This window comes from Oxyura jamaicensis, chromosome 3, assembly GCF_011077185.1.
Source record: "Oxyura jamaicensis isolate SHBP4307 breed ruddy duck chromosome 3, BPBGC_Ojam_1.0, whole genome shotgun sequence".
NCBI lineage: Eukaryota > Metazoa > Chordata > Aves > Anseriformes > Anatidae > Oxyura > Oxyura jamaicensis.
In genome coordinates, this window is record NC_048895.1 from 16,951,835 (window position 1) to 17,023,923 (window position 72,089).

Sequence of the window (72,089 nt, forward strand, 5' to 3'; positions counted from 1 at the left end):
CTTTGATTTTTGTTTTGCAAAATCAGTCTCAGGCAAAACAAATGGCTCCTTCAGCATGATCACTGCTTTGTTTCCAAGGGGCAACAGTCCTGGCCCCCCAGCCCATCACGATGACCCCTTTTCCACTCCCCCAGCTCCACTCCCAGCCCCTTCCAGGCACGAGGCAGCATGTGCCATGTGGCTGGTGCCCCTCGGGCAGGAGGGGAACTACAGGGATTCCCTTTCCTCTATCCACTCAGACTTTTTCCCCAGACTCCTGGTTGTGAGGCTTCTACCCCTAAGTCAAATTAATGGGGTAATAGGATCAAAAGTTATTAGGGAGGGACAGCTCAATCACAAACCTCATTTTCATAACAAAACAAAACAACAGGAGTATCCTCTATTTTGATCTACAGAACGTGAAGTTTTACAGTCTATTTTATTAGCTACTGAGGGAGGCAGTAACTAAGCTGTAAAAACTGCAATGAATGACACTAAACTCCTTAAAAGACTGTTTGTTAAAGGAAGCATACATTTAAGCATGCATATCTGAATAACCCAGATTTCTTGCATCTTCAAAGTTGAGGTGGGAATTTCATGACTACAGGCTGCCTTATGCCAACTTGACATACTGAAAAGAGATGAAATTCAGTAGGTCAAGTGCAATATAGGCAGGAATAACTAACCGCAGGAATACAGGGTGCTGATCAACTGTTGGACAGCAGATCTTCCAAGAAGTGTCAGAGGGCTGCAGCTGACGTTAAGCAGGATGTGGTAATGTTCCTGGAAAAAGGAAAACTTCTTCCTGGGGTTAATAAACAGAGCTATAACGCCCTTGATACCTGCAGCAATCTGTGTTGCATTGCTGGTTAGTAATTAGCTGGACACTGGGTCCAGTTTTTAGCCCTCTATCTTAAGATACTGATCAACTGGACAGAAGCCAAAGACAAGACAGCTTTGGGATAATTTAACCTGAAAAGCAGAAGGCCCCAGGGAGATACAGTAACATTTTCAAGTCCCTAGCATGTTACTGCGAAGAAGGAATCATTTGTTGCTATGTCTTTGGCGCATGACAACAACCAGCGGGCTTAAACTGCTGCAAGAAAACTCCAGACTGGTATTTACAGGCGTAAGAATAGCAAAGCACAAGAGCAGAAGGCCCAAGAAAGCTGCAGAGCAGCTGCTCCTTGACATCTTTCATGAAGATGAGACAGACATACCAGGTGTGACATGGGTTTAGTCGATCCTGCTCTGAGGTACAGAGAAATACTGGTAACTGCCCGAGTTCCTGCCCACCCCTGTTTACCAGTTTTGTAATGGCATCAGTGAGAGAGGGAACACTATAAATACATTTTAAGTGCTGACTCCTTCCCTTCTCCACTCTTCTTTTTTTCCCCACCATGACTTGCCATCTCAAGATGAGATGGCTGCAACTTTGATTTGAATGTCAGCCAAAGTTTAGGATTTTAGTTGAACTGAGCTGACTCTTCTCCCTTCCAGAAGATGAAGTCAACACAGCCGGCAGTATAAAACAAATGCTACACCCAAATTAGGCCTACAATGCACAGAATCTCGTGCTGCAAATGCGATGCAACTTTACACCGAAGTCATCCTGTTGGATTTGCAGAAAGCTATTTGTATTGTGGCAGGACTGCAGACATGATTTCTGCTTCTTCTAACAGCATACAAATGGGTTCCCCAAGCTCATTTGAATTCTGTACATAATCAGGATTTAGCCCACAGCTCCACTGATTTGTGAGTTTTATGTTCCGTGGTGGAATTTACCTCTAGGGGTTTGTCACCTAATTCATTGAACAAGCAGAGATTTTAAGATAAATTTGGAAAAAACACAGGAGAAAATAAAACTCTGCTACCCTGGTGCACAAACAGTAAACACTAGCAGGGGAAAATGGAAAAATAAGAAGAAGAAAAAAAAAAAATAAAAAAAGAATCAAACTGGATAATAAAGTTCTCAGCTTAAAAAAAAAAAAAAAAAAGGAAAAGAAAAAAGGGAAGCACTGGACAGAGATTTTACATGAGCACCCTAATACAAACAAGACTGATGTTAAAGGATTATTTAAACAAGACGGGAGAAGTTAGCACCAGTTAATGACAAGTTTGTTAGCTAACAGGCTGTTAACACTCAAACAAACTGGTCATTAAATGTGGTTACTACTTATTTTAATGGAAATTTATTAGAACCTTTATTTAGAGATTTAATGGGAGGGAGAGCCCCAGCATGCACACCTGGTGTCCCACAAATCTAAACAACACAGGCTTCAAGCTCTTTTGCCTGGATGTGAAACAGAATTAAGAAGTAAAACTTTCCCAGCATCGATGAACGACTTTGCTCCAGCAATGTGATATTAGACGAGTTCCAATTCTCTGCTAGCTTCCTATCTAACAAGAACCACTCGAATCTTCGTTACTTTGTAGTGCCATTATGGTAAGTTGTTCTGATCTGTGTCCTTTAGAAGCCTATTGTAAATCTCATTATTATTAGACAGAACTTTGATAAAGCTCTTAACGTTGCCTCTCGTGTGTCTTCATCCCTTTGGACTTTAGCAGAAGAAAAAAGGAGAAAAATAAAAACAGAAATTATGATGTATTTATTAAAGGGGAAATTGATGCAATAAAAACTCCAGACCTCTTTGTTTCATTTCCACAATGAGTTAAAAAACACAACCTGTTCTGGAAAAATAGAAAGGGATCCCTAATGCAAAGCTGGCTACTGGTGCACACTGTCAATAAGGCAAGTCGTTATAAGGAGAGAGCACACCATCTACTGGAAAAAAAGAACTGGACCAGGCCTGGTAAAGCAATTATATTCCTAAGTCTTCAACTGACTGACCATCAATTACTTCATCCTCTCCCCCATCCCCTGTCATTTCACCGATCTCGATTAAACTGTCTTTGGTTTTATGGAGGGTACTACTGACCTGCCTGCATTCGTGTTCCCAACTTCCTCCGTGCTTGCACTCACAGAGAAAAGAGGACAGAGCAGAAGTAGTAAAACACTGCAAGCTGCCGACAGACCAAGAAAGGATACGAGAAAGGGTTTAGGAGTGGTAAAAATGATCAGAAAAATCTGGTTCAGATGAAGAGCCTCCCGTAAGTCACCAAATCACCCTCTGGAAGAGCATCCCTCCCTTCCGGCCACAGAGGGACCCACAGCAGGCTTGCCCTAAATGAGAAGGGTGTGTGAACATCCATTATATGGCTCTGCAGTGAGTCAAAACAAAGGACCTCCAAGCTCAGGTGAGGTCTCTAATCCAATTATATCCTAAATGTCCATCTCCTTCACACAACTTTTTCACGTATCTAACCCTCAGCTTCTATCGTCTCCCTCCTTATTAACAGGAAAGAGAAATGAAAGGGGTGGCATGGGGGAGGGAGAATTTTTAAGAAGCCTCCAAAGGCAAATACTTTCATTGTACCCCCACACTTTCTGAGTTAGTAGCCTGAGGCACTTTGGATCCAGTTTTCAGCAGAGTTGAGCATCCACAACTCTAATTAAAGACCCTAGCTGCTCTGGGCACTCAGGACTTTGAAAAAAGGTGAAGACATTGGAGAGGACAGGATCGGATTACTGGACATCTACAGGGCTCGAGCTCTGCGAGGCTCTTCAGGAATCCCTGGCTCAGGTCGAGCAGCAAGCCCATGGCAGAGCTGAGAACTGGCCCCAGGAGCTTGAAGCACTCAGCCTGCAAAACTTCTCCTTCTCAACTTGCCATTTCTGTGATTTGCTCTTTGTCTTTCAAATATTTCTCACTTTCAACCTCACGGGATCTGACAGCCTCCTGTCTGAACACTCACATGTGCCGGACCCATTGTTAATATTATTTCATGAGATATTAGGATTTCAGATGCATCTCCCTTGCCTCGTTTGCAAGAGCTTTTCAACAAAAGACTACGGACATGTCTAAACTCCTAATATTTGCTTTGATAATACCATTTAAAGGCAAGTGGGTTGGGAATGGGAGAGAATAACTGATATTTTCATTTAGCTGCTGATGTGACTGGGATTTAGAGAACAGTCTGATTGATGTCTCGGCTTCATTTAAAATAAAATAATTAGGCTACTAAAATCTGAAAAGTATATTTTCATTTTAACTGGTCTGTGTGCTCAGCCCAGGCTCCAAGAAAGAACATGGAACGTTACAGGAATGGAAATGAGGGGTCGGAGAAGGAGAAATGATATACTGTAAATTAGAGGCAGACGAGGAAAGGATATGAAATAGGGTCTGGCAGAATTAAAATAATCAGGAACTAAGAGGAAAAACCAAGAGTTCAAAAAAAAATGTAGAGCGTTCCATTTATCACCACTGGGGGAGGTAACAGAGGGTGGACAACAATATGAGAAGACAACTGAAGAAGCACAACTAAGAGACAGAAAGCAGTAGATATGAATAAAATGGGTGCAATATTCATATTTTTTGCTCCCATGTCTAATAGCGTTCAGGTCCCTGCTTAGTAGGAATGGTGAAAGACTGGCTGGGGGAACTGAAGACTCCCTGCTGCACAAAAGCAAGCTGTAGGATTCGACTTGCAAAAAAAATATGCACAACTTCAACACCTTAAACCTCCAAATAGGTGCACTTTTTAGACACCGATCCTCTGCATCACCCTATCATTGTACAAAAGAAATCAAAACACTGGATATAAATAAAGTCAAAGGAATTTTGGATTTGGGTTTGATCTCTTAATTCCCTAGAATTCCAGACTGAGATCTCAACTGTGCACGAGCTCAAAAAGGCAATCACATGCACCAGCTGGACGGTCCTCATTACACAAGCACAGAGACTCTGACAGCAAGAAGTGCAACACAACACACTTCGTTGAGACAAAAAAGCCTTGTGTTTATGCGAAGCCAAGCTGTGGTACTGTACATCTGCACACACATGGACGACACGGCCACAGCTAACACGCTAATCATGTGGCTCAAGCCAGGCGCAGAGAAAGAGTTATAATTCCCGCTCCAGTGGCCAAGAGCATCCTCGGGATTGCTAGGAAACATAACACAAAGTTTCCAGAAGCCAGGAACCTCAGCCAATGAGCTAAAAACAACCTGAAACAAATAAGTAATATCTCCTTCGGATCTTTACAATCACTCCCCCAGTGTGAAAGCCTCGTCTGACTGTGACAGGAAAGGGACTAAGCATTCCTTCTCCCCTGTAGTGATTACTCCATATAACTCAGTTTCATGGTTGCCTGCTCTTTCACACCTACCTTCCTCTGGAAGCCAGTCACCCATAAAACAGTATATGAACTGCACTATATTAGCTAGAGAAAAATGAGGCACTGGAAATCTGAGAGAAAGCTGAAAGAAATTTACACTAAGCAAATATTGCATACCCGAGGGACAGGGCTACTCGGTAGAAAATGTCTTTACAAACAGATTGTCTTCCCCCTCTTCAGAGCTTAGGGTGGTTTTGTTGTTGTTGTTTTTGTTTTTAAATAACTTTGCCATCCCCCATCCACCTTGTTCTCATCACAGAGTGGGTATTTTTTCCCACACACTGTCAAGCATAGCTGGATACACTGAAAAGGTCTGGAATTATTTTTCTGTTCTACTCATCGTAAGTGAAAGAAGTGGGATTTGGGGTGTTTGGTTTACGGTACTATTCCACAAGGCAGGTAAGGACCAGCCGGAGAAAAAACAGGAATGCTCAAGAATGATCCTAGAAATAGGCCCAGAAAACATGCCTCAAAAAGAAAGGCAAGATTTCTTGCCCTTGTATTCTTCTTTTTGTATTGTTTATACCTTTTCCAGATAGTCACAAAACCAGAGTTACCACAGCGTGACTGGAGAGGAACAGGAAATCCATGCACCTGACAGTTGTCTTCAGTTTGCTGCAAACACATCTACCCTGCCCAGCCTTACAACTGCACCAAGCACAGAGTGAGTCGGTAAGAGATTTGTTTTGGAGGTCTGCAAATTCCTCTGCAGAATAACCTTTTGTGATCGTGCCATTACGGTTCGTCAGCTGAAAGGAATCCTAAGTAGAAAAGGGATGAGAAGGTTTATGACAATGCTCCCCTCTTTACCTTTTGCTTCTACCTGATGCACAGACTTAAATCAATCGGGCTTTACAGCTACGTCTCATGCAAGTGAAACAAAAGTCCACTTCCTCTCTGGCCTAACACATTTTGACTTTTAACACTATTCACTCAAAACCAATTCACAACAGTTTAGAAAACTGTAAGGGAAGTACATCAGGGGAAATACAGAATAAAAGGAAGTACCGCCTTAACCCCTCTTCACATTAAAAAGACAGACTTTTGTTTCCTATTTGCTAACCATTAGTGGTGCATAAAAAATCCGCAATTAGGAGCCTGAGAGTCCGTACGGCTCAAATACTGTATATTGATGAACCACATTGGAATGGAAATCAGATCAAAAGTATTCCTGTAGTGGCACTTTAACCTAACTGTTGACAGATGGAGAATGGAAGCAACATAAATGCTCTCTTTTTGTGTCAGCACTATAAAAATGTCTGACTAGCCCATGAAAGATGGAGATGAAAGCTTAGGCAGCCATTAGAAACTGTGCCTTACCTCAAGCAATAACTCATTCCCATGGTATTATGAAAATGGTTTTATTGCAGAGGATTACTTCTTCCCCTTCTGCAAAAATTACTGCTTATCAGCAGTGCAGAAATAAAGCCAGAAACTCCCAATCTTTTAAATTCTCCTATGCAATCTCCTTCCCAATGGTCAGGAATTTAATAAAATGTAACATTTGATTAAACCAGTTTGCATGCCTTTCTGAAACTGACACCATTATCTGAAATACAGCACTTTCAAGTGTCCTGCCATTAGCTCACAGCAGCTTGATTGCCTGTTGCATTTATTTATCTGAGTATTAATGCTCTGCGAACTGTCTTGATTGGAATCCAAGCCTTTTGGCAGAACTGAATTGGAAATCAAAAGGAGGTTGTAAGGGCAGGAAGTAATTCAAAAGCAATGACGAAAAACGGGGGGTTGTTTTTTTTTTTTTTTTTTTTTTTGGGGGGGGGGGTGAGGGGGTGGAGGAGGAGGAGGAGGTGTGTCTTTTTATGCACAAAGCATTTTGGCTATTGCTTGTTCCTAGGTAGTCAAGCTCCAGTTAGCAAGCAAACCAAAACCAGGTGTATTTAAATTCCAACACTCACAAAATCCCCAGGTTGCAGGATCTTCACCATCAACACAACTAGAAGTTGCATCAGCGTATTCCGAAGGAATCGCAGGCCCCCCGAGGTACAGGAATTTAGCCTGATGACTACACATTTGGAGGCAGTGCAAGGCAGCAGTAAGGTGTCAGTATCAGGTCCTGCAATGCCCCCATGGAATCAGTGCCCATCAGAATGTGCAGCTGACATATCACGGTGGCTTTATCCAGATCTTGCTTGACACTCCAAAGCCGCTCTTTTGGCAGCTGCTTTCAGGAATCACTCTCATAAACCTACGATGATGGACTGGCCAAACCTCATGAGATGGCTGCAATGAAAGAATGCATCCTCGCTTGGTTAAAATACACTTTTAGCTTTGCTTTCTTCTATATTTCAGGAATTTCTGCAGCCAAAAAAAATCTGAGCAAGTTTGGCTTCAAGTGGTGCTGACAGCATGTTGGCTAGGCTAGTAAGGCTATTCCCAACACTTCCTGCAGACCGTGGTGTGCGCATGTGCATGAATGTGTACGTTTAGAGAGAAAAGCAGTGGCAAAAGAGGGAGATTCAACTCTTGTACATGGCAACATGTGCAAAAGAACATGCTGCTGAGCAGCCCCAAATCACAAAATTAACCAAAAACTTGTTCTACAAACTTTGAGAAGCCCTGGCAGACTGAGAGAGCACATTTGCTCAGACACTTACTCCAGGACTCAGGAAACCCTACCTGGTAATTTATGACTGCTGTCATCTTTCAACTAACATACTACCAGAAGGTCTTGTGGGCTCTCCCAAGCCTTTTGGTGAGCCTCCCTCTACGCAGCTAAAAGAAAGGCTGGGACAGGCCCCCCGAGCCTGTGGTGGGCCCCAGTATTTTCTCCTCATGAGCACTGACATGAACTTCCGCAAGAAGTTTACTCTGAAATTTCAGAGGAGACTTCTGAAAAAAACAGATTGACTTTTCCTTCAAAGTACCTCTGTTACCAAATGGCGCACACCTGCAAGGACCAAATAGAAACCTTGCAAAGCAGTTTAATGGTAAAGAAACTTACAGGAAGCTAATGTCTTTATCTAGAAGAGCAGCAGTGCTGCACTCCCTGTTTGGCAGGAATTGTTCATATCAAACGCTCAGGAAGAATACCCATCCATCCTTATTTATTTATTTCAATGACACAGCTCTGAAGAAGGCTTTCCAGAAGCTGTATTTTTGCCAGCCAGGTGACTCTGAGTGTTTGCACTGTAAAAGGGACGAGTTCATAATCCTGTAGCACCTGTACTGCAGTTTTTGCTGTCTTTTCACGTGAAAGCTCAGACAATGCCACTCTGAGGCACTCTCAGCAACTCAGTGAGGAAGGTGAGCACCAGCCCTGGACCACTCATTTTCTCCAAAACTGTCTGTCCAGCTGAACTTACCATTAGACTGCGTGGCTCCTGACTGATACAAAACTACACACTCAGAGACCATTTACAGAAAAACGTCATTTGCCACTCTTACACATGCTTAAAGCTTGCCAGCACCTCCTTGTTGAAATGCAGCCCGTCTCCCTTTTCAGCCACGTCTTGGCGATAACATACGAAGCCTGTCTTAGAGACAAAGGTTTTTAAGGAGAGGAGAAAATATATTTTCATTTTCTATCTATCCATCCCACAAGGGTACTTGTTAGTTTAAGTTCAGAAAAGCAACATTAGTAGAAGTTTTATGTGCTAAATTATTTGTTTAAATCAGGAGGGACGTATATCCAGCCTTTGCTGAGTCTGGCCCTTATTAGAGATCTTTGCAGAGGCATTAGCCACATACACAGTCTGTGCATTTTAAATTTAAAATGACAGAGTCGCTGATGTTGAAAACTTAGTTACCTTGCTCGCACAGTAATCTACTTACAAAAGTTTTTAAAATGTGCTTAATTTGCATAACACCATTATGAGTTACCCTGCCAGAGACTCATTTAATAACAATGCCATGCTATGGATTGACATGATAGCTTATTATGGCTTCAAATAATATGTAAATAATATTTAAATGGCTTCTCTCAAAGCCATTACTGTCAATCAAATAAATACCTATATTTTGGCTTCTCATTTTTATGTCCTTAACTAACATTAAGAAACAAAAAAGCAACTTATCCACAAAACCTGTAACAAACAGTGATTTTGCTAACAACCTGCTTTAAACTGCCACAAAAACGAGACAGCTCGGTGACAGTGCCAAAGCTCTAATTTGGGTTGCCCTGTTGCATCTCAATCCTTCAAAGATTAATATTAACTTTGTCGGTTGGGATGACCACTATTAACATCTCTATTGGCCTGAGATCCATTATTGCCGTTATATCAGCAACAGAGGAATTCCAGCGCTCCCAATAATCCTCATCATTCATGGTTTACGTACCGGATCCCTCTGGCCAGGTGCCTTACAAAAACGGGTGAGGGACCACAGTAGGGTTAGCTACAGTGGGGAACAGGCACCAAAGGGAGCTGAGCTTTCTGCCTGTTAGCAACTCATGGTGCAGCAAGTGCCCTGCACAATCCTGAGGCAGAAGGAAATGCTACCCCTACATACACCTTACTCACCTGACGCTCCCTCCTTAGGCAAACCTTTGCTTTCACATTGATCCTGCACACGTTCCAGATGGCAAGAATCATGTACACAAATCAAAAAGACGATTAAAAGAGGGCATGAAAGTCAGTACCAAAGCTAGGAATCCAGGTCTCCCACGGGCATAGTCAGTGCTGCGCCCACCAAAAGGGGAAGCCACTGTATGCATGAAACTTGCACCTACAATAACCCCAATACAATAATCCCACAATAACAATAAAGTAACAATACAATAACCCCAGTACAATAACCACAAATCTTGGTGGTGTATGTCAGCCCCAGTCCTACCTCATGTGAAATCATGTTCTCACAGCTGTGTCCCTTTCACTACCTTGTGCCAATGCACACAGGTGCTGAAAAAGTCCCAACAGCACACATTTCAGTACATTATGCCACAATTTTTTTAATTTTGGAAAAAAAAAAAAAAATCCTCTGTTGTGCAATTATGATGCTGTGAAGATTCAGTATCTTACCAGTGCCACATACCAGAGCCTTTGTTTCATCCAGTTTGCCCGAAAACAGCTCAGTGTAGGCAGATGTGTCCAATCTGGGTGAAATTATTTTTGATAACTGGATTCAAAATTAACATTGCAATAAAAACAGTCCTGTATTAGTCATGTTTACGCTACATACATTCACTAACCACATACCAAATACTCTACATAGATATGACTTTACCATATACTGAAGTAGAAAAAATGCACAAGAAGTGCAAAACCTATGTCTCTGTCAAATTTTGGCGGTAGGGAGCCTTTGGTCTTTCAGTTTCTCTATTCTGGAGAAAGAAGCTATCTTACTCTCTCGTGAAGTTCAGCCACAGCTCCAGTTTCTCAGGGAGAAACTTGTCTTCTACCCTCAAAAAAGATGGTTTTATTGACAAGCACCCTCCTGGCACATTCCCAGCCGTGAGAAAGTCCCAGCGATGGGCTCTTTAATGGCACCTGAGAGCTGCTCAATATTTTTTCTGCCACCGAACTTTTTTTCGAGTAACCTTGAGCAGAAACACTTGAAACTTTGCACTTCAGTACTCCACCCAGGCAATGTGCTCCTCTATGCAATGAGGTTTTGACAGTGACATGCCCCACTGCCATTCCATGAATGGCCCTATCAGTACCTTAGCTAGACAGTAACAATTAAGGCTAAAGCTGTAATTTTTCCAGTGCTCTCTGTTCCTGAAATGCCGGCTGCAGCAATACCAACTAGGCTGACCTTTCCTTACTGAAGGAGTAAAACCTGCAATTATTGTGCATGGACCAGCAAGACTAGAATGAAACAATTAGGAACCGCAGCACACCTCACATATGTCCTTATGTAGGAAAGCCAGCATTATTAACATAATCACAGCGCGCTCTGTTAGCATTAGCGTTAAAACTGGAGAGGAGAAGCAGAGGGAGCCTGTTGTTAACACAGACAATTCAGCCAGACAACAGTTGGCCTTAGTAATTAGCAAAACAGTGCCACTTTAAGAGCTCTCTTTGGGTACTCCCCAGGGAATTACAGACATCAAGGCAGCTAATATGTTTTCCAAAAAAGCTGGCAAGAGCTAAAACCTGCAAAGCCAAATACCTTTGTGCAAGGAACCACGATCCTGAGCAAGTACTGTGCTGAGAAAAGCCTGGATTCGCTCATTCATAAAAAAGTTGTCAGCCTGCAGGTTTTACTGCAGGTCTACCTAACGCTCATGTTGTTCTGTTCTTCATTTTGAGCTCTGGGAAGCAGGTGATTATCAGAAATGACCATCTCACTCCTCTTTTTCTTTTCTTTTTTTCTTTTGGATGTGCGTCTCCCACCCTTTTAAGGAAGAAAATTGAAAGTGCGAACTTTACAAGTCCAAGCACAGGAATAGAATCAAATAAACCTGCTTCATCTCTCTTAAGGGGAATTTTGGAGAGGAAAGGAAACTGAGATGTTGGAAAGACTTGAATCAGACCTAGAAATGTATTTGTTGGATAACAAAACTGCATCATTTAAGCAAGCCCAGCTCCTTGCCTCCTCACGCACCTGAAGGGTGTCTCACTGCCTCGTGGTTCTCACGCCTGGCAGTCTGAAGCCAGCCCCGGCCCCGCCACGGTGCAGCTGCTGCGTGCTGCTCATTACAAGTCAGCAGGCAAGCCAGGCCTACAGCAGGTCCCCAGCCTCTGCTTTTTAACTTGAAGGAGATGAAAGAACTCTTCTGGGAGAAGCTGTGTACTTCATACTGCATTACGCTTCCTCTGGTCCACGTTAGCATATTGAGAGCACTGTTGGTTACTTAGCATAACAATGCAATGAAGGCCGCTCGTTATGAGCCTGTCTTGGAAGACAGAAAGACCTGTTCTGCATGGGGTATTTTGGCTCCACGAAGTACATGATGGCTGCAGAGATGATATGTCTGAAGTATAGCATACAAGAATAATAACTTTAAATGTTAAAAGCGTATTAATATGTTTCATCAGGGGGAACCAGAGCAGCTGGAAAGCACTATGAGCCCTATCACATGCTAATCATTTGATAGGACACTACATCCAGACACAGGGATAATGCACAGGGATTACAACTGCTCTATTTCCACTGGCAGGCCTGACAGGCAGCACAGGGCACACTGACAGGAGGAATCTGGTCGTGTGAACTACTCCTGAGTAATTAATCAGGGTCAGGGCAGGATCTGGTTTCAGAGAAGTCAGGCTTGTTGCTGGCACTGCACTTCAAGCTTCAGCCCAGCCCACTTGTCCCATTTCTTCTGGTCATGCAAGTCAAAGAACTGCTGCCTGCTACAGAATACGGTGGATTTAAACCATTTATTCTGTACACAGGCTGCTGTGCTTGTGTTTCCTTCTGGTCTAGCTCACCCATAAACAAATTGTCAAACACTAAAAACTTCCTGAGATGTAGGATCAGTGTGAATCCAAGCATCACGCATGAGGCTTGCACAGTAGTTTGGGGAAAACCAGGTACAACCCAGAGTTTGCTCAGCCAGAAAATAGTTTCTCCGAAGAGGATGGAATATGATACACGCAGAGATCCCTGATTTCCAGGTTACGATGCCAAATGGTGCCCAAAAAGCCTCAGAAGGTTACACTACAAGAGACACAATTGCAAGGAAGGTGTCACAAAAGCCTGATAGTAAACTGCATCGTGAAAAAAAAAAAAAAAAAAAAAAAAAAGGCCTGAAGTTCCTGTCCTTGTTCTGCCTACTGACTCACAAACAGAGGGGAAGATCAGTGCATTAAAAGTGAGAAAATTCCCAAAAGAAAAGGAGCAGGATTTTTTTCAGCACAACTTGTAATTGCACCAAATCCTCACTGTCACAGGATGTAAAAGCGGCCAAGAAGATTCAAAGCAGGGTTAGACATTTATGTAGTTAATGAGAGTATCTACAGATCTAACAGAGAAGGCTAAGTGCTAACATATTTTTGAAGGGAGACACAAAACCTCAGGCTTCAGGGTTTAAGCTAATCTAATTATTTAATACCATATCTTCATCTACATTCTAGGTGCTAATGCAGTACATGCTGCACAATATTTAACTGCCTCAACATAAATGTTTTCCTGAGCTTCTGGAGGTCCATAGTTCAGGCTTGGCTTGTTCCAAAATCAAAGCAAAGGCAGAGCAATCTCACTTTATCCCAAGCCTTTCTCTATACTGAGCGTGGCACTAAAACCGTCCTTTACATTTTTATGCAGAGCAGAAAACGCAGGCTTTGAAATTACTTTATCCTTCTCTGTTTTCTTCTTTCCTGGAACAGAGGATGGCTGCTCATTAGACAATGTTTCTGTCTTGAACACTTCCATAATTACTCAACTTAAAAATGAAATAACTACCAAACAAGCATCCTGAAGGTTTTTCTTTGCATTCATTGCGTATGTTAGAACACACCAAAAACCAGGTGAACATCCACATAGCAGCGCTAACACTATGCATTTTTTAATTATTATTATTATTATTATCATATATATAGACACACACGTATATGTAAATAAACACTGCCTGTGAAGGCGTTCAGGCATCAAAATTTCTGTGGTCAAGTGCTGTAAATCTTGCATCACCAAAGAACAGCCTTCTGCCTCCTCTTTTCCCAATGCCACCAAAATACATCAATTTCCAATGTGTTTGTTCCCTCCTCATCCCTGTGAGCTCATCCCCTCATGACACCTTCTGACCTTCAGAAAGTCACTGTCCCACTAGCCTGAAACTAAAGCCCAGATCTCCACAAAACTGTTTCCTAATTGCTCATCAATGATCACATTTATCTCCCAGGCAAGCCAGACTGCAGTGGTTAATGGTATAAATGGTATCTAGAGCAACAAGGACTGTGGTTCTGTTTATTTCAGAGCTATCTAAATGGAAGTCAACGTTAGTATCAGTAACGTGAAGACGTTCGCACAAGTTTTTAGGCCTGCTAACACGATTTATTAGAACTTTGGGGCTCTGGAGTAACAATCTATTGAGACAAAGTGATAAAGAGAATAGCCATCACAGCCTAAATGAATTTTATACACAGTTAAAGCAACTGACATGATCAAGTGGGAGAAGGATAGCATAAGGCAAGAGCTGAAAAATAATTAAGGCTTTAACTTAATTCAATTACAGCAAAATGTATTCTTAAAAAAAAAAATAATAATAAATCCCATTTTCCAGTAATTCTGATTCAGTTAAATTTTTACAGTATATAAATAATTCTAATTATGCTCATATAAGGTTAGCTTTCCTGCATGCAGGCATTTAGAAAAATGTTAAATTAAATTATCTACATGCACTGGAAACGTAATACAAAGGATTAACTGAAAAGCCAGGAGCAGCAGGCCAACATGAGCAAATCTCTTATGTAATGTCTGACAAAGCCTAGCACGAGCACAGAAATAGAGCTCACATTTTCCTGGGAACCATTCTTTTTTGTAGATGAACCATTTAATTATCAATCTGAGTCCATAAATAGACTCTTCATGTTGGAAGAGGGAAAGGAGGACCTGATGCAGATGCGCCACTGGATGAAGAGAAGATCCTCAAAGAAATTTATCAATGTCACAGGTAATTAATTTTAACTCCCTGTCTACAGATGGGGATGGCTGTGTTTATCAGCCAGAATCCCCAGAACAGCAGGTGGTCAACAAAGACCCTAGTGAGTTCTCTGCTCATACACCTATTTGTGACTTATCTGCATTACAAACACATGGCTTTAAATTATTCTCATTGGGTCAAAGAAATTCATTGTTGTCAAGTCTCGTGTTTATTAGCGTAAGACTCGTGGTATCTGCTGGTCTTTTGTAAACCTCCTGTTTTGGCTGTCATGCGATTACACTTACATTTCGGGAAGGCTGATTAACTTCTAATCCTCATTTCAGAGAGTAGTGTGAAAAAGATTAATTCTAAAGATTCAAACGCGTAAGAAGGCAAGTGCAGAGAATCCAATAGTACTTTTCAACCTCCACGTTTCTTAAGCTTTTTATAGTCTTTTGGACATATAAATAACGGTGTTGAATCTTTATTTTAATCCTATCAAGTATACAATAGTACTTGCAGACCAACTGCAGCTTTGCATACAAGTTGTAGAAAAGATGCATGCATGCAAAAAAAAGATGCAAAGCATGCATGCACAAACACCAAATATCAAAACATACCCGGAGATCTCCCTAAAAACCTTAGCAAAGAAATATTAGACATTTTTAAGGTGTACAACCTCAAATTCCAAAATAAACAGGCTAGGACTACAGTTTTCTTGATGCGAATGGACTCCTGTTCTCTTAGCATATAAACCTTTGGGGTCTACTCCTGGAAACAGCTTTGAAAATATTGAGGCTCTCCTGCGGTCTTTTTGAAACAAAGCATAGATCTCTTTCAGTTCCTTATGCATTACTCTAAACATCAAAATAGTGTGATAGCTTGAAATGGAAAACTCTGGTCAGTACCTGTGTGTTCCCCAAATCATGTTTACAAATAACATGCAATTTCCTACTAGCCGTGCTCTCAGCTATAAACATAGGCCAAATTCCTTGAATGCAACTCAGATCCACAACTTCCTAGACAAAAATAGAAGAGTCTGTCACTGAGGCATCACGACATGCAAAGCACTTTGTAAAGCACATTCTGAAATGGCTTCAAGGACCTCTTCTGCCATATGCTAAAATCATTTTCTCCACCAGAACGACGGAAGAGAGCTGATACCATGCAGTGTCTGGGAGGACAGTGCTTGGCATTTTCCAGTAGGCTGCACAGAATTGCTTCCTGAGAACTCACAGAAATGCTCACATAGGTAACAGATGCGTTGAGCCTGATGTGGGCACCTACATTAAGTTAAGTAAGAGCCTGTGCATCGGCAAAGTCAAGCTCCCAGTAACCTGATTGCCATTAGGAAAGTCTCAAGAGTAACTTGAAATACCATTCATCAAGTGGGAACATAATGACAACTGGAGTGCTTACCTGGTCATTCAAGGCTCAATTTAATTAGCAGATACGGTCATTCACTTATAGCACTTCATGTCTGAAGCTGATTAAAGGAAGAAAAAGAAAACTCTGCACAAGAGCTTCATGACAGCAGAGACCTCTAAGACAGATGATGACAATATATATGTATTTGGAGATTATCAGCACCTGAAATTAGTTTAAGTCCTTTAACTAATATGCTGTAAGTGTAATCAACATAAGAAACAGGAAAAAGAAGCACAACTAAGCTTGTGTCAGCATGTGTCAGTGACAAGCATTCAAATTAAAAGACTTTAGGAACAAGATTTTGTGACTTTTACATGCAATGGACAGCATCTTTATGCTCAAACACTCTTATCTGTTACACCTTCAGTGTACCTGAGGTGGTCCTGGGAGTGACCTTATGTTGAAACAGCCCCTGAGATCTGATAACTAACGTCCATCTCCTATTTGTAGGCAGTTTGAAGTTACCCTCCAATTTTAAGCTCACCTGTCCATGCTGAAGATGAAACAGGGTCCCATAGCTCACCAGATGAAGGAGGCTAGCTCCAAAAACTTTGCAGAGCCAAACCTGGCATACCAGGGCTGGTCTGCACAGCAAGTAAGCCTGCTCTGGAAGAGCAGGATGCACCCCAGGCTCTCATCTGTCAGGTTTACCAGCTGGATAGCCCAAACCCAGCCCGCCCTACTTCGGGAATCAAGCACGTGGTTGGCTTATTATCATTCCGACCTCAAGGCTAGGCTCAAAGACACACTGTGTGCAGCAGTATAAAGGTAGTCACTGAGAACAGAATTCAGTATACAGTGTGGAAAATGACACTTAGGAAATTTCAGCACAAGCTATGTGGGAACGCCTTCATTTTTCAGGCAAGGCAAAGCTAAAATCATTGCCGTAACCTGCTGTACCTCACTGCATACGTCTCAGTCACAGATCCGCAGCAGGGAAGGCTGACTCAGCCATGGCATGGCTGCTTCACATTACGGAGACACATGGAGGCTGAAACTGCTCTTTTGTCCTCACCCAGAAAGGAAGAATAACATAGGGATGTCTGTACCTGATGACCCACAGGATGCATCGCACTTCGAAAGCTGAAACCCTCCAAGATGGTTTTAGGGTGCTGAGGGCAGCCCCAGCACCCAACTGGGCTCCCAGTTCACCACCCAAACTCTTGTGAATCCATGGGTTCCCAACCATTTCCTTATTAAAACAGGAAACACACGCGTGCCCAGATTTGAACATGAATGGACTTTAAAGGAACAAATGTGACTGAAAAAGCAATCACAGCAAAAAAGCATTTGCTTGCTCACCATTTCTGTTTTGTTAAATAAATAAGCAACGTGCACTTGGGAGTGACATCAGAGCCAAAACCCCTGCCTAGAAGAGCTGCCAGTGTTAGAGATTCTGCCCCGTTTTCTCCTCCACCCCCTCCTATTTCCAAGCCAAGTCTGCACCAGTGGGAACGACCACAAGTGCTGTTACAGTACAAGTGCAACCTTTCCTTTAACTAATAAGGCAGTACTAGAGCACTGTACGTCCCTCAGCTTCGAACATTAATTTGTATATTATTGTATAGAGAGGTCAACTTCAGGCAAGTATTAGATTATTTATAACTTCAAATAACTTATTTTGCAAGCTCATTTGCCAGATTTCCATGTGAGGCAGCATTTGATAGAAATATGGAAAATGGCCTGAACTTTAAATGACAAACAGATGAGAAGGTCCGACAAAAATCAAACACTTTTGAAGGCCATGTGTTTTCATAGGGAATATAAATGGGATTTTTAATTGATGTTGACTTCAGCTCATGGTAACATTTTGGGTGATCTCAATTAGTGGGGTTACAAAAAACAGTAAAGAAAGGAATTTGATTACAGCTAGCCCTGGAAAAAAGAGATTTGGCAGAAGTACTCCCTCCATTTCTTAATTCAGGGAGTAATCTCTTCTGCAACGTAACTGCCCACAAGCAGCATATTCTTGCAGCCACCAGGCACAACAATGGCCTCTTAAAGCCGAAGATGCTGAGAACAATGCCATTATCTTTTAATCACGGTTTCGCTTTTTGAGCTGTAGTGATTTCACAACAGGTCTGAGTACATGGCCAGGTCAGGACTCTGACGAGACAGGTTGAACTGGCAGTTCCCAGGAACACTTGCTACGTGATTTCACATCACCTGGATTTTCCAAGATGCAGCCCCCCAAACACACAAGTGGGTATGTCCTTCTCTCACTGGGGTGAGATGAGGATAAATTGAAGCATGCGAGGTTCTCATGTGAAATGTTAATGGAGACACTACGAGTACAAAGGAGAGAGATTCAAACTTTCTTCCCAGCTGGCATCTGCCCATATAGCAGTAAACAAGGTTCACTGCTTCTCATTCAGAGATTCACTCAGATCACCAAACTGTTTTTAACCTGGGGTTTTAAAGTATTTCCACTAACAAAAGTTAAATATGGTTTTTCCGGCTCAAGATGGATAGGCAAGATTGTTTTATTGCACTGTTAGAAAACCCTTTGTGCAGAAACAGTTTCTAAATGAAAACCATCTTACAAAAGTAACAGCTTGCACGCAAATGCACCACCAAAGAAAATTTTTTACCTATGTCAGGAAAGCCTTTTGCATCAGCTTTAACACATTTATCAGCTCCGCATTAAAAAGTACTTTTTCTTGGTTCACACTGGGCAAGCAAATCATATTTAATCAGTCATAGTGCAAGTCATTTTTTTTGAAACTCACTTTTCTAAGTAAGGTGTAGCACACCCATCAAAGAGTCTGACATTCCACAGGTGTGCAGAAAAAGTCAAGTCAGAGCCTTTGTCTGTGCTACTCATGAACCTGTGTTACTTACCACTTCCACTTGTGCCTTGGTGTGAAAGCACTGAAACCCACAGAAATTACAGAGAAAAGTAAATTTGAACACGAGCAGAGTCATTCTTCACTTTGGTGTTTACCTCTCCCCTTCCCAACCAGGGCATCACTTTGTGTTTCAGCTCAGGGATGAGGATTCGAAAACAATGGAAAATAGTGAGAGAGGGAGAACACGGCATCTCTGGTCCGACCAGCAGCAAGGCTTTCTTCACCTTTTCCCCCTAAGCATAACACCTTTCAGCTCATTCCACAGAATTTCAGCTTACCACAGCCTCCTAGACCTATACTCTGTCTTTCCAGGCAATGGTCCCAGCCCCAGCAGGACACATTTCTCCTTGATGCTGTATTTTTGGCAGGGTTCTTCTTACCAAGTCCCTGTTATGGCCATGACTTTAGCCGTGAGTTTCTTCTCCGGGTTCTTCTGCTCCTTGCATGGGCGGGAAGGCCTTTGCTCATTTGCAGCTGTAAAAGGGTAGCCACTTACATAGCTTGCAGGTAAATGTAGAATGAACAGAGGTGCACTGTCTCCTTTGCTACAGGCCCTGCCAGCCACAGTTTATTTCAGTCTGGGGCGAATTCAGGCGTGTTACCAGCTTGCAAGGCCACGGAGACTTGCAGAGCCTCCCTATAGGCTACAGGCCTGGGAATGAGGCAATAGGGCACATGGATCAAAGCAGCTCGTTCCCCTCTTCCCCACTCAAGTCATTCTCATATCACAGACATACCTGTGTTCCAGAGACTCTGAGGTATGTTCACTGTTAAACAAATTCAGCAGTTATTTATGACTCATAAATAATTGTACCTCTCCCTCTACTTCTTCCACAGAGATGGCAACCAAAAAGCCTTTCAGGGTCTTTTAAAAGGGGGGTGGAAGCAACATTCTTTCCCTCTTGCAAACGGGGTGGATATTTACCACCTACAGAAAGTGTCCAAAGAACTAATGAGAAATCCAGGAACAATTGAAGTGCCCCTGTTAAATGCAGTCCCACTTGGGAATATAAACTTTAGACTTGCTATTCATGCAGCTAATGCTTCGTCACAGCGGATCTTTTGCTTTCCTTTTTTTTGTTGTTGTTGTTTGAATTTGAAAGCTAGGAGATAGAATATCAGAACACCAAAGCATGGTGTTCTGAAGTTATTTTTCTCATTAGGTTGTATGCTCCAGGATATAGTTAGATCCCCTAGAGATTTATCGTCTTTTGTACGACAATCAGAGGCCTTGAAAGGTGTATAAGTATTAGTTTTGAAAACACATATGGCTTAGAACAAAGAGAAACAGACTGATCAAACAGCAGGGGCAATGTACAGGAGTTAATAATACAAAATAATTCTGAGCAGCGGCCAGTTTTCACAAAGCAAACATCTCAATGTGGATGCCATATTGTCAATTAGACCCAGTCATTTTCAGATGTAATGGGAAGTGGAATACAATATCTACATCTGATGTATGAACACAACTGTAAAGAATCAATACCATCTGGCTGCAAAGCATTTGGTCTTTTAGTCAGCAAAACCAGGCCGTTCACACAATAAAGAACAGCTCAGACAATATGGGAACCTCAGACTTTTCAGCATATCATTTGCAGGGCAATTTTTAAAAGAGGAGACAAAGTTTCAGCGGTGCTTTACCAATAAATCTGAACGGAGGGAATAACCTCGACAAGGGCCAGAGGTTGAGGTGGAATCTGTGTTCCTTCAGGAAAGGTTTATGCCTTCACATGTGTTACATTACAATCCAAATTCAGAGCCATGTATGCGGGTCCAGCGCCAGGTCTGGGTTTGGCCCTGCATTTTCTCATTATGCTTGTCACAAGACATCAGAAGTAATCACACCGCACAGCGGTATGAATGCTAATAAAATAAACCAATGATTGATGAAGAACTTTATCCCAAAACATCAGCTATCTTAACTTGTATTTCATGGAGACAGTGGCATTAATTGTTTCCATACTGATTTAACTCTGTTTTGCCAGGAATTAGCACTATTTTTATTTACTAAAATTACTTTTCATTGCCAATGCTTTTTATTTTTCCTTACTCTTTTTTTCCTCCCGAAGTCTTAGCTCCACTATTTACCTTCACTTTGAAAGGCTGGATAAAAAGCTCTGCGCTTTACGTTGCTTTCCCCAAGCTTTCCCACTGGCAAATTAGGCTGCACTCTTAGTGCTTTATGAGAGCTAACAAGCTCTTGAAAACCTGGAAGCAGGTTTGGGTTTCTAATTATGTGTAAATCTAGGGGATGAAGGAACTGTGTCATCAAGCAGGAGATTTTCCACCATGGGGAAGGAGTAGTTGGAACTTCATTTGTCCCGTTTGGCGCCTACCGCTGCCCTAAACTCTGGCTTGCAGCTCGCTCCCAAGAATTCACCTGGACCTTGGCTCTCACACAAGGCTGCCTCTAGAGACAAAGGGCAAAAATAACCACAATGGATACAAAGCCAACTGGTTGAATTTAGGAAGGAACGTGTAAGTGATGCAGAACACACTAACATAGAGCCAAATACCGTCTTAATGCGAATTGGCTTAGCTCTGGGGAAGCTTGTTCAGAAAGGACAATTACATAAGCTAAGGGTCCGACCAGTGCAGTTTTCTAGGCTTTTTTGTTGTTGTATGGAGAAAATAAATGTAGGGTTCATACATTATGTCACATTCTATTGACACAAGTCTTAGAAGGACTCTCTAATCCCTGGGAAAATACAAAACTTAAAAACCTGCACAGAGACCAAGAGGAGGCAGGAGGCAGGCCACCTGCCTTCAGGAAAACGCAAGGAGAAAAAACAGTTTGCCTGACTGCCTCCCCCAGCTCCCAGGTGGCCTGGCTGCATGTTAGCCACAGTGCTGTCCCCTCTCCTTCTTCCAGACCTCCATCACACAGGCACTGAGCACCGCCAGGCTGCACCACGCAGTGAAGGCAGCGGACTAACGCTCGTACCTTTACGCTGGGCTGTATCCCACCCCATTGACTTCAAGAGGCCTCCACAATCTGTCCCATGAAACAAGCCTGGCTGCAATTCCTATTTTTAGTTACGCCTGACAAATCTTGAACTGCTGATATCAGAATTTAAAGAAATACATGAAAAACACTATTTTCCTTTTAAAAAATTGTTCTCCTGGGTCTCCTAGAGATAATAATTACTACTCTGCTCAGCTAGTGCTGTCATTATATTGCTCAATAAAATGGATCATTTTTAACTCTCAGGAGCATTGGGAGTGCCACTACTTCCTTGTGAGAAAGTAGGAATGTGTCAGCTTTGTTTAGCAAATATAACATTTAATGTCTTTGTTCCTGGCATTCAGGATCAGCACTGAGCCAACAGCAAGGATGCAAAGTACACTGTGAGTAGTCAGACTTTTAGAAGATACTAAATGTATTAAAAAAAAAAAAAAAAAATCCCCCAGGTAAAAAGCAAGCCTGAAAGGAAAGATTTTCCCCGGAACACGCAAAAGTCATAGCCAAAAACCCTTTATGCACCCCAATTCTGTGTTACGCCATTGGTAATTGTGCCTGACGCCAGAACGAGTGCCCACATGGCTCTCGCTGCAGGTGCCAGAAGATCCTGCCAGACCTCTGACCATTTCTATTTGGTTGCCAAGTCCATGCCCTACAGACAAGCACTTCAACAGCCCCCTTCTTCCAATAGCATTCATCATTCATCCCCCAACTTTACAAACTATACTGTGTCACGTGCACACACAGACACACACACACAAAGCCTCCTCAATGGCTCAAACGTGTAAACCATCAGCAAACCGCCCCCAAGCCTGCTGACAGCTCCACAGAGGTGGCACCCATACTCCACGCCAAGAGAACCACAATCTTTACCCCATGCACAACAGCACCAGAATTACTCTGCTGATTTTCATGTATTTTTTCGTAAAATAATCCTTTAAGGTCTCTCGTCCTCCCAAAAAAGCATGTCGGCCCTTAACTCACCTGTCCAGCTGTCAACAGAAGCCAGAGCAGTTCCTTTTTTTCAGCGCCTGAGGCCCACTTCTCACCATCCCATTATATTACCTGTCGTTCCCCCGGACTCACTACCTGTTGCCTAGAAGTACGTACGGAGTTTGACTGTGAGTTCTGATGAGTCTTGGCCTTTTTGATGGTGGGGACCAACCTGGCTACGTGCTAAAAAGCTATGTGTGAACACAATCTTATCTCTTGAGTTGAAATACCAAGTTAGGTGCTGTTTTAAATGACATAATTTGTAATACACGTCCAGGCAAAAAGAATTCAAAGGAAAACAATGCTTTCTGAACATGGAAAAAAAAATAAAAGAATGAAATCCAAGAACAAACCTCTAGGATTCCCCCGTGAATTCCTGCGTATTTCTGTACAGAGAAACAAAGTTTCCTTCCTTCTGGAAGAAGGAGAGCCTTGGGCCTGTAACTCTTCAGATTCCCCAGATCTGCATTGATCTTCAGCAAGCACACACACAAACTCGCGGCCTCCATGCAGTTCCTTCTCATGTTCTTGGAGTCCATAGCAGCACAGCTCAGGATAACTCTACCACTCAGCAGAGAAACAGGGTAAATGTTTGGTCTTCTCAGAGGAGATTCAGCACAGGTTTTTAAGGAACTTTGCACCATGCCACTAAAGTCTCCTCTCTGCTGGGGTTCCAGAGAGAGTCCTCCTTGGATGAAATGGAGTAAAACAAAACCCTGAGGATGAGGAAACCCCTCAGTTCCTCCCAGACTCTTCTTCCTCTGCTCAAACCTAGAGTATATAACTAAATCTCTTAACAAAACAAAAAACAAACCTAGAAAAAAAAAAAAAAAAAGGAAACACAGGAGACTGGCATATACCAGCTGCTTTATAGATCTTTTCCAACATGCCCCATATTTATTCAAAACTGGTGTGCAACACCTGAATGCAATTCTTCAGCCTGACTATGATATAAGCAGAGCATTTTCATGCCATCAGTAACCTGATCCCACCCAGCTGGGCTGGCTCCCTGACAGCAAAGGCATTTCATCTTACTGCACAACCATGCTACATCTGCAAAGACAAAGAAGCTGCCATAAAGGGGTTCCCAACCACAGCAGAAGAGGGGCTGAAGGCGGGGGGGGATATGAGGGAAAAAATAAGACCATATCTGCTGCACTCATGCTTAATATGAACACACACACACAAATCCATCAAGAAGATGAAGAGGCTCTCAGATAGGGAAACTAGCTTGCTAACATCACACGGCCTGAACTTCTACCTGACTAAATGGCTGCCTGGCAACAGAGCGCAGAGGGACTGAACTCAAGCTGCCAGCAGAAGCACGGAGCTGGCGAGCCCGCTCAGGCTCCGTGTCGTGAAGCCGCGTTCTCAAGATTAACAGGGCCAAAAATAGGCTTGGAATTATATTGCGCTTCACAGAAGGGTTTTACCAAACTCCTGAGCAAAAAGGGTCATACGAGCAGACACTAGGGGATTTTATCAAGTCCCAAGAATGGGAAAGAGTAGGAAAAGAGGGTTTTGATTTTTCAAAAATCCTTTTTGTTGTCAGGAAGAAAAAAAAATTACTCTGATGTATTTTTGCAGCTTTGAAAGCAGAAAGGATATCCCATTTTACCATGCTCAGGCACCTATGGCAAAACTTTAGGCTTCATTTTGGCAGTTTGGAAACTTCCATCTTATTTTCAAAGTTGACTTAAGCAAATAATAATTAGTGATCTCATCTTGGTCAACAGCAAACTTTCAAGAATGCTGTCGTGTTCACAGAGAGATTTATTTTCATTAAAAAAAAACGCTGTTTTTTTTTTTTTTAACATTGTCTCATCTTGCTTATTTTTTGCTGACAACTCCAGTAGTGCAGATCCTCGAGGGAACCCCTGAGAGCCTGCCTTTATCAGGGTACAAATGAGAGACCCGAGAGATTACAGAAGGAAACCACCCCAGCGCTCAGACACAAACAGGCATCCCCGTGCATCCAGGTCCCCCACTGACTTCAGGGGAAAGAAGACAGTAGATGAAAGATTGCATTAGCAATGATTTTCTGGAGCTTCATATGCCAGGCTCTCTGGAGCTCATTGAAGTTAATGAGAGCGCTGGGTGCACAAAAAAATGCGAGACATCCCCCTGCAGAAGGGAGGGAGGCTGTGGCCCACTCACTGCAGAGTTTCCTGTGTTCATTTGTTTATAGAGCAGAGTTGAGGTTAGTTCAGAAGAGAGTTCCTCATTTCCTCCTCCTCCTGCCCCTCTCCCTAACCAGATGTGACAATGTTACAATATTATTATCCTGTCAGCACCACAGGGGGAAATACAAATAAAACTCGGGGTGAAAGGAGAGCCAAAAGAAAAACAGATCCAAGGCAGCACCTTTCAGATTCACTAGCCCATCTCAGGGAACTGCAAACCTCTACAGCTGGACTGCAGTTTCATTTGAAATGCCTGTGGGCAAATGCTTAACAACTTTTAGAGGTCCTGATGAATGCTATGGGTGATCCTACTGAAAACCTAGGAGCTACCTACAGCCAAGCGATGGATGCGAACCACTGGGGCTGACAGGGTAAATCACATGCTACACTGAACGACCAGCCCCAGAGGGTTTCAGCATGCCAGTGCCCTTTGGCTCCTTACTGCCACTGGGAAAAGCAAACCCAGACTGGAGTTTGGCTATACAAACCACTGCCTTACTGGTTTCCCCTGCAAGTCTCCCACCACAGACAAACAAGCAAGCTGGGCTTTCATCCATCCATGGGAACCACGAAAGAGTGCACAAGAGGAAATCTATCTAGCAAAGGAAACAGAGGAAGGAGACTGTTAAAATGAAATATGATTAAACAGCCAAGATACGTGGAAGACTCCACTGAAAGGCTTTTGCGTCATCTTACTGTACTGAAAAAGTCAGATATACTGGACTGAAAAAATCAGAGATACAACAGTTCTAGGGCTGTGTCTTGTGAAATTCAGAAGCAGGTCACCCCTCCCTTCTCTGCAGCCTTTCAAAGAGTTATAGTCACAAAATTAACCGCCACCATCACTACTCGCTACATGCTGTAGCCAAAAGTACAGCGTGGTTGTTATTCTTTTCCTACAATGCTGTAAAGGTAGTCTACTGCTTTTTCCCCAGCTGGTAGACTGAAAGACACATGGTCACTGCAGATAGAAAGAAAGGAGAAAAACAACAACAACAAAAACCACCTATTAGCTGTCTGGAGATCATTTTTCTTCATTTTTCTCTCCTCCATAAAAGGACCACCATCCCTGGAGGTCTTTAAAAGACGTTTAGATGTAGAGCTTAGGGATATGGTTTAGTGGAGGACTTGTTAGTGTTAGGTCAGAGGTTGGACTCAGTGATCTTGGAGGTCTCTTCCAACCTAGACTATTCTGTGATTCTGTGTGATTCTGTGATTCTGTGACTGGTAAATAGAAACTCTTGCCCGAATAAAGATTTGTCAAAACCTCTAGCCCAAGAGGATAAAACTGCCTTCTAAAAAATAAAGACGTCAAAAACATCTATCCTGCTCTACCCTTTGCCCTTTCACCCCCCAGAGTCCCCAGGGCATGCTTCCACTCTACTAAGGAGGACAGGCTTCTTTCATCACTTCCATTGTCCCCATGTCCCTAGGAAGTATGGAAAGAGCTTTCAAAACGCTTATGCAACACACTGCTGAGAACTACAGGTTTGTCACCAGGTAGGCAAAAATCTTTGAAATCTTCCAGCCAAACACGCAGGCTTTGGAGGACAAGTGTGTCTTAATATGGGGTCCCCACAAGAACAGCATTACGTTCTCGCTTAGTAATGGTGTCTCCTGGCATACAGATGGATCTCTACTGGGGCTGATAAAGACGTAATTGAATTCTGAGTTCATGTTCATTCCAGCTCTCTGGGACTGAACTACAGAAATAGTTTCAAGCCTGAAGGTGGTTCACATACCACTGCGGTCCTTTCATGTGTCAGCTCTGCTAAGCCACTGATTATGGATCTTGACAGACCCATTAATCCTCACGCAGGAAATCATCCTGTTTCTTCTAAGTTGTAAAATAAAGCATTCCCTTTCTAACGGAAAGAGCCTCATCGCGCACCTCTGCAGCTAAATGTGTTGTAACCAGCAAAACATCTGCCTGGACTGACTTTGGTGGAGTGCAGTTGGAAACAAGAAAGAAAGACATCCAGAGCAGTCAGCTGGGCTACTGGTTAGCAGGAGGGAGACATGAGGGTCAACTGACCTCTTGAAAATTAGACACTTGCTTTGACAATGTTAAAAAGGACAACCCAGATAATCTTCGAAGCCATTCCTACTTGTAGTAAGAATCTCCATGACAATCAGCCTTAGAAGCCCCAGATTTCCAAGAGCTAAGCCAAAATAGCAGTATCTATGCACTGGTAACAAAATAACTGGAAAACATGGGTTGGGTTCCTGCAGAAGGCTCAGTTGTTTCTCATTGTGAACTCAATGCATTGCGAGTACTTTGAACACAAGCCCAGCAAAGCCAGCAGGAAGCTCTCCACTGCTCTCAGCAAAGAAGGGGACTGATTCCAGAGTAAGAGCTTGGAGCTCCTCTGCCCAAGCACACATTTCTGCCCGATGCAGCATCTCTCCTCTCTCTTTTGCCTTAAGACAGAGGCAGCGAAAATGCACCTCACCTTTCGGAAGGGACATGTGCAATGTGCTGTACTTTACAGCGGTGCCAAGCTGCAATCTGATCACTTTCATTCCTCCACTTCCCCCTTAGCTTTCCAGTGCTGTCCTACAATTTGTGAAGAAAGCGTATTGGTGAGGAGGCAGACGAGCACAGCTACCACCAAATGTTCAGTGTAGTTCTGTGAGCAGCTGTCATGAACCAATGATCTCATGCAAAGTAAAGTTCAAAGTAGCCACAGAGAAGACAGGACAATGTATCAAGTAGAAATCAGCAAAAATGAATCGGAATGGATATATTCCCACAGAAGACGGTGCGTTGACTTTGCAAGGTGTTTAACAACCATGTTGGAAAGAGATGCCCTCTGGAGCACGCCCTGTACAGAGTTCCCTCCTGTAATCAACATGATTATTTGTCTGGTGTTAATACAGTAACATGTGGCTTTGCTGAAAAGTCCCTGGCTGCCTTTCAAGCTCTTGAAAAGACACCAAAGACTTTTGTTTTGATTGCAAACTATTTTTCAGCACCTCTGTGTTAGAGTGCCCACGGAGTCATTTGACAGGGCTGTGTGACTCAGGCACTTAAAGGAAAGAACTAATGTTAGATGCTAACACCCACGTAGGGACTTACAGACTTTTTAAAAAATGACTTCTCTTTTCCCTACCAGATTTTCCTGACACTTCCAACTGACTAAGTTACTGTTTATTTTATAAAAAGGCTGTCTTAACCTCAGTTTGGAATGAATGCATCACCAAGGAATCTAATACTATGGCAGTGCAATACAATATCACTTCACAATGCCCAACTAAAAGAAGCCACAAAATTATTTACAATATTTATGCACGAAGTGGTCACATTTTCATGATTCATTTAAACCAGTACAATGTAACTTTTTTCAAAGATGCAAGTTGTTCTCTCCAGGGTCATCCCCTCACGATGAAGCCACTCCTTTTATTTTTAGAGTTTTATTGAGATAAGGTATTGAAAATTTGTCGTTACACACTGAGCATGTGCAACCAGCATCCCATGCTGATGACACAAAGCGTAACTGCAGACTGTTTGGCACCTAGGAAACTTACTCCTTCCATTTTAACAACCAGTGTTGGGTACCTCTATAAGCATGATCCTTTTCCCATCAAATTCATCAAAGTTTCTACAACACGTTATTATCAAGCATCTAGCAAACTGTTCAGATTAAATAACTCAAAGCTGAGATGATAACACGGAAAATATGGATCTTTTCATGTGGCAATAAATCAAAATCACTAAAAATCAGTGTTGGTAAGGGTGAAAACCTTACACAGCAAAGGACACAGCAGAGCTTTCAGTGCTAAATGTGCTGGGAAAGGCAGAAGGTTTCAAGAATCAGCTCTGTGAACTCTCAGTGCAGACTTTTATCTCTGCAGAGAGTGCAGATTACCTGGCCAGGACCGTAGCAGGGGAGCAGCATGTGCAAACAGACCCGTCAGCAGGAAACCAGGCCTGAGTTACCCAGCAGAGAGAACCCCCTGCACTGTCCTGCCACATAATGGCAACGTGGCTTTTTTAGTTTTGTTTCCTGAGCTGGACCCTTAGCCTAAGATTTTTAGGGGAGTCTGAAGATCACCACCAAGTCCCGCAGCAATTCAGCACTAAAACTCCCCCTTTATGCCTTTTGAAAACCTCAGCCATAGCTACATGGACAGTCCCTACACTGGAACAAGCAAATGGAGTTTAGGAGCACATTAAGCCTCAAGGAAAAGTGGTTACGTTTGGGATGGTCCACATGCTTTTATCAGAAAGAACGCTTGTTATAAGCTGAAAGAACCTTAAAAATCAGAAGTAAGCAATGTACCAAACTAAATAAACGCATGAGATGCACTATCTATTCTTCAGTGCCTTGAAAAAGTTGGAAAAAGGGACTACATACTGATGGTTCAAAAATCTGACCTTCTTCCTGTATTTAAAAGGGAGTAACCGTCAGCAACTCTTGATTTTGCTGGGGGCATTCACTGAGGGTATTCTGAGGTTTGCCTTACAGATGAGGAAACTAAGTCAGAGGGATTAAGTAGAGGGCCCAAAGCCACAGGCAGACTTCCCTGCCAGGACCAAGTTTTAATATATTCCCCTGCATCCACCTGACTTCCAGTCATATGATGAGGCCTCTGTTGTATATCACAACTACAACCATTTCACCTGCTACTGTAAAACAAGAAGGATTAAATCTGTCAGCACTTACAGCTGGGATATTCCTGAGAATTCCTAATGAGCAATACTGATGAGGCAAACCATTTTATCCAAGTATATTTTTGTTTTGAAGCATTCACATGCTTGCATCAGTAAAAGCTAGGAATCTACTGCAGGGAAGTAGTTTTCATGCAGCCCAACGTGATTTCTCTGTATTGAAAACACATAGCTTAAAATATGAGCATGCCATCTTTCAGCACCCAAATCCCTGCAGAATGGGACAGAGACCCAGCTTTACAGTAGCATCATGTTTCCACTTCCAGCTTAACAATAGCTCAGAAGTGCTGGTATCCTGCAACAAGAGCTCAAAACTTAGTACAAGCAGAGAATCACAGACAAGAGGGTAAACAGAGGTCACCTTATCTATCTGCTGGCTTCTCTCCAGGACATAGGCCTGAAATGTCCTTTCTTCAAGACTCCCCCACTTAAATCTTCTTCCAGGCTCCGGCCACAAGAAGAAAATTAAACACCAGCTTTCCATTCAAAACAACTGTAATGCAGTTTTGAAAGCCTGTATTGCAAACAGCGTGGCTCAACGGTAACAGAAAGAAAGTTTACAGGGATCCAAAAGCCCTAGGTAAAATGGACTTCAAATTGTAATGGCTTTCTGTTTACACAGGCTCTGAAATCTAACCACTGAAATACTCACTTTCAGTCATTAGCTGAATAGTCTTCCTTTATGAAAAGGAACAGGGAAAAACCCTTGCCAAAATACTGAAGCCCAATGTATTTCCATTTCAATATATTTCAACGGTAAATTTCAGTTCTAAAAAGAATGACAGACAGGTTTACACTGATCACCTCTACTCCCTCAGCACCAAAACTGAGGCCAGCTCAGAGCTGCTTAGGGCCTGGGGGCTGACACTGCAGGCCTCCCCTTACCATCAGCAAGCTTTTGGGGCTAAACGCAATTGCTGGGGGCTGCAACAAGGCACAATAGCGACCTGTGGGTTCAGCAAGAAGTTCTCTAGCACATTTTGCTTTATAAAATTACAGGAATGTAATGCTAAAGAAAAGAGTTAGTCCGTGCCCGTGCCTTGAAATATGATAAAAATACATTTAAACCATCCTTGACAACCTTTCGTCTTTTCAGCTCAGCTAGTTACCTAGCCTGATCCAACACTGTTCCAGTAAAACCAGAGGAGTAATGCAGTACGAGTAAGACGTATCTGCTTTTAAATCTCTAGAAAATATGCACAAGAAAACTGTCAAAAGACAACTTAATCAAGCCTCCCAAGTAGACGAACGAGGTTGATACTTGCTGTAACTGCAAGTATTGAATAATGAAAATTAATCAGTAAAAAGAATCAGTCAAAAGAAAGATTGCCCAGATAGGTTAAGTTCATTTCCACCAATGCACAGCTCATTTCAGCACATTTCCTACTTATGCAGAGCTCATTCCAACACATTTCCTATTCATTGCATTTCCTCAACCTGCCCTACTTGCCTAACCTAGACCAAACAGGCTATGCAGCTCTGTTTCCGTATTTTCTACTTTCTGCCTATAATTTCCAGGCAGGTGAAAACCACTTGGATTCTTTCAAAAGTCAGTTCTGGTTTCTTCTTAAATTCCCCAGAACAGCCCAACATGATTTCATGGAAATTTCTGCATTTGTTTTTCTCTGTTTTTGATTTTGCAGTTAAAATTCAACTCAACAGCAGAGACAAGCCTCTGACGTTTAAAATCCCAAAGCCGGGGCCTCCTCTTTTGTGCACAGCATTGCTCTGTATTAGTGAATATTTTTATGATCTATGCAAAGGGGCAATCACCACCTCCCTGCTGACCCAGAACACCACAGCCTCTGCAAAGCTCAGGGGAGGATTGCTAGGGAAGGAGAAAAAGTGAGAAAGCAATCTTTGTCTTTCACTGCTACTTAGTTTACAATCACCTTTATGCAAATCCAGGCAGATCCAGTTAATGTAAGTCCTCATACAATTCCAACAAGTCCCAAGTCTCCAACGGCTGCCTAATTCTCCCTAGCTCCCTGTTCCATGCTCATAATGCTAGTTTTCCTCTCTGGAGGAGTTTATTTGACCATCTGTTAGTACAAGAATGATCACACCAAGTCAGAGCAAGTAACTGCCTCCTACCCATCTCCAGCAGTGGTCAGCAGAGCATGCCCCCCGAAGAACATAAAAATGAGGCCCACACATAAATACTTCCCTACCGCACTCTCCCAGCCTCCAGAAATTTTCAGTTCAGGAGCTTCTTGTGCCAGAGGTGGTTTTAATTTTAAATGCTCTTATTGGATTTTTTTACCCATGAGTTGGTTTCAGGAAAAGTTGCAAGAATCTCCTTTGGTACCACCTCTACTGTGGTGGCTCGCAGAGGTCCCAGATCTTTCCTGCTTCCCCCAGTTTGCGGGAGTAGAGGTGATTAATGAAGCCAGCTGGGTAAGCTTCTCCCCCACACTACAACTGAATATGACAGATGAACCTAAGGAGCCTGGCTGATGCCACACAGCATGGCTGACGACAGCACATCGGTATCAGCCAAGCACCGTGCCCAGCTCTCCCCTAGCTCCTCTTACTGCCTCTCAGCCACATGAAGAAATGGCATTTGAGTAGACAAAGGCTAGGGAAACTTGCATGCAAAACCCTGTTCTGCAGCTGGGTTGCTGCGTGAACATCAGCAAGGCAATTTGAGATCCTTTTTTCAACAGAGGGGCTCCTACACAGACTGAGTCAGAGCAGTTTGGCTCCCGCTTAAATTTCTGTGGAAAAATATATTTCTCTTTGCTGAATTACAGCTGAAATCTCCTTTGAGCCCTCATCCCACAAAAGGAGATAATGCACCGAGCTGCCTCTCCAGAGGTGATGGGGAGGAAAGACACTAAAGCCTTCTGGCATTCAAGTACAGTGTGGAAGAGGTCCGTATATGTGAAGAGTGCATTGCCCTTACAGACAACAGCGCCAGTGTAACAGGCAAAGCTGGGTGGCGAGTGGCATCCTTCTTCTGTGAAAACAGCTGGATCTTCATCATGCTCCCTCTGTGCTCCTACTTCTAACACCGTGACCAAATGGGCTCTCCCACTGTACACTTGAGACAAGAAATGTGTAACTGCACAAGCACACACACCTGATCACACCACAGGTGGCTGCCTCATGCTCACTCTCACATAACACAAAGTCCAGATTTTTCACACTTCCACCTGTCTGTTTGTTTTTTTCCTTAGGTATGGACAAAGTTGCAAAGGATATGCCATTTGCCAAGCTGGGGTGGGCGTGGGGTGGGCTGATGGAATATGGGAGAAGGGACTTGCTTTAAGCTCATTTCTCCTCGTCCCTAGCGCTGATGGAATTGTATTCTGCACACATGCTGAAACATTAGCATCGGCTGATTTGGAAGGAATATTGGAAATGAAGTGATAGCAGAGTAAATGTCAATGCATTCAGTGTGACACAGTGAGCACCAAATCTTAAACAGCTTCATCACTGTGGCATTTACTGTATCCTGAAATAATATTAATCCCACTGTTGTCCTTCTTGATGGAATCATCCATGAATATGGTTTATGGGACTGGCCAAAGTGCTAATAGGTTAAAAGAACAACCTATCCAGTGTTCCACTAAATTAAGGTCGCTTCATGGGATTTAATGAAACAAGTACTGCGTGGGGTTTCAAAGGACGTTCCTGTAATTCATGTCTATTTAGGGCTCCTGCTAACCAGAAACCTAATTTCTTTGAGTAAAATAGGTTTTTGTGAAGCCTGGCCATGTGAAAAAAGCTTTAAAGGGCAATAATCAGAAGACCTCATCTGTAACACTTTGTTATTTCGGATCAGTGTTTTGAAAGTTTGGGGGATGGAGTTACTTCCAAAAAAAAAAAAAAAGTCAGTCTGCAAATCAATCAGAACAAATGTGTTACTGCTGCTTGTCTCTCAGAAATGTGTTTAGAGTGAGACCAGGACACTATTAAGTCACAAATGGTATAGGGGCTTAATAGGGCATAGATCCTGCCTCACAGACTCAGTGAAATGGCTCCCATTTGCCCAAGGAGGAACTGATGCTGCTTGCCCACAGTTGGGCCGCTGTCTCAGACAGAACCGTATTTCCTTCCCCTGTTGTGTGTGTATCATACACTGAAAAAAATAATTAAAAAAACAAAACAGTATTTAGTATGAGTTAGTACAGATATCCACAAATAATACTAAATTCAGATTAATTCTTCTAATTTAAGGCCCTGCTTCCACTATTTTTTTCTCGTGTCCTTGGCTCAAAGGAGCAGCTACAGGCCCTTCTACAAAATACTTGTGGAAGCCACCTTAACCATGGATGAGGTCTTATTAGCACCCAGCACTTAATGTCACTGTTCATCAAAAGACAAAATTTTAATCTTAGCAATGTATAGGTCTTTAAAGAGAAATATTATACATAGCAATTACTGTGGCTTGTGACAGTGCTTTCAGGGTACCAAACTGAGGCTTGTAGAGACTGAAGAGCAGCCCCAGCCCCTAAGGATCTTACAGTCTGAGCAGTATTAAGTCATATCTTGACATTTCAGCATGAAACAAAGACGTGGTCAGAATTTAACAAATCTGACTACCTGTGCACTAATGATAATCCATGGATAGGCTTCACTGGGAAGGGAAAGACAGAATAGCTGTGCCAGTGGAGACAGCAGAAGGAATGAGAGACAGGTAAACTGTTTACCAGAAGTAAAATCAAGACACCAGAGGTAATTCCCTGCTAATGCTCAAACTGGATCTGTAACAACCACCACAGGCCAAAAATTTGATCAAGGACGTAAATTCACAGCTGCCTCGAGAAAAATTAGTCTTTCCATACTTTGGAATACTATGGTCAGTTAAGTACTCCTCGGAAGCCCAAACCAAGCCAAATGTCAATAGCCACACTACACCTATGACTCGGATACAGATCTTGTATCCAGTTTCTAGATTCTGGAAACAGACTGCTGATATCTTTACTTGAGCCAAGCACTAATGCTGACAGGCTCTTGGCATTAATGTGTGCTGTCAGAAAAAGGAGGAGGCACACTGTTTACATTTCCTACCTCAGTGATTCCTCTCAGTGGCTTGAAAACTTTTACTGCTAGTGCAGGCTTCTTGCAAAGGCAAAGTCAGCAACTCTGACTATTGCATCAGACTTCTGCCAGCTGCAAAGGAGCTGTAGCTCTATAGCCAAGCATGCCCATGCCAGAACCTGGGGCCCCAAGCTGGGCTCCACTGATGCTGTGAGAGAAGCTATGGGGATGGCAGCTGTTTCCAGGAAGAAATGTTAATCCTCCCCACACCAATCCATTTGCAGCAGGTAACGGGTGGCTTCTCTTTGCCTTTCCAAAGATTTTATTTCCAGCTTCACCCCATCACAGCACTGATCCCCTCAGATAAAGCAAAACCTTCACACTGCCAAGAGGTCCTGTCGCAGCCTTGCCCACAGCATTTAGTAGAGGCATGCAGATAGATTTATGTTTATGGTTCACCAGTGTGCTTATGAGGCAAGGAAGATGAAACCCCAGGGGGTTTCATCACGTAACCCCACAGGGTTACAATCCAGTGGGCTGCCCTTCCCATAACAAATTCTTGAAATCTAACAGATACTGTAATTTCTAATTCCAGCAATTCAGTGCTCACCAAATGCAAAAGCACCTTGAATGTCATGGTAGCCAAAGTCAGTGACCATACGTGAAAGAAGTCTCTAGACTCACCGCAAACACAGCATGCTGTGCCTGCCACCCAAACTGTGCACACAGCTGCCTTGCAGGCAGGTTGTGTACTGACCTGTCAGGTGTGCCCACATGGACATGGAGACTTGAGGCAGCTGTCAGCTTCTTGCAGGAAAGTGACTTCTCTGTGTCTACTGAAGGGACAGCCTGCAAGCACATCCTTTATTTGGTTTTCTCAGCTTTGGAAGGAATAAGGTTCCTTCCTTCACTTGGGCGCAACTTTTAAGAGCAGACAGGCTTAAGAGGTTAAGGAAAATAAAGTCAGAGATGGGACAGATTGCAATGAAGGCTGTAACTTGAAAGAAGGTTGGAAAAAATGCAATTCCAAATTATACTTTGTCATAGATCGTGTTTGTATTAGCCTTAATATCCACTACACAGAATCCTTCACCTTCACAGACATGGTCCAGACCTTGGAGTTGTATCCTATGAGGCAGAGATTGACTGGAACTGAGACCAACATATATCTTGTCTGCATGACAGACTGAAACACACACCCACCACAAGAAGAATATAACTCTCTCTTGACTATGTCTGCATTGCAAAAGAGAGAGGGGGAAGATTGATTTATTTAAACAGTACTTAACTAACAATAAACACTATCAAACCAAAGCAAACTAATGCTCAGCCATTAAAGCATCCATTCAATGGACCATCTGTCATATTGTTAAGACCTTTAGAAGTTGTTTAACAAAATGTTAAATAAGATGACATTCAGCAGCACAAAATGCTTGACTGGCTAATGCAACAAAAAGGGGCTGGCCTGCTGGTGTTTGATATACTGCCCTGTGCTGCAGGCTGAAAGCTCTGGAGTGCAGCAGGGGCTCACAGGCTGTCGCTTTTTATCTCAGTGAATGGTGCCAGAAGAGCCCAGAACACCCACAAGCTACAGGCCAGTGTCAGCAGCATCCCGCAGCAGAGAGGAAGAAAATCCCTGTAGATAGGAACAAATGTACTATGTAAGGAGAGAAAAAGCAAGCAGAAGAAAGAAACTGGCCTACAATAGTGAGAAGGACGAAAGTCCCACATTTTTGGTGACCCATGTCTGTTCCAAATCCAGATGGTTTTATTCCAGCCCACCTCATACGTTTATATTCTACATTTAAAAGTAAAGTTTGATCTATGTGCTGTGAAAATAGTTCCGGCTGGGAATGACAGACTGTCTTGTAAATATCTGACAGCTTTAAAGATGGATGCAGTCAATTCAGCAAAGATCCATGCAAGTTTTGTTTCTTTCTTATGTGAGAACAGATTTTTCTCATTCCTTTTTGGGAACAGCTATTCTGATGCAATATGACTTTTTAGGAACTTACTCCATTGATGCCAAAGGCTTGTGCAGCTTCAAATCTACTATTAGAGTTAAGGCAATGCAACTGAGTAAGGCAGGAAATTAGTATGAGTAGTGGAAGAATAGATAAAATGCTGCCCTGTAAAAGCCCATTTCCTAAGAAAAAGTCTTCCTTTCAGATTTGCAGAAGGAAAAATAAAAAAAAAAAAAATTATGCTTAGACATCTAAGGGTTTTCACAAGACACTACTGTAGGACAGCTCCATTGCCACTGGTGATGCTCCCCAGGCCAAAATGCCACTAACAAAACCAAAAATCTGTGAAAAGCAAACAGCAACACATAAATGACTGTTAAAAATAAGGCCACAATGCTACTCTACAATTTAAATCCTTCCCCTAGCATTACAAGACCTTTTTAAAGACTCAAGGCCTCACAGCACTACAAAATGTAACCCTTTGTCCGCTGGGATCCTTCACTATACAAAGATTTTGTTTCCCATATACCCTACCAGCACATTTACCTAACCAATGCAGAAAAGAGAGAACCCAGAAAACCAGCTGGCAGGTTGAAATTTCCCAGCAGCTCAGCACTGACAGTAAGTATGGAGGTCCTTGGAAAATCAGGCCGAGCATCACAAGCAGAGTTACGCCGTACTACGAACTTCTAGGTTTTGTTTCAGCTTGGTGACAGCTAATAAAAGTGTGGTATTAGCTGGCAGTATGGAGCTGATATGCTAATGGCTAGATTACTGTTCACATAAAGACACCCTGCTAGTCACTTCAGAAGAGCAGGCAAACTCTAGAGGAGATTATAATCTAGAGAGCTTCCTCATGTTTTCACCGACCTTCAGTGGTAGCCAAATACATGTAAGGATGAATTACCATTAAAAGTAACCAAGATTTCCAGGTTAACTTACTGATTTGGCAAGTATTCCCTCTGAAAACATTCTTCTAATCAAGTGTTATTTGATACATCAAAACTGAGACCCAGTCAAGTCCTAGAAAGCAGGAATTCAGTATATGTTAGCAAGGCTAGATAAACACCAACTGACAAATGCATAGAGTTTACCTTGGCTCATTAACAGATACTAACATTGTAAGCCTTGTTCATGCTGTGATTGATACACCGACTTCTTATCTGCTACAACTAAAAATAAAGAACCAAAATCAGTGTTTTCTCTCCCTGAAGTACATTCTTAGAAGGAAAAAAAAATGTTATTCCAAGCTGCCTCTAGAACCCAAGTTGCCTCCCATAAAGGTGCTACTCTCACATGGTGGTAGTGGCATGTTAAGTATGAGCCAGATGTGGACACAGTTTCAGCTTAATAGCAAGAGATGGGGAAACCACACAGCCCATTTTCCTCTCAAATGTCCTCCCACAGCCTGTTTCTGCCTCTGCAAGATCTATTCCAGATGAATAAGGGACCTGGGAAAAGCAAGCAAGATCACAACAGCATTCTGGTGATGGTGTGAGTAAATAACAAAATATATATTCACTCCTTTCTTTCTCAAGTTGTGCTGGCTGTGAGTAGAAAAAATACTTACAGGAACATCCCAGAATGATCATTTTCCAAACTAAGAGCACTAAAGGTCAGTCTTCAGTAATACCAAATTCAAAACTACTGTAACTGTGTCACCTCTTGGGAAAGAGGGAGGATTCTTCAGCAAAACACATGGCAACAGCAGTTTATTTTATCACCCTGCTGTGTTGTTCTGAAGTGAAGGAAGGCTTGTAGGGAGACACAGTACCTTTTATTAGACCATCTATTATTGTTCCTTCCCCGCCCTTTTAAAAGTAGTTTATTTTATGGGTTGGGGTGACTAGAGCACAGAAAAGAGCTCTGCTGTAGTACTTACAGACAACAGAAGAGAACAGAACAAGAGAAAATAAATAAAAAGGAAAAATAAAGAAGAAATAAAGTAAGACAGAGTGATCTATTCAAAAGCTGGCATATGAGTGTTTTATTAGAGACATACACTGTCAGTGTGCAGGGACAGAAGAAACAGAAAAAAGACTCCCTATGCAACTATCTGGCTACAGACTGACTCAAGGAGGCAACCCAGAACTCCAGCCATGTCAAAAGAAAGATTCCCAGAGATGCCAGCCCAGCCCTCCTGTATGCAGTTTTCAATCTACAGGGATGTGAATCTTCAAGCGAGAATGAGGAGGCTGTGCCCAGTTTCAGACTTCCTAAGTCACAGTGCAAAGTATGTAGAGAAAAGCACGTAGCTTTATTCTGCGTGGTAAATACCCCAGCTTTTGACACAGAAGAGCAAAAAGAACATTTTTCCCCTCCATTTTGGGAGTTATAAATTGTGCTGGCCTGCCCCCTTAGATATGTATGCCAATGAAAGCTTCCTACCTGCACGCTTACCTGAAAAACATCACACAAGGTAACGGAAGAGCGCCAGCATGTGGAAGCTGTGCTGCTACAACGCCAGAGAGATCTGGCTCCCACTGCAGATTCTTTGCTCGCATGATCATTAGTTAACTTCAGAGAAGCATCTGACAACCTTCCACAGCGCATGAAAAAAGCTGAAAAGATCAATTACAAAAATGATTAGTATGCAAACTATACGCAGGGTTCTGGAGGCAGCTATTTCTCTGTAAGTGTATCAGAGGCCAAATAAAATCATCCTACCCTCTGTTTGCAACATAAACACCAGTTATAAAGACACCTTTAAGGATTTTAATTCTATTGGAAACACATTCCTCTTTTCATGCAATTATATTGCGTTGAAACGTAAATGAAGCTTTTGAAACATGAAACTAAGGAAACTTATTATCCCATAAAAGGACAAATTTGCTTCCATGGTGAATTAGTCATCTAGCTAATCTACCTAATTCCTTTTCTTTAAAGCAATCTTGCTCTCATCAAAAGTTGTCATTAACTGTACCTGTGGTTGTTATTCCAGGGACAAAGTAGCACATTGTTAAAAATCTGTGTTAAAAGTGTGTTTGAATAGCATTAGTATAATAGTTTTGCAATTGTGGAACTAGGTAAGAACCCAGTACCTTCATTGTAAATACTATTTTCTGTGACCTATGATGTGGATGCAACAGAACAAAACACTCCTTTATAACAGCCAGGCTTACGGGTACGATTGCGCCCTTTATGGCAATGGGTGGTTTTCCACCTTTAGAGAGAGAAAAAGCATTTATCAGACTTAGCTCTTCTCTAAATAAATCAAGAAATCAGGTTTCTAAATGCATCAGGCAACAATATTCCTTACAAGTATGAACTAGAAGCAGCTGCACTGACATCTGCAGAACTGCACCTATTAATAACAGCTAAGGATCTGGGCTATAATACCACGCTATTAAGGGCCAGTAGGTCTCATCAGTCCTCCCTTAAGAAAAAAAAAAAAAAAAAAAAAAGTAGAAATTGAAATATAAAAGCTGAAAACCAGCTACTGTGACTGTATCATCAGGTTCATCTTCCAGGCAAGTTATGTGTGATTATTTAACCTGGAGTGGCCTTGGATTAGCATGAGAGACTCACGAAACCTGCAAACCACATACCGGGTCATTCATCCATGAGCCTATTTGATTCACACTGTTTCAGAATTAGCAGAACACATGCTGACTTGGTACACTGCCTCACTGTAAAGACATTAAACCAGATGTGCAGCAACCGATCGAGACTGCCTTTTCCCAAGCATATTCTTTCTTCCTGCTCAACTATTTCTTACAGAGCTAGGTCTGCTGAAAGGTTACTGAACCACACAGCTAACAAAAATGCACGGAGATAGGAGCTGCATCTTTGACTGCAGGAAAATTCCTCAGGTCCACGTTGAGCCACAGAGAAGCTGTGCTGCTGTTAAACGGCTGATTAGTTTATTCTGCCAAACATCTGAGAGCATCATTAGTTACACAAATGGCTTGAATTATGATCAAATGAGCTGAGTAACCTGCTGCCACGGAACTCCATGTGAATCCTGTTTTATCAGATCCCAACATGTGTTACGCAGTGCGAAGCCCTGGCTCCTGGCTCCACCCGAAGGCTCAGCCAGGCCAGGGCTTAAGAGTCCCCTTATCTTGGGACCACCTCTCCTACTCAATCATTTTACTTGAAGATTACCTCAGTAGATATTCCCATGAGAATAAGACACATTAACACAATACTTTTTCAGACATCTTTTGCTGCTGCACTTTCACACACTGTTTGACAGCAGGTATGTGGATGTGTTGCTCTCTACCTTAGGAAAAAAAAAAAAAAATCCCTGATGCTCGAAAACTCAGTCACAATGAAAAGGAATTAATGAGATCAGTTTATTATTTTCCTAAGACAGCACCAGGCTATCTCTCTTAGACCACAGAAAGGCTACTCCGCACAATACCAGCCATAAGATTTACTCCCCTCCCTTACTTTTTGGCATCACCCTCACAACCCAACCACTTATAGCAATGAGGCTCTGCCACAGATCAAGATACATCAGCTCAAACTAATTCCAATGGCAAAAAACTAAATGCCAGTATTTTGAAGCATCTGTCCTCCAGGTGAGTAAATCCCTGTATTCCAGCAAATTGAAGTTTCTTGTATAAGCAGGGCATCCCTACCCTTCCTTTATAAGCCATCAGTTTCAAACTATATTTCCTCTATGGGGTATATAAACTCTTTGCTCAGAGAGGAAAATATCCAGCTAGTACCACTCCCAAACGTGGGCATCTCCCACGTAGTTACTTTTGTTTTGTGAGACAGTTCACTAAACAGAAGATGGTCTGCACAAAATCAGTGGAGAAAGCAAACTGCAGATCTCAGTCCAGGGACACTGAAAATTTTTTATCCTGCAATAGAGAATGGTGCTTCTATGCACAATTTACTCCAGAATCATTGCCTAGACAGGTATCAAGAAATACAAAGAGGTACTGATGAAAGATTTCTAATGATAGACATAAATCAGTGTTCTCTTCTTTCTTAGCTTTACAAGACTCAAAATTAATTGCTTCATTCCCACCTTTGGGAGTAAATGGTTTCCAAAATCTGAAGGGAAGAAATGCATCACACAAAACCCACCGCTGCCACCAAGAACTGCTACACTCATTTAGCCATGACTGATCAATCAAGAAGCTCCGCAGTCACCAGCATGCCAGCACTGTCAGACAAGAAAGAAGCATCCACTTTCACTCCTGAGATCGGCAGAGAGCTAACTGGGCTTCACACCATGCCCAAAACCCTGTCCAAAGACGAGCTGTTGGAGAAGGCACAGCACAAAGCAGTGTGGTCTTCGCATATCCTGGGTCACGTGCACTGAGCGCACTGCAGAGCTGTGCTCTCTCACTCACACACATCGCGAAGGGATGATCTGCACAACTCCAGCTTCAAGGGTTCTCCCCCTTCTTTTATTATCTCCTCCTGGTGCTGAAGAAGTTCTGCAGCAGTTTAGGAATGAGGGAGAAAGGAGAGCATTTCATCTACCTCCACAAGTACTTGGCTAAGGGACAGCATTTTGTATCTACTGCCTGTTTTTTTTTACACACAAATGTGTGGATCCCGGCAAGTGCACTGCCAGAATCAGTGACCTGCCTCAAACTTCTTTTTCCCTTTCTGTTTTCAAGCAGTTCATGCAGACAGCACCTGAACTGTAAGAACAGCTACACTCAAGCTTCAGCGAGCACCTGGTGAAAGGCATGATGGCTGGATCAGATAAAATAAAATCCCAACGAACACTGTTAGCTACAATAACAATGAGGCCGAGATTTAATCACGCTGCACTCACGTGGCTGGGAATTTGCCAACAAGAGCTTCAAGTTAAACAAGTAGTTTCTGTAAAAATAAACTTTTTATTCGGGAAATTCCCGTTTATTTCTTTTAGGATAATCAGAACAAAATTATCTTGTTTCAAGGTGGATCAACACTCATTTGAGTTCACTTGACTTACTCCACTGCCTCATCGCATTTCAGTTCTCAACTACTACATCACTGGTAGACCACGCATAAAGTGGTAACATATCACACTGGAAAATATACTACTATATTAATAATAATGAACATGATAGAAAAGTATCAGTTTTCTTCTCCTGCCAGGAATACTTTTTGTTCAATAATGCTCTCACAAATCATGTTTAAGTGCAATGGCCTTACATAATGTATAGTGAAAAATGTAAGCCACAAATAAATCTCTTTTTTTTTTTCCTTATTTTTTTATTATTATTATTTTTAACTCAATTCTTTCTGTAGGTAGTATAAAAAAAATAGAGCCTCCGTTGGATTTTCATGCCTAGCAGCTGTAAGGGCTCCCAGCCCTTAGCAGTGCACTTACATGTCACTAAATAAGCTGACTCATTTTCTGCCATGCCACCTTTTCCTAGTGCTGACAAGGGTGCACTTCACACAAATAAAACCATGGACCTCCATACTCCAAACCACCACGGATCCCAAAATAGTGGGGTTTGTCCCCACTGAGAGACAGGACTAGCAGGTAGAATTAGTCAACAGCTCCCTTCTGTGCAGACTCACCCTTCTCAGGTCTGCAGGAACGCTCCTCACCTGGCTCACACAATGCACTGAGTGAAATATGACTGCTTTCATTAATTGGAAAATATTAGCAGTGCTAAAGCCCTGATCTCCCCTCACGACAAAAGAAAAAGAGTGATTAACGGAATTATGTGCACATAAAGGTGGAGTAAAGGAACCACTGTGCCTCGGAAATTTGCCACAAGCATATTTTGTGTTGTTGCTGCGTGTTATTTTATTTGGGGATTTACTGCAGCTTCTAAGGCAATCACTGCAACTCTGTGCTTTAGGAAAGGACATCTGGATCAGGCACATATCCAGAATTACTATTCCTCTTGTAGCAGAACTCCAGCATCTGTTCCATATGCTCTTGTATCTTGTACACTGACTAATTTCCAACAGCACTGGATTTTGCAGGGTTTACTACAGGCCCATCAATATGTTCCTCCACTTAGAGTTCAAAAATCTACTCAGCATTATGACATATAAATTTACAGGGTTTTTTTCTTCCAAGAAGCCTGTTACAGTTCTGTGTACTGTTACTACGGTCTGTCTTTGCATCCCTGGACTTACAGAGAGAGCAGCCATCAGTTCTTTTTCTGCAATGCTCTTAAAGAAGTCTTTGTTCCAAAGCTTCTTAATGGAGCTGTAAGATATGGAGGCATTTTACCATCAATAATTTGTTACTGCTTAAGGGTGTATTTTTCCTGCATAATGTTCTTTCGTGTTTTCTTTTTGATGCCTCTGAATGACCTGGAGTGGGAGGCCAGTTCTGAGCAGCCTCTGATAAATTATCAGTGTCTAGATAGAGAACACAATGCTGGGAAGAGGTTTGCCAACAGAATCTCGGTGCACATCATTTTTATGATTTCTTTTATATTCTTTTTGCTCTTATAGAAAAGTCTTATTAGATTTCCCAAACTTCAGGTGTTCTTTTCCAAGTATCTCCTTTTAGTTTGGCCAAGGACCAGAGACTTACTTCATTTTTACCTTCCAATTTCTTTGGCCTTTCCAGTTTAAGACGCTATGTTGTTTTTGACACATTTGTAACTCCATCACTTTGCTTTAATCTCCTCTAACGACAGAGGGACTTTTGGTGTTTTTGGAGTTAGAGATTTATCCTTCTTGGAATCTGGAGTTTTTGTTTTGGATGCTGGTGTGGACGGCTTAGAGTCTTTTCCATTTTGCTTTGCTTTCTGCATATTTTTTCCTGAAGGCTCACGGACAGGTTTCTTCATTGGTGTTTTAATCTCTTCTTCATCATCACGTACCTACACTCATCTGACACCCACCAGTCTGTCCTATATGCAATCTTAAACACCTTGTTCTATCCAGTGTTCATCAACTAAACTTCCTGTCTTCATCACACACTCCGTTGCACAAAAATTACAAGTACTCGTGGGCGTATTGAGGAATTCAAACTGATCACTATCACACCTACATCTTGTCTCTCCTGCTTGAAGACAAACCTTTCATTTACCATCCTTTTTCTTTTCTTTTTTCCTAGAAGGTATTTTCAGAGGGATCTTTCAACTCCACCAGGGATTTTTGTTGAGCAGTGAATCATAAATGACATTTACCTTCTCACCCACGTAGTGTAACCCAAGTGCAGGTTGTCATTTTACTCACTGGTTTCAAGCTGCTGCCAAAAGATTTCTGAACCAGCTTGTCCACTGCTGCACCCCTGTGAACTTGTGCTTCCCCCAGCCCTCCAAGGATGCTGTACTATGACTGCACACAAGGAGAACACTGTACTCCATTTGGGTTTTCAATAGATTTCTCCCACATGCCATTTTTATGTATTTTTTCTTACCAGATCTTAGTCAAATTTATTTCCATTTACTTCCCCCAACTGTTTTATGAAGGCTGTCTACTGCATGCTTTACGACTTCCTCCCCTTTTCACCGCAGACTTCTTCACCCTCTTGACAAACCCATTCTGGGAATGCAGCTTGTATCAAAACACGACCACTTCTTTTTTGCTATTTTCTTTTGCCCTCAGGAAAAAATACATTTAAAAAAATGGCACTGTACATCCCATATATTGATTCATCTCACATCAAAACCTCCTAGGAAGTCTGGGAGTATCATTACAGCCCTATCTTAGGCTCTCTGGAAAGAGAGCCTATCCACAGCCAAAAAATGATGTGTTGAAAACGTGCATGCATGCATGCACACACACGCACAAGTGCACGCTATCTTACCATCTGTGGAGAGGGTTAAAATGCCGTCAAACTAGCAAAGAACTTTAGAAGGCCACCAGCAAGACTCCCAGTGACACACTGCCCTTCAGGATACCGTCTGTTCTCAAGCTTTCACAGCCACCCCAGCTCACCCATGAAGGGGAAGGGTACCTGACAGCAATTCCTGCCAGCAGCAGCCACCTATATTTCGCTCTCACCACTGCCAGGGGAAGCTGAGGTGCCTGACGTGTCTCACCAGCCTGAAGGCTCACACCTAACCTTGTTTTGCCCTCTAGTTTCCCTGAGGTCTGTGGCTGCATTTTCTTCAGTGTCTTTTTCCAACATCTTTGACTTGCTACTTCATTTCTAGATTACCATTAATTTTATTACTAAGGTAAAAGTGACACGGTTCATAGAAATTTCAAAGTCTTTCAGCTGCCTACTCAATTCCCCTCCAACTGTGCATTCATAAAGCTGATGTTTAAATCTTATTTGTCAAGGTACGGGATGGTTTTATGGAGATCACCTGGGGATTATTTTTTTTATTCTTATTACTGTTTTGAGCGCACCTGCTAAGGAAAGAAGTCCAGCAATGGAAGGGTTTTCACCTCAATATGGGGGGGTGGAAGGATTATGTAAACAGCTTGCCTGTCTGGAAAGAGGGGCCTTGACAGGTCCCGTGTTGTCAAATGACAATTGTGACTTCCTGCATTTCAAAAGTCACGCTCAGATGGTTTCATGTGAAACCCTCTGGGTAATAGTAGCCTTTTGAGGTTATGATATCTCTGGATGGAATTCAATAAAAGAAATTCGCTTTCAATTGAAGCACTGGAACACCGCCAGACAGCCCCAACAATGTGATACGTCTCCAAAGAAAATTGGACTGATCCCCCCCCTCCTTTTTTCTCCTCCCCTTTCTATTTCTCTCTCCATCTTTATTTGTGCTTTTAACCTTGTTTGTGGGTTGCTTTTCTGATATATTTCCTCTCCCAATAAGCTTGAGATGCTGAAGCTTAAAAAAAATAAACACTTGGGACTGAAACAGTAGTAGCTAGTAATAGAGAGACACAGCCGCTCCCAGCAGCAACGACAAGTCGCTCTCAATAGCTGACCTTTGCCATATACGTGAAAGGAAATAGAATAGAACCCCTGCTCTAGGTGAAGGGGAGATATTATTACAACCACCAGCTTCCTAGTCCTTGTTAATAAGGACGGTTGATGTACTTATTTATTTAGTTAGTTTAAGGCCAAGGGATGGGAAAAAGCTCGCAAAACCTGCCTGTCTGCCAGAGGCAAAAGTGTTGGCTTTTTGCTTGGGTTGTCACTCATTTTGCCATGGAATTTTATTTTTTTTCCCCTTAGTTTGACAAGAGCTGTAATTGTCTTTCTTCTTATTTTTATCCTCCAAGCAAATTAACACCTGTGTGTAATTGGGAGGCAGATGATGAAGATGCACCAACCCTGTGAAAGAATTCCTCTTCTCCAGTATTTTCTTAGCCAGTGATCCACCTCTTATATTGTTAATACTACCCATGATCTTCTTTCGATTTCCTGTCAGGTCAAATGGGCATAGGAACTGCACAATGAAAAATAAAAAAGAGAAGAAAACACCCCACAGCTTGGAATCAGACTGCAGATCTGTTTGGCAGACTTTGTGCTGAAGTTCCTTGTGGTTTGCGTTCGATTCACCTTGGGTTGTAAATCCCTTCTTTTGTCTAGGACCTACGATGATTTATTCCTTCCATTAGGTAAAGATTTCAAAACCAGTAAAGTAAGAGCACTATTAAAGTAAAAAAATCCGACCTGGTTCCTCTCCCTAGTGTCACTCATGCTTTTATCCCTCCAAAGCTCACAAAGCTACACAGGTTCAGGTCTGGTCAAATGTCAGCTAAGAAAAAAGGCATAGGGGAAAAAAAAATAAAAAATCAGAGAGTCACTTGTTCTCTAGGTTCTCTTTTCTGATCAGCCATGTCAAAAGAATGGCAAGGGATGGCCAGGCAGTCTTTGGCACAAGTTGTTGAACCAAATTTCTGCTTCAGAGCAGTCCTTGGGATCCACTTGCACTTTTAAGAGACTTGGCTGATTTCTGGCATTGAAGCTGTATCTAGAAGAAAAGCTTCTGGGCTACAAGGTTAGATCCCACTCTTTTCACATTACTAAATAGTTTAACTTTTTTTTTATATATATACATACTATTATTCAGCTGTGATAGGACTCATTTAAGAAATTTTCCAAGAGTGTTTGCAGACAGAGCTCCTTCCAAAGACTTTGCTTACACAAATCCAGAGTGTCAGCAGTAACATTAACCATACCTGATCCCAGTTACCTGGAGAAAACAATTTAGGTACTGTAGAAGCAAGCAGATGGCAGCTCTGGATAAATTTGCATGAACAAATATTAAAGAGGGATTACAAATCCCCTTCTAACACACAATATTTTCACCCAAAATTCTCAGAAGCACAAGGAAATTAAATAACTGTGCCAAGCTAACCAAACTACGCAGTGACAGAGCAAGGAACAGAAAGCAGGTCTCCTCACTTCCCCTCTCACACCCAGTCCTGAAAATACATCACCTCCGTAGAGCGCCGTCTTGGTGTAACAGGCTTTCCCAGGGGCTGAGATATTAATGAGGTACTAAAATATTTAGGTGCATTTCCTGCATCTCACGATGTTAGATTAAAAGAAATCCTGCTAGCTAGCAGTCTTTATAGTCTCATTGTCTCAAGTTAGTATGTAAATAAAATGTGCGTGTACATCTGAGGGCAAGGAAAGTTCAAGTATATTCTGCTGCTCAGATATCTGACCTGTCTGAACGCAGGGCACTAGGCTTGGATACAGCATCCATTTGGAGTCAGTTTTCTTGTTGTCACTATATTCAAGTTAAGGATGGGCTTCGATTTCTCCCCTGGAAAGATTTACAAAAATCAGTTTGTTTGTCCTTTATGGAAAAACTATCAGTTGCCCAGAACATCTTCTCCCTCTTTCGTCTTTGCAGGAAATACCATTTATTCACACATGAAAACATGTTCTAACTGCCTCTGCAATGCATTAGGGTGTTCAGTATACCACACAACATAAGAAAACAATAATAAATAAATAAATAAATGCAGAGCTACATTCTAAAACTTTTTAGTATGTGAAAGATTTTAACTTTGTTATGGAGTAAGTCAAAGCTCTCTAGGCAGAGTAGTTCATGAGAAACTCATCTACATTCTCCCTCTTATTTACCCTCTCCGTTTGATTTTTTTTAAAGAAAAAACAAATAGTTGTAATCAGCTCCTAAACACAGAAGGCAACAGACTGCTGCTTTTGAAGCACTTCAGACATCTACACTCTAATAATCTACGTTTTTTTGTAGCAATAGCAGAAAAATATTCCTTGCAGAGTACAACGTAAGATCAAATCTGCAAAAAGTTACACAGTCTTCATTTTATTTTCGAAGAACCACCTCACTCCTACAAAAATAGTTAAGAATTTTCCATTGCTTCCTGTAGTACCAGGATATCAAGGCTGCTGCTGCAGTCACAGGTGTGGTGATCAGCTACAATCTGTGCTAGCACAAACCTGGTCAGGTCTTATACCATGAAGAGCAAAGAACAGCAATGTTTTTTTTAAGCTATCAAGTGAAAAACAGAATCCTGGCCTGGCTTACATAGATAAACAGACCAGCTGCACAGCTAGCAAAAGTAAGCTAGTGGTGGTGCGTCTAAACACACTGTTAATTCTTGGATGTAGGTACAGGATAAATCTGAAGTATGGCAGCAAGTAATAAATAGATGCAGTCTTACTGAGATGAGCATATTATCTTCTCTTGCCAATATGGATTTGATTAGGTTGGCTAATTGTATGCTACTAAGAGCTCCAACATCAACTCTACTATGTGACGATGCAAGCACTTTCCTCCAGTACAACTTACTTTTAACACGAACGGAGTTTATTTTGATTGTCACCCAGAGTGTCCTGTAAATCAAAATAAACCACACATTTGCTTATCTGAAATAGCATCCACATTGCCAACTATTAAAATCATAACACGCTGTAACATTAAAAACAAAGACCTTGAAGTCCAAGCCAAGAATTTCATTTTTACCTCCTCCTTTCCTTCCTTCCTTCCATACTTTAGGTTGTTAGCAACCAAGTTATTCTTGAAGTTGGAAGAATATAAACCCTTGCCTAGAAAGTATAACTTGTAGTTTACTCCCCTGGACAGCACCAAATTCCTTAGGAAAGCAGAGCCATGAGTTCTAAGTTGTTCAGAAGTGAAGGGGTCCGGGACAAAACCTTTCCCTCTAGCGAACAGAGTCCATACTAGCCCAGAATCTTACATAGAAGTGTACTTGCAGCATACAATAACAGTCTTAAAATATAAACATCTGGGAATTTTACAGTGAACAGAACATAATGGGATATTAAGCTGGGTGTTTTGGCTGTGGTCTTAAGTAATTTCACAAGAAGAATTCAGATCCATCCCCTACAACTTTGTGACTTTCTTTTAGGTGATTTTGCTGTAATGGACTGGATTATCACTTGGTGATCCACTGGGATTTCTCGTTCTTTTAAGACGGTCACCACAGCACGGCACTAAGAAAATTATTTATGATTTGACAGTGATGCAGAACGTGCCCCAAGAGACCAACACTGGCACGGGTATAGCAGGTCTGACTCCCATCAGCCTGAGGTGTGGGAGTTCCTGGGACCACGTCCAGCCCAGACCTCCTGCTCACAGTGTTAACGTTAGGGCTGACACCGTTCCAGAGTCAAACCTGAAAAGGAGTTTTTAAAAGGCTATAATTACGTTTGTTCAGCCCTGCAAGGCCATTGTGAAAATTAACCAGGCCAGGCAAAAAGTCTGCTCAAATCACATTCACAGAAACAACAGTGACAGAAAAAGACCAGGGAAGGAAAGGAAGATACCTACCCCTCAAAAATAAACAACAACAAACAACAGATCACTGCCTACATAGCATAAACATGTAAGATTTCTGTGAAACGGTTCATTTTCCCTCAGATTTTGACAAGAGTATGATAAACTATTAACTTTCTTTTCTTGAGCCATGTTAAAGTCAACCTCCCTTTCTGAACAGGAAAATAAAGCTCCCCCAGCAACACTGAGCTCCACACAAGGAGTTGAGTGTGTTTCAGTTGTCATTCCCACGCTGAAAAGCTTGTAACTCATGAGAAGATTGCAAAAAACCTGCAAACTCCTGCACAGAAGCATCCATGAAGCAAAACAGAGAGCAGTCAAAAATCATGTTTTGCAGAATAAGAGTACCCAGAGAACAGGCAGGTTTTGTTCGGCTCTTAAAAAACAATCTGCAGAAATTACCGCAAAACAAAATCTACCCTTTGTGTTGTACCCATACCCCTCTGAACAGGGTTACTGTCCTACACTGAAGGTTTTTCCCATGCCATTTTACAGCAGTTGGTCCTGCCCTCTGGTTATACTTCAGGTCTCTGGTACTGGAAGGCAGAAGAGACTGAAGCTACACCTGCCAGCAGCACTGCCCCGCTGCACTCTGTAGCCATGGACAAACAGCTTCTTCTTACCCAGCTCTGCCAAGGAAGAAATTTCTGTTTCCAGACCCTCCTTCCCCCACTCGTGCCTCCACCACCATCCTCTGTTCAGCAGGTAGAGCCAAGTAGCCACCAACCAGCAGTTCTACAAGGGCATGTTACCACATCTGTTGCAATAGCTAGACAGACAACAGCTCATGTGCATCCCTCAAAGACTGGTGAAAGCCTTCATCTCCTCTACCAGCGTCTTCTACTTCTGGTAAAAGGAGATCCCTCTACAGCCTGGAGTCCTCTGTGGTCAGAAGTGCCCAATTACAAGGTAGACATGCTCAGAAAAAGAAAGAAGTAGTGACTTTCATTGGAAATCATGCTCTAAAAATCCCTTTGTACTTTTAAAATCTCTCTCCCGTAAGATGATTCATCTCACCACAAACTCCATTTTAGTTTTAAAACTTATTCATCAATCCTCCCACTGAAAGCTGGAAGAAAGTTTTCCTGAAAAAGCTTTTTTGTTATAATATTCTTTGCACAGAAAAGATCTCATTTTTGTTGAAAATGACAAGGGGGGCTAAAGCAAACATGCACAACCCACCGGGATGGAAACCCAGCGAATCAGAGAAGAAAAAACAACCAGCTAGCAGCAAGAGTGGTTTTATTGATTACAGCCACTCTGCTCTTGACCTCTCCACTCTGATCCTAGAGGACAGCCTACAAATGACCTTCAGAAAGATCAGTATGAAAACTCAAACTTCCTCACACATTGGTTGCAGAAGACATAGAGATACCGCTTATGTCTCTCTGAACTTCCAGTAATGCCTCATAGAGCCAACCTGCCTAGATAGCTGGCTCTTTCCCTCGTCCCAAAGTCTAATGACCTCACCATGTCTCCTACTTCACATCTCAGTTCCTACATCAACCATCTCTGATTCACTAACATTAAAAAAAAAGGTAAACCTAGTTGTCTTCCAAACAGCACTTTGCCCAAAGCTTGCTATTTCTAGTTCTGCTTTGAAAAAAGGTGCTTTGTGTATGTATGCTTTCTACCCTTCCCAGAATCTGGCTGCTGTCCACCACTGACACCAGCTGTATAAGCCAATACTGGTACAAGATATTCCCTCTCCCAGAATTTGACGTCAAATCAAGCTCTTAAAGCTTTCATTTAAAAAAAAAATAATTAAAAAAAAATGCCCCAAAGCAAAAGCAGACCCATCAGTCTGAGGATCCTGACTGTGCTCAGCAGCTCTTGAGATAAAACTAGCTAAGGGATCTCCGGAGACATTTGCATATATCTGCTACCTTTTTTAGACTTGGATGCTGCAGTTACAAGGTGCCAGTTACAAGGCCTAGTTACTAATTCCATTCTTGGGACACTCACCTATTCTGTTTCTTAGCATCAGTACACTGGGGAAAGGTGTAAGCACGGGACAAGACAAGAGAAGGTGCTGCTCCCACTGACAAACATTTACATTAAGCCCGAGCATTTCACGCTTTCAGCTCTAGTTGTCTCTGGCTAAATACTTCTGTCAGAAAGAGGTCTGCTGGTCACCTGATTAATAGTGCATTAACTCCACAATCTCTCTTCCGTGCACCAGGGCACCTAGTTAAGTAAGTCAGGCTGAATTAATTTCTGTTTCCATGAACATTGATTATTTTACTTATTTAGCTTCAGTGCTTAGCACAGAACTTCCAGCAAACCTTGTACACGAAGAACAGCCTTCCCTTGCCTTGTGCATTGAGGGCACATTAGGCAATCTTAAGGAACTAAGCAGGAAAACAACACTGCTGATTTTTGTTTTGTCTTCCTCTATCTTTCCCCATCTCCCTCCCAGCCCAAAATGCGAGCTGCAGGCATGATGCATCTGGCAGGGCAATTGTGGTCTGCAGTTCATGTGGATGACTTCAAACCAGGACTCATGAGGGTGTATCGGGGGAAGGAAGAGGGAAAAAAAATAATAAAAAAATAAAAATAAAAAAAAAATCACATGGACTTGGAACGTAAGCTGCAGATGAAAGGTTATCCTTCCCTATTTGTTATCATGCTCCTTCAAGGGACCCTGACGTTCAGTTTTTGGCCGGAAAACTCCCCAAGCTTAATTTTAGTGAACTCTTAAAACAGGGCCCTAGGGATTATACAATACTCTGTGCAACCCCTAAAAAGCATAAATGACTAACACAAAATGACAAATGAAAGGAAATTCCACCTAAACTGTCTTCTTGTGACCAAATATTCCAGCTTGAAGGTTAAGTAATAACCCAAGCAGACCTGAGCTCTGGGCAAATGTTGCAACAGAGAGATCCTTTTCTTCCTGATCTTACTTCACTTGTTTTTAATCACATTTCTTCCTAACAGAATCTGGGTTAAGCAAGGGGCCTGCAATGAATTTCACTGAGACAACTTGTTGGTTTCACAATTCAGATGCAAACTAAGAAGTTATCACTTGGATCCCAATTCATTTATTGATAACTTTACTATCAAACCAGTTTGAAAGAGAGAGCCCTAGAACTCTTCAAGATTATTTTTTAATAACTGTGCTTAAAAAAACAAAAGTCCCCCCAAAAACCCTTGAAGTGCAGAACTTTTCTTACACGCAAACTCCACCATAAATACTGTTCTTGAACCAAAAACCCAAACCAGAGATCTCTTGAACTTCTACCACAAATCATTACGAAGCAGAACACAGCCACAGTCTGCCACACACCCCTGAGATATTCTGGGGAGCTGTGAGAGAAGCAAGATTCAGAAGGTCCTAGGATTAGTGTTCTGATTTTCCAGCTCAAAACACAAGCAGCCAGCACAAGCTTGCTTCCTGTCCTCTTTGTTCAGGGTTCACCATCAGTTATGTGATACTGGGGCAGACAGCTATAGGAGTTCTTGTAAACCCTGGGGCATGAAGCGGCTCTCTGTGGGCTTCCACTGTTGTTTTTGGCAACAAAAGTCAAAGTGGCACAAAGTCACCCAGGCTGGGCCCTATGCTAGAGAGATACCAACGTCAGCCCAGGAGATCTGGGCAACATGGAATTCATTTATTCTACACTCATGTACGTCCCCACAACACAACTAGTGAGACAAAAGCAAATGTTCAGCAGGATACATCCACCAGCCACCGAGTTGCACATTGCATACTTTTCCTCTGGATCTAGGACTCAAAGAAACTGATTATTTTCTTGTCCTCAAAATGTGTCAACATTGTTTAGCTGAAATCATCTCATGCAAATCTACAGGTCTTCATATTTCCTACCCACAGGTGGGTCAAAAAACTTGCTTTAAAAGAAACTTTATTGGGTTTTACTGATCTTTTACTGGAAACTTTTCATTTTGAACAATTATTTACACACTCATTGTTGAAAGTCTATCTCCCTGCAAACACACACACACCCCCCAAAATATAAATATTTAAGTGGAATCTGACCCTATCTATCCATTGTTTCAGCTACTAGAGCAAAGCCTGACTGAGAAGTCAGCTGAACAGTCATTACAAGAAAAAAGGCTCCTTGCTAGACAACAACTAGAGAGGAAGCAGCTTCACAAGCACCGAGGGCGCTTCCAATACAAACTGAGTGGAGAACACAATGGGCAGATCCTCATCACAAACATTTTCCAACATTTCAAAATTCTTACCATAATCTAATGACTGGTCGGGCAAGGATTTTATTTGCTGAAGAAACTCAAATGCCTAAGCTTATAAATGGAAAATTACCTACAAGAACTCCAGGTCTACAGAGAGGAAGGAGATGAGAAAATTGCTACAGATTACACCAGTGCATCCTTTTGTTACAGCAGGCTGGGGAAAAGCATTGTCAAGGAAGAGCATGCTTTCTGGGAACCCTCTCTGTGCAACACTGTCAGGGTGCAGGCTGAGGTATTGGTGCTCTCCAGGTGTTTTCTCGTTCAGAAAAAAACAGAACAGTGCTGCTCCAGAAGGACAGGAGGATCATACCCCAGTCTGTAATAGGCAAAAGTGAAGATTCAAAGAACAAAAATCACACTTCTTGGGGAGCACTGACACCACCTTTGACAGGGAAGCATTCACCAGGGCTTCCCTGCACTGTGGCAAAAGCCAGAGAGGAGAAGCAGCTGCGTGCTGCATGAGTTTGCTGTGTCCACTGGCACAGCCAACACAGAGGCTCCCTGTACAATAGCTTTGTGGAATTACAGAATCATTAAGGTTGGAAAAGCCCTCCAAGATCAACCATCCCCCTACCACCAATGTCACCCACTAAACCATGTCCCTAAGCACCACGTCCAACCTCTCCTTGAGCACCCCCAGGAACGGTGACTCCACCACCTCCCTGGGCAACCCATCCCAATGCCTGACTGCTCTTTCTGAGCTTCGTGCTGTGCCTGTGTGTTAGACATTACTGCTGTTTTTCTTAAGAAAGAGAAGTATTTGAGAGCCTCTCTGAAATTGTTCTGAACTGCTGGGAAGAATTTTATCTTTGTTAACCTGCCACCTGCACAGAGCAGATATAATGACCAGCTACCCCCTGACAGGCGAAGAAGCAAGGCAGCATTTTCTGGAAGGTTGTACCTCTTTAGGTACCTCAGCAAAAGAGCCAGATCCTCCACAACTTGCAGCATCCTGCTCCTCTAGTTGATAATGGCTTTTAGAGCAAGGAAGTCCTCGGCCTTTGCTTGAAAAATACTGCTGCAAATGACGTACAGCAAACAGAGAGAGCCAGCAACAGTCCTCTGGGGAACATGCTGCCTACCAAACACTGATGAAAACCCAGCTGCCTGCATCCAGCACAGCCAGCTCTTTTTTCAATGCACAGTCTTCACTTAGCCTGAGAATGCGATAGGTGTGAACGATGCCCTTCCTTCCAGGCCTTTCCTTTTATGCTTGGGCAAACCATAAGCAGACTTATTTAAGAAAAAAAGCTAATGAAAGCTATGCATCAACCACAGCTCACCCAGGCTAACAGCCAAGTGACTCTGTTTACTGTAACCTCTATGCCCAGAGAAGTTGCTTTTGTTCTTAAAATAGCATCAGTCACTGCAGAGTGGAGATGCAAGGAAATGGAAGACTACATATATGAATAGATTGTCACAGATCCTGGGGTTTGTACATAATATTCGTTTTAATTATACTTTTAATTGATTAGCATATTATTGTACTGCAGCTTATGTAGATCAATGAATATATCAATATTAGGTGTTAAATAAGAATATTAAAAGGCTCCTCTAATGCATAATTTACTTCATGGCAAAAAATCTCTTCCTCTCAGATCATTACTACTGCAAATTTGGAACCTTATCTGAAAGGGTTTCCCTAATGCATTTCCTAGAAATTAAATTATTCATACAAATATGATTTACATTATGATTTTTTAATTTGAGTTGAGTAGCACTGTGGGAATGTGCTATTTTCTTAACTGAATGAGAAGGAAAACTCTGAGTTAGAATGTATTTATTTTGATTTTGTTATTTGTATCCTGGTAACAGCACCAAAGTCCCAGCCCAGGCCAGGACCTCATGGGCCAGAAATTCTGCACAGCCATCGTAAGGAAAAGTTCTCTGGCATAAAACAGTTTGTAAAATAAACACGATGGAAAAAAGGGGAGCAGGACATTGAGTATCATCATCCCCTCTTTGAGAAGCTGGGATGGAGATGTAAGCTGCTGCAAGGCACAATGACCTAAGCCAAGTGGTCTGAACGATGGCAGGAAAATGGAACTGGACTCCATTAAACCTTTAATAAGATCATAGCTTACAAACAGAGTATTTCAGGTATTAAAGGTCTCATTGATCTAGTGGAAAAGGCATGACAAGATCTAATGGCCAGATGCCAAAGCCAGGCAAATTCAAAGACACAAGGGTGACCATTTCTAAAAAGGGAAAGCAGGCCACTGGAGTTGCTACACTGGAACATCAGGACACAGTGACTTCTCTACCTCCTGAAGGCACTGAAACAGAGCTGAGCATCTACCTAAAAAGGCAGAGATGCCATACACACTGCAAGTTGCAGGCCTCCTGCAAGAATCACTACTCATATTGCACAGTCTGTGGTCATATTGTGTCAAACTCTTCTGGCTTTAACTGAGTCAAGAGCAAGGTCTTGATCTCCTCCAGCCTTGGATCTCATCTACTTCCTCTCGGAGATCGCATAAGCACTGAAAAGACACCCGAAGCTAGATGACAGAAAGGTGCCAACAACAGCCACAGGTGTGAAACCACAGCGTGGAAAAGGAAGCAGGAAGCAGGTAAGAGTGCAGGGGTCTATCTGTGAAAAATGTTTGGCTAGTAGGACTTGACATTTCTAAGAATAACAATAACAGCTGCTGACAAAAAGACAAAAAAACACACAGGTATCCCACATTCCCTTCCTATCAGGTAGGGAGGGAGGAATTCCCTGTGCCATTCCCTGATTTTACATTGTGAAGAAGGGAAAGGTCTGCACAGCCCAGCACAGGTCCTGGGAATTCAAGACTGAGGTACAAATGAGGAATTAGCAGATGCAATCCACATACATGGCAAACGATTTAAGCCTGCCTTACATATGGAACAGGGATGCCCACAGCAGGTCCCCAAACAGTGCTGTCATTGTCAGGCAGTTCAGAAGCAAAACAATGTCCAAGGGAAAAATCCTGGCTTCAAGAAATTCAGCAGGGGAGCTGCCATAGCAGCAGAATTCCCTCCCCATTTCCCTCCCAGATGAATCACAAACCTGCTGCGTGACCTTGAACAGCCCTTTGCTACCCCAGGTCTCTCCGTCAGCCTCTGCACGCCTTGGGGAGCATCGTGTGACTCTTGCTCTACATATGTGCAGTGCCTAGCATAGCAGGGCAAGAGGTCCTTGGCATTTCCAAAGTACAAATGCTTTGAGTAATACTATTCACAGACCAATCCTGCTCCAGTAATCAGTCACTCACCTCACTGTTCTACCCAAATCCAGCTCTGGGAACAAAACGCACAGCAGTGCTGTACCAGAAAGAACTCCTCACATGCTGGTGAAAGGTGTTGATCTCTTCTTTGTGCTGAACAGGGAACAACACCTCATGTGGCCTTCTATTACACCACCCAACTCACAGGCATTGCATTCACAGAGTTTGGCCTCCAAACTGACAAGTTTCCTGTCCTAAACAACCCTTTTTTTAAGCAACTGTTGGACACTAGAGGAAGGAGGGAAAAATAATATTGTAATAAGCAAGAAAACAATGTTGCATATTGATTTGAGATCCAGCTGCCTATTACATAGAAGCTTAGATGCTTCCATTACAATAATCTCACCACCTCAAAGAAAGTAAAAAAAAAAAAAACTTGTCCTTTTTATCTGTCTCTATTATAACTGACCTTATTGGCAGAGAAAAATACCTGCAAATGGCTTCGTGACCTGCCATTCATGCAGCCCACAAGAAAAGAGTGTGTAGTTCCTTTCAATACAGGTTTTGAAAAGAGCTGGTCTTAAAATATTGAGAGTTAACTTTCCACTCCAGTACCTTGCAGCTCAGCTCTAAATAACGGCCACCAAATAGGAACAGGCGGGGAAGAAGAAACAGGTTTTAATTAGCTGTACAGTGAGGGTCTTTGTCCCACAGATAGATTTGATTATACTGCTGATAACCTTCGCAAGGCTTATCACATTACACTACGCCATTCTTCTGAGCTGAAGAAATTTTCCACACACCCCAACTAGATGCAGCAGCAGTGAAAGAATAATGTCAGAAGTCCCTTCCAGATATTTTGGTGGGATTTTTCTGTTTGACTGAGTTCGCTCAACTGGGATGGAGCCAGGAGAGCTCAGTGGAGCTTCAGAGCAGCGAGTGATATCAACACAAGCCTCTGCCAACTCCTTGCTTACTGCCTGTTTACAGGGCTTGTTTGTAAACATCTTTATGCTGTTTTCTTTACCCAGTACACAGTGCCTCAAATTAGCATCTGAAAATAGAATCTGATAGCAACCGTCCAACATACTCTGCCTCAACTTAGAGAAGGAAGAAATTCCAGCACGGATATTACCAGACATGCTATGATCATACCACCAACCTGTATGATTACAAACCTCAAGCTTTCCACAGAACTGGGCAAGTTATGGAGGGGGAAAAAAAGCCCTTAAGAATAGAGCAACGTGTTCCCTCCATGGCCTCAGCCCCTCCACTGCACTGTTGTGCACTTGCGAAAAGTGTGCCTAACACTGTGCTTCACTCCCCATTGCTGCCGGCTCTCACGCAGCACCAGAAAGGAGAAAAATCAGAACAGTGCTGTTGGAAAAAGAAAGGTTTTAGATCCATCAGAAGGCTTGTGGTATGAAGACAAGTGATCCCGGAAATGAGCATATGCAACTTAGATCATTCATTTCCAGTTGCAGCACCAGCCAAGAACGAAGCCTTCCTGCTGTACTCAGATAAGTAGCTCTAATTTAGTAGGGCTCAGACAGCAGTCATTAACAGCAGGATTCCTTCTCCCCTTCCAAAGCAGGGAAACTAGAAACCCCTTCATAAACTGTCTCCCTGTAGGATACTGTAGATGTGATGCTCGTAGTCCACGCACTGAGGGATTAGTTCTAGCCCACAGCAGGACAGTTGAGAGCAGGATCAAACACTTCCATCTCTTCCTTTCACTACTGCTAGGGTAGCTGGAGCCCTCAACGTGCTTGCGAGGGGGCTGGCTCCAGCATTTATGTCCTATCTGCTATAAAACTGATGAATGACAGGCTGCAAAATCTGGTAGCTTTGGTGATGAGCAGAGAATGAGCTCATATATAACAATTAACAAAAAATAAATTGTTGATAATATAAACATATCCTGAAGCACAGATGTAAGAGTCATGTTGTGTTTATACCCATGGCTTCACCACTCCATTGCCCTTGCAATGTCCCTGTGGGAAGAGGACACCACCAGGCAGTAACATCCCCGGACAGAGCACACACTGCTTGTGCTGACAGGTGTCAGTGTCCACTCGTGTTCCTGAGTGGGATACAGGGAAAACTGTTTTCTCTTCTGTCCTCAGTTTGTCCAGATAAGGATGTACAAAGAAAGGAATTTAAAAAATAAAATAAAATACACCTTTGTCATTTTTCTTCCTAGTTTGTGACGAGTTCTGGCTGCTGTTTACCCCCACGGCAGCAGACCTGTCACCATTGCCCTTCCCCATACACCTGTTACAAGGCCAGATCGTTGCTGGTTCGCATACTTCAGCAGGAAAGTTGGACACAAGTTTCCTCTCCTGGTCTCACCACCCTGCTGGACACGCTCCTAGCCGCAGGCTTCCCACCCCACTGCGAATGGCTTTTTTGCTACAATTTCATGGGGCACAAGCTCTTTGAAGGGAGGGCCCTGGGCTGCTGAACCAGCGGGGGTAGCACATGCCCCTCTCTTGTAAGGGGTGGCCAGGACAGTTCTTGTGGGGACAAAGACAACACTGTGCTCCTCTCAGCTGGACTTTTCCTCTTGGGCAATGTGATGCCACATCTCTAATGGATGCCTGCTAGGCACAGCCTGCTGCTGACTGAACCCTGCCATTGCAGATAATACAGGGTGGTCTAACCTCAACAGCTGTGAGGGATGGATCTGGGTTTACAATTCCCCACCTCCCGCCTTCCCGACCATGGGTTGCATCCTGCCTCTCCCTCTCCAGCAGTGGCTGGCCCTCTCCTGTCCCTGCCACTGCAGCGACTGCCAAGAGCAGCCTTGGGCCAGTCGCACGCTGCCTGCAACAAGGTGCTGCCACGGACTGAAACCTGAAGGAGTCCCTGATGCTGGAAGAAACCCATGGACATCTGCCCCTCCACTGCTTCCCCCTCCTCCCAAACGCACACACCTCCTGTTAAGAGCAGCAGTGTTTGGCTTTGTGTTGGAGGACAAGCTCGGTGGCTGGAGGGTGCAGTCATTGCTCCAAACAGCTGTTCTCCATCTCTTCCGGGGAAGAGAAGCTGGTGGGCCGGATGGATCAGCGCAGCAGCCTGGAGCTGGCCTGCAGGCTACCAGTTGGACCACATGTAACACTTCCAGCAGTTGCGGCAAGCTGCTAGTGTCTCTGATGCTCCCGAGCAATGCACTGATGCCCTTTCCAACAGGGGGCTTGCTAGGAGGTACTCGCATCTGTAACACACATATAACATCTAGTCAGCCTTTATAAATTAAACCTTTATAATAAAGTCTAGTTTTCAAAGCTATTCTGAAGCATCATCCTTCTCTTTAGGAAGAGGTTTTAAAGTTTTTTCTTTTCATGCAGAGAAGAAAGGAATCATCTCTCCCTTTCTCCTGCCATTGCCTTTCTATTAATTCTTCTGCACAGCTCTGTCCATTTGTGTTAATTATTCCCTCAGTCTTCCCCTCTTCCTGAAGAATTTAAAAAAAAAAAAAGCGTTTTGGAGAAAACCATAGGTTTGAGCAGGATTCAACAGAAAAGCACTAGTCTCACTCAGATCGTTCAGCTCCTTAAGCATCAGTTTGAAGTTGCCCTCCTCAGACCTATTTCAACTCCTTAGAGCAGAACTAGCAATGGCAAGTCCCATCATTCATTTTCACCCCAATGCTGTGCATATTTATTAATTTCTTTTAATAGAAATTGCTGTGATGAAAAAGCAAAGCATGCAGCTAAGATCACAATTACAGCAAATAATTAACCACTCAGGATTCAATGTACCTCTCTGCAAATGCTCCTTTCATATTAAGGCCTTTGGCAAATTGAGAAGTACAGTAAATCATACAGAAAAATAAGCCTGGTCATTGAAAGGTGAAGGAGAGAGTATTCAGCTGAAGCGTAAATTCCGATTTCAAACTGAAGAATACTTTCTCTCAGCCCTGTAACACCATACAACACTTTCAATAAAAATAAAATAAAATAAAAATCAACTGAAATACTCTAAAAGACACCATTTTGCAATATCATTTGTTGAGTGGATCTTCAGGTACCAACAACATTCCAAGGTATCTGATGTCACCTATAAGAGTCATCTCAAACTTTAGTCACTTTCATATATGACATTTATGAACATTCTGAAAAAAAAAAAAAAAACTTTTGTTGCAACGCCTACCAGAATTATTACTATTATAACAAATGCCTTGCTGAAAAAAAAAGGAAAACTATGAACAAACTCCCAAACTACACTCCAGCTCAAAGTGTAAACCCTCATTCATGGGAAAAGTTACCAGGAATTCTCAGACTATTAGAAAATTTCAAAGCCAATACTCCAACACTGTTTCCAGTTATAACTCCACGTCCACTCCTGCAGAAAAGTTCATCATCTGATACATTTTTAGTTAAAGGAAAAGAGAGCATTTTTAGACTACGTCTTAACCACACAAAGCACTTTGAGATACCTTCCTCTCTTTTGCTCGAGTCCCAGTGGTTTTGCCTTTGTTTCCATTGCTGATTGAGCCTTTCTAAGAGACACTTCAACCACTCATTCAGTGCTTCACTTTCTCCTTACTTGCAGGATCTTTCTCTCCCATGTCAGAGGATGCTGCTTTGGCCTTCAGAAGAGGTCTGCTAGAAACTAAAACAATTTAAAAATATAAATGACTGTCAAGCATTAGATTAATATTGGAGTACTGGAAATCAGAATGTTGTATTCTAATTAGTTGGCAGGTAGTTCATGATCATGATAAATTTCATACCCTAGTTGACACATTTTCAAATGTTAATGTCCTCTAGAGGAATAAACTGTGTTGTAATGACTGGAATAATGGCTTCTGAGGTGAGCATTCAGCTTATTACAGTTTCAAGTCCTGGCACTCAGCGTACATAGGTGTTAGGTTATACACTCTACAAAAAGGAAATAATTGCGACCGTATAATGCAAAAAAGAGGTTTACAGAAAAGGAGTTTTGAAGAGGATCTGAATCATGGTGAGAACAACTTCCTTCATCAGTGTGAAACAATAGTTAATCAAGCGCTGCGTGTAACATAGCAGATGAGCGCTCACAGGCATCCCAAGAGCCATGATGCTCTGGGTAACTGCAGCAAGTTTCTCAGTGGTTGTACAGTTTAAGCTGAAGCCAAACTCCAGTACCCTGCTTCCTTCCTTCTCTCCACCTCTTCACCCCACGCTCACTGTGAGCTGGTTTCCTGGTGAAAGAGAACTGAGGCAGATCTCACAAAAGAAACAACAAGGAAGAGGAAAGTTGTGCTAGAAATTTGTCCCTGTGACAGCCAAGAAGGGATCCATTCAGAAGCAAAGACTGTTTGAAGAATTGCCATTTTTAAAATGTAACAAAACATTGGAGAACTCGTCTTGTGAAGGACATGCTCCTTATAAGCAAGGGTTGTAACTCCAGTTTTCTTCTCCTATAATGCCCACACAGTCTTGTCCCACAAACATGTGAGCAGACAAATACTAAAACCTGAAAGAGCTTAAATATTTACACAAACCATAACAGAGCTGGTGCAGAACCAGCATAGCATCCGAGACTTCTTTCCTTCGGGTACAGAATTCCCCTGCAAGTACTCTCTCGATATCCAAATGTTCTCATGCAAAACCACGTGGTATCATTCCCGTCTAACTGTCTACTTGCCATTGCAAGTGGCATTAACCCTATTTGCATCCACTGATGATCCCACGGCCATGCATATATCCCACTGTCCTTTTGTTTTGTCCTTGTGTTTCGATGCCAAGGACAGCGCAGTGATTTATGTTTTCCTACAACAAGCAGAATCATCTGCTGAGCAGCAGTTGTGGCCTTATTTGCTCAAGTATTGCATAATCCTACCTTTGCCCCTGGAACATCGCTTTAAAAATGTCCTCTGTCAAAAGCCACTCTGCAATCAACATTGCTGACCATGTGTTATTAATTAAGTAATTTTACAAAATTAGAAATACAAATCACATTGTTTTCAACCAAAATAACGATCTACCAATTATTCTGCCAAAAGAAATGACTTGTAGCTTTTGGCAGGTCTTTTCCCTTTGGCCATTGTTTTCTTAGTTATTAACAAGGTTACAGTTGGTCCTTTTGATTAAAAAGTTTTTTTGGCCAGAATCACTGCTATGGGAAAACAAAACCTGAAATTCAATATCCTTCTAGAATTCTTTTGAAATTTGATCTCAGCACCAACGAGAGAGGAAGGTGAGGGGCCACAGGGGACACATTTTGTAACTTTTTAATTTTCTTTCCAGCTCAAGAGTCTTAAAGATGAGACAAACAGGACTGCAAAGCAAAAAGAAAATGTTTTTTGTTCACTTGTCTCCTTGTAAAGGTACTCATTGAATTACTTAGGAGCTGACTGTAACATTAAACCTTTAAAAATACAAATTAGACTTATGGAATATACGAGACAGAATAAGGCTACACGAGCGAGCTGTATCTCCGCCATTCTTTCTGAGCAGAACATCCATATAGTCTTAGAAGGTCCTTTCAGCCCCTCTAAAGGAAAATAACACTCAGGACAACAGAATCCGTAACTTTCTCAAATTAGAAAAGAATCTTTAAAGAACATGTATAGTGAACAAATACAAAGAAATGTTAGAATAAAATGATAATTTTTAGTGTGCCCAAAAAAACAAAACAACAGATTGTAACGCAACCAGATTTCAAGACAAGACGTGACGCTGCTGAGCATCTCTCTAAAATCAATCTTTGTCCTTCAGAACTTAGCACCACAGGTGATGTGGAAGCAGTTTTGTTTTAGAAAGATTACTTAGAAAGTAACATGTATGCAACAGGGCACAGGGCACTGCTGTACTCCCCCTGGGGGAAAGCGTAGTGGCTACGCCTTTGGCAAAATTAAACTCCCATGGATTTACATTATAAGGGACCTACAGAAATAGGGACTGGCTTCACCCCATGTGTAATACTGTAAGAGGTAACACATTATCTTTTGATAAGAAGTACTAAAAAAAAAAAAAAACTGCACTCATCTTGTCACTTCAAAAGAGGCTATCAAAGCAATGGTGAACTATTCCTATCATATTTGTGAGAGTCAACATCGTGCAGAGGGTCACAAGTTTGCAGTAGCAGAAACAAACAAAAGAGTAGAGTATTTCCAGGTTGCTCTACAAAGTGGCTTTTGCCAGGTTCCCCAGACTGCATGTTTGAACAAGCATGTTAAGCACTTCAAGCTTGGAAGATTAAGGCTCAAGGATAATTGACTAAACAATTGCAGAAAATGGCACACTGGGGTGTCAGCCCTGCGTATCAGCAGCACCAAAGGATCAAACATATCCCTCTCCATTGTTTTGCTTTCTTGCTCCATCAGAGAGAGCAAGCACAGATAATGAACCCAAACAGCAACCATGTGAAAATATCACTTTCAAGAAAAGACAGACTAGATCTTTCACAAGATAGACAAACTGAAGGGTTTGGGATTTTTTTTTCCTCTTTTGCACATCTCTGACATTTACGGTCAATGATTTAGACTAACTAAACATCTGGCCCTAAAAGGAACATGATGTTAGTTGCAGTTGGAGCTCTGGCAAACAGCACACCGCTGTGTGGAAGTGACTTCAGCAGCTTTCACATCTCAACCTTTGCGATATCCCAGCAGAAGTCACGACACAGCTACTGCTGGCAATCTGCAGACTTCTCCCTCCCCCAGTCACGCAGCTAGGGTAAATGCCACCTCTTCTACTCCCACGTGGCGCTTTGCCTGGCATGGGGGCAAACAAAAAAAGGTTCATATTCAAGAAACCCTTTTCCAGAGCCAGTTCACTTTATACTTGGAAAACAAACGGAAAAACAAGCCCTTCAAAATTATTGCTTCAAAAGAAGGCACTGAAAAACAAAGCCTCCTTGATTGTTCCCATTTGACTATAGAGATAGAAAGGCTAAAATTAAGTTGTGGAGTAGTCTTGCTTGACCTTAGAAGAGAAAGATCATGCATTTCAAGACTTCTCGCTATTAGTAAGATTTATGGAATGCTGCACCAGTGACGCTCACAGAATGTGCATTACATTTGGCAAGAGGCCTGCAATCCAGCCACTTACTTCCATCGTGTATTATAATGCAGAAACAGAGTCACACCTGCAATGCCTATGACAAATGACATTTCATTAACTTTGAAGACTGCTGGATCGTTTTCCCAGGCTACATGTGAGCCGGGCCATTATGGTCCTTTCAACAGCCCATCATGAAAAGAAAGTCAGTATAATGTCCCAAATATTTCAGGGAGTAAATACTTCTCAATTTGTTAATGATAAAGTTCTGCGTCAATTAGATGTAATGGGATAAAAGCCTATCATTAGAGATCCTAGGCCACACAAATTTAGAATGGTATTTCCCACTGCTTGCTGTGTCACTTCCCTACCACCCTTTCTCCCTCTTTCACTTATTTAATTCTTTACTGTTTCAAGTGCCTAGCAGAGTGGTCCAGTACATTTCACACAACCCGCTTTCGTGTCAATCTTTCCAGGTATTTTAATTTCATTCCCTTGATGATTTCATGGGATCAACAAATCAAACCGCGAGGTTTTACAAACATGAAATGTCAACAGAAGAGCATAGGATATAACACCTTGGCTGCTTTCTTTCCAAATAGAAGGATTCTCTTCTCCCCACCCTCCCTTAGCTTGGTTACAGCAGCCAACCCCTACTTAAATCATACACGTTACAAATGTATTAGGACACCAATCCGTGCTGCTGATAGAGCAGGGCTTACAAAACAGCTCTTTGTGCAGCACACGCCAGCGCTTAGCTCACCGTGACTTCTGTTCCCTGGAGTAACGGCACTTCTCTCTGCACCCGTGGATGGCGAGGTGGGGATTACTCACATGTGTAAAGCTAAGCACATTTTTAACAGCTTTGCTGCACCAGGGCTCAGGACTTCAGACAACACAGCTTCCATGTTAAACTTAATACAGCTAAGGTCTGCAACTGGATCCCACTAGTGTGTAAGGTGCTGTGGGCAACAGATCCGTGGGGTAATTCAGCCCCCGAGGGCATTAGTTGTGTCCAAGTGGCCTCACAAAAATCTTGGGAGCAGGACAGCATTTGCCCCAGCTCTCTGGTTGCTTCTCCGGGCTGTTTCAGAGGACCTCAGAAACACAGGAGGAAAGTCCTGTGCTATTCCTGGCACGGGGAAACATTTTCCATCAACAGGAAGGTCCACCTTCTGCCTGGCCAGAAGAGCTGCACACAGAGCGACAGCCTTGCTCTCCACGTGACTGGTCCATCAGTCTCCACTCCAGCTTATCCCGAGGAAGTCACCAAACATCACGATTCCTCACAACAGTTAAACTGTAACCTCTGAACAATACCAAGGTGCACACAGATCACAGCTTACACAGATCACAGAGAGAAAACGCCTGCATATCCTCCCTCAGAATCAGGGCTGGCCCTCTACACCATCTCATTATACTTCTAGATGCCAGAGCCACCTTCTTGCTCTGAGCCTTGCTCAGCCATGGAGGAATTCAATCAGGATTAAGCAGCAAAAACTGCAGTCTTAGAGCTGCCAGATCTCTGTCAGCGTTTGCTGGCTTCTCGAGGAATCATACTGGCAACATTTGTAAGTGTACTGAAAAACTACGTCTAATTTGAAAGCAAACAGTACACACACATACAAAAATGCACTGATTAGTATTGTTCTTCCTACTGCTGCAGTTCATTTCCAGAGCTACTGGAGCCAACTGGGGACCTATCTATTAGGAGCACTTTAATCACAAATGTACTATTTTGGATTGATTCAGAAGCTGCTGAATCAAACACCACCACGATGATCTAAACCAGGTATTGACTGATTTGTGTCAGCATCCTGTTACACTGAAACTTACTATGGCAGATTTCATCCATTTATTTTTCCTGTTTAGGAGGTTATGTTTGTATGTGTCTATATTACTATTGTATTTCAGCTACATACCCTACAGTAAATAATCTTAATGATCAAATGACAGGCTTCATCACTCTCTGAGCAGAGTTCATCTGATTTATTAAAGTGACACTAGACATTTACTCAAGGAGTAAACAGAACTGACATTATAGGATGATCCCTGAGGGGAACACTCCAGGGTAAATACCGAGGAGAAGTAGTGGCTATGTGTTCTGTTCCTTTGTATTTCTTGGCTAATTCTTTACTTTCTTCTTTTTAATCTCCCTATTAGTATTTCACAATTAGTATATCACAACATTATTTGTGATCTTTAGGCAACAGCCTCTGAAAGCGAGCCCACAAAACGTGGTCAGTCTTTACAGAACAGCAACAATTGCTTTAATCTGGATAAAAATCTGGAGGAGCCCAGGGACTTCTCGTCTGCAATACAGTCTTCTCAGGGAAACTGAATACTGACTCCACCGTGAGGTTCCCCACCTTGACACGCAGGAGTCACTGAGCTCTGGTCAAACCTCTTCAGCTCATCTCTAGTGATACTACTTGACAACAGCAGTGCTGTCCTTCACCCCCAGCCCCAGAAACATAATCCACAATTACCTTTTCTCATTATGATCATGGGTTTGTAGCTGTTAAAAAAAGCAAAGGGAAACAGAAGAAAAGAAAGAAGAAGAACAATGAATCTGCAGGAGGATAACACTGGAGGATTTAAGTGCAGTGTTTTCCCTTATGACATACCAATAAAATGTGGATTGGAAAGGCTCGACCCAGCAAACCTGTCCCTTCTGTGAACGGCAGTAAGAAGCTGATTTGCTCACTTTGGGTAGCCAATTAAATTAAACTATAAGATAACTGTTCTGCCATTTGCACAGAAGAAGAGCACATCCTTCAAGTTTAGGACAATATAATTGCCTGTTTCAAGACACGGCTCCATCCATCCCCATCTGTGTCAGTGCAGAAAACAAACCTCCCCAACTCCTCTCAAAAGGAGGAACTAATAAAACAATCAGTAATTTGTAAGTTGGATACAAGATTTCACACTCAGAAGTAAATGGAAAAAAATTCCCTTGAGATCCTGAAAGTGACTCTTCTGGGAACAAAATGTTTTCAGTGCTCAGTCTTCTGCAACCCAAAACAGCAGAAAAGGAACTGGGTTACTGTCATTTTTTAAATCACAACCAAGAGCCCAGTGCTGTAACATGCATCTGAAGAGCAGAACCAAGAAGTCAGCAGAGTGCCACTTAGGGCTTCTCCACAGTTCTCAGCTGGACACAGAAGTCCTCTGATGGTCTGGTGACTGCTGGGGAGAAGACATCCCCTCAGAGGAGGAAACAATATCCACGGACATTACAGAAGGCCAGGTTAGGTGAGTGGTAATAACACCTACAAAGCAACTCCAGGTGGTCTACCAGCAAGCAAGCATTACCTTCTCTCACACCTTTTTCTGACAGATGTTTTGACAGTTCTTGAACAAAGCTGAGGCAGGGGCAAATGGCTCTCATTTCCTCAAAAAGGAAGTGCTTCTAACTTGTGCACAGTGAAGGAGAGAATTTTGTAATGGACACCACTCAGATTACAGAAATTATGAAACACAGCTTAAATGAGAGACGTATCACTAAGTAAAACCCATGCCTTGGCTACACCAGCCAACACAATGATAGAGCCTGGATTACATTGCTTGAAATCTATCATTAAAACAAAAATTTAGAAGAGCTCTGCCACAATCCCAGTAACAGTGAAGCTGTCATCGCAGAAAGGCCACCTCTGGCATGAACCATCATTTCTACTCCCCTCACATCTAACCCCACTCCTTCTCATCCTCCCCTCAGACAACTGCGTGGCTCCCATTACAATGGAACACAATAAGAATGCTTTCTTTTGCTGTATGTGTAAGGAGATGCCTTGTCCTTGAGACCAGACGGTTCAGGCTTCTCAAGCACCGCTTTTAAGCTAAAACTTGGTTAAAATGCTGCAGAAAAACCGTAACTATTTAAAATGGTTCATCTGCAAACACTGCCTTACACGATGGTCCACATCTGCGACTGGCATAATTCAACACAATGCTCCTTCAGTCAGTAGTGACAAGAGCAGAACTTACAGCTTCAAACTTCAGAGGCCTTTCTACCATAACCACCGAAGACAGCTGGAAAATTATATTTAGCTACAACCAGCCATTTAACCTGGCATTGTCATGAAAAAGTCTGTTTCCTTGACTCATCCATCATCAAAGCATAATAAACTTGTAATCAAAATGATATCACTTCTACTGTTGCTGCCAATCTTGCCTTAATGGATTTAATTTAGTAAAATTTGAAGAAAAAAAAAGTTTCCATGTGCCTGCTGCAGACAGCAATAGTAAACAATGGCTTCATAGGGACTGTGGAAAAAAAAAAATCAGTTCCACAGTGGCATAGTGTTCTGCCAACAGGATGTTGCTAGGGCACCGCAGGGTTGGAGGGACTTATCTTCACAGGGCAAAGCTGAACCTACCTGCCCTTTGAAGGAAATGGAGCGAAAAGAGTTAATCTTTCTTTTTCCCAATTTGATTTTCTCTGCAACACATGCCACTGGCTGGAATCCAAGCCCAGGAGGGTTGTTTGCTGTAGCATCAGGAGGGTTTGTGGGGAGAGTTAGGAGGGTTAGGCCTCTGCACCTGTAGGTAACATTGCAACATCTCATTTTGTAACATTCATGAGATGGCAAACTGATATTTATTCCCCTTTGGCTATTTGCCTCGTTCAGAAGTTTTGTTCTTTAATTTTCCCTTTCTTCCAATCACTCAGGATGATGGGCCATAACCAGTATTTACTGAAGTTTTAAGCCTTTTTACTGGGCTTCACAAGTCCAATGGCTTCTTCCACTACATGAAAATAGCAACCACTACAAAAGAGAAAGCTTAATTAAGCTCTGCATTCAAGGCATGCACTCCACAGCTAAGATACAGGATGACTTTGAAAGCTCCGGTAACAAAACCTATGCTGAAGTCACTGAGAACTCTGCTTGGGTCCTGACAGCAACGGAGTAGTAAAATGGTATTTTCAGCACCTACAGACAGGTTTCTACCAGTGTTAGTCCTGGTGCCTCCATCACAAAGCAAAGCCAAGAATAGCAAAGATTGTAATAAATCAAATTTCATTCCAATGCGAGCAAGAGTGGCTTTCTATTTAAACCAGGACTATGACACATGAACAAATGGCTTTAAGTTGCTCATGGATACCTTTTGACTTGAAATAAGGAAGAGGTTATTATACCAACAACTTAAATACAGAAATACAACTCTGTAGCAGCTTTCTTGGGGCAAACAAGCCTAACTAGCTTTAAGGATGTTGACAAGATTTATTTCTTTTTAATCAATTTTAACATTTTTTTTAGCAGAGGACTTAATGTCATGTCCTATTATTCCTTTAATTTTTACATTGATGCTCCTCCTGAATTACTCAGAGGTATTTTAGGAGGCAGCACAGGTATGGACACATTGTTTATGAAGAAAAACAGAAGGTAGGAACGGAGGCAGGGTTAAAAAAAACACCTTTTTCCTCAGTGGACGTGTATAATAATCTTTTTTCCCTCTTAAAAGAAATAATAATAAAAAAAAGAGCTGAAGGCTTTGGCAACTAGTATTCATTCTCTACTGCATTTCTTCTGGGAGCTGAGTTTTTTGCATTCACACTCTGAGGTGCAAACAGGGAATTCATCTTGGGACTCAGCCAGTGTAATCTTATACCAATGGGTTGATTCAGGAGCGAAATCTTCAAAGAGACTCGCACAGCTGAAATTCTGGAGAGAAAAAAGGAATGACCAATATGCAAGCAACTACATGTGTCAATGGGTTGTGACTGAAGCTAAAGGACTTGACTTTGCATTCCTCCTAAATTCAGGGGGAAACTGGGGCCGGAGGGGTGAATCACCAGAAGTTTTGTTCAAGGAATGTAAAACAGAACACAAGGTCTTTTGCCCCCACTGGGATTTCACAACCACTTAATACTGGTTATTTAATTAGAGCCAAAGCAGAATCAAACCTCAGGTCTAAGGAAGCCCTTAAACGACTCTTTACTAATGTCATATTATTTTAATGGTGTAAATCCACAGAAGTCAGTAGGGCTATCCAAGATTTACAGAGATATAAATGTAAGCAAGATTCAACACTTAAAATGTAAGTTTCCTAGACCTATGACGTGTTCATTTGCTAGTCTAAGCAGAGGCATAAAAATCATCAGTGAACAGATGCTAAGCAGAGAATAACAGTGAGAATCAGGTCTTGCCTCAAAAAGCTTCCCAAATCGATGTATAAAGAACAGTATGTATTTGGGGCTACTGTTCTGTGATGGTGAAAACCAGCAACATTCCAGTAGCGGAGGAACAGCCTCTTTTCCTGGCCAACACTATAGCCCTTGACTATCTTTTCCTTCCCACAGGGAGGGACAGTGCTCTGATGTGGATGGGGAACTGCACAGATGTGCTCACCTCAAATAA

At 42.3% G+C, this 72,089-nt stretch overlaps 1 long non-coding RNA gene across 1 annotated transcript; it reads left to right on the forward strand.

The window, feature by feature from the left end:
* The first annotated feature begins 44,277 nt into the window (after window positions 1-44,277).
* On the forward strand, window positions 44,278-56,499 carry LOC118163568. Its single transcript, XR_004749111.1, has 3 exons — window positions 44,278-44,485; window positions 55,838-55,849; window positions 56,489-56,499. It is a non-coding gene; the product is annotated as an uncharacterized LOC118163568 (long non-coding RNA).
* The last annotated feature ends 15,590 nt before the right edge of the window (window positions 56,500-72,089 follow it).